Source organism: Oncorhynchus tshawytscha, unplaced genomic scaffold (genome assembly GCF_018296145.1).
Source record: "Oncorhynchus tshawytscha isolate Ot180627B unplaced genomic scaffold, Otsh_v2.0 Un_contig_3301_pilon_pilon, whole genome shotgun sequence".
NCBI classification, from domain to species: Eukaryota; Metazoa; Chordata; class Actinopteri; order Salmoniformes; family Salmonidae; genus Oncorhynchus; species Oncorhynchus tshawytscha.
The window spans coordinates 1-72,089 of record NW_024608671.1 but is presented as its reverse complement, the minus strand read 5'-3'; the positions used below and the strand labels follow the sequence as shown (position 1 = coordinate 72,089).

At 46.3% G+C, this 72,089-nt stretch overlaps 1 protein-coding gene across 1 annotated transcript; it reads right to left on the bottom strand.

Moving 5' to 3' along the window:
- Positions 1 to 51,197: 51,197 nt before the first annotated feature.
- Positions 51,198 to 70,867, bottom strand: LOC121843711 (serine/threonine-protein kinase B-raf-like; the record flags this gene model as incomplete). Its single annotated transcript, XM_042313491.1, is given in 10 exon segments — positions 51,198 to 51,940; positions 55,712 to 55,862; positions 57,477 to 57,611; positions 58,732 to 58,863; positions 60,324 to 60,442; positions 61,540 to 61,586; positions 63,462 to 63,638; positions 65,862 to 66,064; positions 67,279 to 67,415; positions 70,828 to 70,867. Coding segments are annotated over 10 exon segments (1,164 nt in total), but the record flags the coding sequence as incomplete, so codon positions are not given.
- Positions 70,868 to 72,089: the final 1,222 nt, after the last annotated feature.

The window sequence follows — 72,089 nt, the reverse complement described above, 5'->3', positions numbered from 1 at the left end:
ACTTCATAAAACTGTCTAGCCGTGTCGCTTCCTCAACAAAGAGACATGCCTCTTTTTAAAAGCAAGCCATTATGCCCTGAGCATTATGTAATAGTAACTAGGCAACTAAAGGAGAGGGCCCACTGGGCACAAACATCAGTTCAACGTTGAGATTTAATTTACATTTGGTTTAGTTGTCAACTAACAAGAATGCAAAGTGAAATTAACAACAACAACTAAATCACCATGTCATGTGATTTAGTTTAAACGTTGGGTGAAAAATACAATTCTTAAAGCGTTGAAGCATTTCAAAAAAATCCAAATAGTTTTCTATGTTGATTCAACATCATCACAATGAATTTTTTGTTGTGAAATTACATGGAAACAAAAGTTGATTCAAACAGTTTTTGTCTAGTAGGGGCTGTGCACCTTCTTGAGAGCATTCCTTGGGAGGGTGGGGTCTAGTTCATCTCTCTGGGAGGGTGGGGTCTAGTTCATCTCTCTCTGGGAGGGTGGGGTCTAGTTCATCTCTCTGGGAGGGTGGGGTCTAGTTCATCTCTCTCTGGGAGGGTGGGGTCTAGTTCATCTCTCTCTGGGAGGGTGGGGTCTAGTTCATCTCTCTCTGGGAGGGTGGGGTCTAGTTCATCTCTCTCTGGGAGGGTGGGGTCTAGTTCATCTCTCTGGGAGGGTGGGGTCTAGTTCATCTCTCTCTGGGAGGGTGGGGTCTAGTTCATCTCTCTGGGAGGGTGGGGTCTAGTTCATCTCTCTGGGAGGGTGGGGTCTAGTTCATCTCTCTGGGAGGGTGGGGTCTAGTTCATCTCTCTCTGGGAGGGTGGGGTCTAGTTCATCTCTCTGGGAGGGTGAGGGTCTAGTTCATCTCTCTGGGAGGGTGGGGTCTAGTTCATCTCTCTGGGAGGGTGGGGTCTAGTTCATCTCTCTGGGAGGGTGGGGTCTAGTTCATCTCTCTGGGAGGGTGAGGTCTAGTTCATCTCTCTGGGAGGGTGGGGTCTAGTTCATCTCTCTGGGAGGGTGGGGTCTAGTTCATCTCTCTGGGAGGGTGAGGTCTAGTTCATCTCTCTGGGAGGGTGGGTCTAGTTCATCTCTCTGGGAGGGTGGGGTCTAGTTCATCTCTCTCTGGGAGGGTGGGGTCTAGTTCATCTCCCTGGGAGGGTGAGGTCTAGTTCATCTCTCCCTGGGAGGGTGGGGTCTAGTTCATCTCTCTGGGAGGGTGGGGTCTAGTTCATCTCCCTGGGAGGGTGAGGTCTAGTTCATCTCTCTCTGGGAGGGTGAGGTCTAGTTCATCTCTCTGGGAGGGTGGGGTCTAGTTCATCTCTCTGGGAGGGTGGGGTCTAGTTCATCTCTCTCTGGGAGGGTGGGGTCTAGTTCATCTCTCTGGGAGGGTGGGGTCTAGTTCATCTCTCTGGGAGGGTGGGGTCTAGTTCATCTCTCTGGGAGGGTGAGGTCTAGTTCATCTCTCTGGGAGGGTGGGGTCTAGTTCATCTCTCTGGGAGGGTGGGGTCTAGTTCATCTCTCTGGGAGGGTGGGGTCTAGTTCATCTCTCTCTGGGAGGGTGGGGTCTAGTTCATCTCTCTGGGAGGGTGGGGTCTAGTTCATCTCTCTGGGAGGGTGGTGTCTAGTTCATCTCTCTCTGGGAGGGTGGGGTCTGTTCATCTCTCTGGGAGGGTGAGGGAGTTCATCTCTCTGGGAGGGTGGGGTCTAGTTCATCTCTGGGAGGGTGGGGTCTAGTTCATCTCTCTGGGAGGGTGGGGTCTGGTTCATCTCTCTGGGAGGGTGGGGTCTAGTTCATCTCTCTGGGAGGGTGGGGTCTAGTTCATCTCTCTGGGAGGGTGGGGTCTAGTTCATCTCCTGGGAGGGTGAGGTCTAGTTCATCTCTCTCTGGGAGGGTGAGGTCTAGTTCATCTCTCTGGGAGGGTGGGGTCTAGTTCATCTCTCTGGGAGGGTGGGGTCTAGTTCATCTCTCTCTGGGAGGGTGGGGTCTAGTTCATCTCTCTGGGAGGGTGGGGTCTAGTTCATCTCTGGGAGGGTGGGGTCTAGTTCATCTCTCTGGGAGGGTGAGGTCTGGTTCATCTCTCTGGGAGGGTGGGGTCTAGTTCTCTCTGGGAGGGTGGGGTCTAGTTCATCTCTCTGGGAGGGTGGGGTCTAGTTCATCTCTCTGGGAGGGTGGGGTCTAGTTCATCTCTCTGGGAGGGTGGGGTCTAGTTCATCTTTCTCTGGGAGGGTGGTGTCTAGTTCATCTCTCTCTGGGAGGGTGGGGTCTAGTTCATGTCCCTGGGAGGGTGAGGTCTAGTTCATCTCTCTGGGAGGGTGGGGTCTAGTTCATCTCTCTCTGGGAGGGTGAGGTCTAGTTCATCTCTCTGGGAGGGTGGGGTCTAGTTCATCTCTCTGGGAGGGTGGGGTCTAGTTCATCTCTCTGGGAGGGTGGGGTCTAGTTTATCTCTCTGGGAGGGTGGGGTCTAGTTCATCTCTCTGGGAGGGTGGGGTCTAGTTCATCTCTCTCTGGGAGGGTGAGGTCTAGTTCATGTCTCTGGGAGGGTGGAGGGAGGTCTGGTTCATCTCTCTCTGGGAGGGAGGTCTGGTGGAGGGTGGGGTCTGGTTCATCTCTCTGGGAGGGTGGGGTCTAGTTCATCTCTCTCTGGGAGGGTGGGGTCTGGTTCATCTCTCTCTGGGAGGGTGGGGTCTAGTTCATCTCTCTCTGGGAGGGTGGGGTCTAGTTCATCTCTCTGGGAGGGTGGGGTCTAGTTCATCTCTCTCTGGGAGGGTGGGGTCTAGTTCATCTCTCTGGGAGGGTGGGGTCTAGTTCATCTCTCTGGGAGGGTGGGGTCTAGTTCATCTCTCTCTGGGAGGGTGGGGTCTAGTTCATCTCTCTGGGAGGGTGGGGTCTAGTTCATCTCTCTGGGAGGGTGGGGTCTAGTTCATCTCTCTGGGAGGGTGGGGTCTAGTTCATCTCTCTCTGGGAGGGTGGGGTCTAGTTCATCTCTCTGGGAGGGTGGGGTCTAGTTCATCTCTCTCTGGGAGGGTGGGGTCTAGTTCATCTCTCTGGGAGGGTGGGGTCTAGTTCATCTCTCTGGGAGGGTGGGGTCTAGTTCATCTCTCTGGGAGGGTGGGGTCTAGTTCATCTCTCTGGGAGGGTGGGGTCTAGTTCATGTCCCTGGGAGGGTGAGGTCTGGTTCATCTCTCTGGGAGGGTGGGGTCTAGTTCATCTCTCTCTGGGAGGGTGGGGTCTAGTTCATCTCTCTCTGGGAGGGTGGGGTCTAGTTCATCTCTCTGGGAGGGTGGGGTCTGGTTCATCTCTCTGGGAGGGTGAGGGTCTAGTTCATGTCTCTGGGAGGGTGAAGGGAGGTCTGGTTCATGTCTCTGGGAGGGTGGAGGGAGGTCTGGTTCGTCTCGCTCTGGGAGGGAGGTCTGGTTCGTCTCTCTGGGAGGGTGGGGGGAGGTGCTGTCTCTCTCTGGGAGGGTGGGGTCTGGTTCATCTCTCTGGGAGGGTGGGGTCTGGTTCATCTCTCTGGGAGGGAGGGTGAGGTCTGGTTCATGTCTCTGGGAGGGTGGAAGGGAGGTCTGGTTCATATCTCTGGGAGGGTGGAGGGAGGTCTGGTTCATCTCTCTGGGAGGGTGGAGGGAGGTCTGGTTCATCTCTCTGGGAGGGTGGAGGGACGTCTGGTTCATGTCTCTGGGAGGGTGGAGGGAGGTCTGGTTCATGTCTCTGGGAGGGAGGAGGGAGGTCTGGTTCATCTCTGGGAGGGTGGAGGGAGGTCTGGTTCATGTCTCTGGGAGGGTGGAGGGAGGTCTGGTTCATGTCTCTGGGAGGGCGGAGCGAGGTCTGGTTGTTCTCTCTCTGGGAGGGTGGAGGGAGGTCTGGTTCATCTCTCTGGGAGGGTGGAGGGAGGTCTGGTTCATCGCTCTGGGAGGATGGAGGGAGGTCTGGTTCATGTCTCTGGGAGGGAGGAGGGAGGTCTGGTTCATCTCTGGGAGGGTGGAGGGAGGTCTGGTTCATGTCTCTGGGAGGGCGGAGCGAGGTCTGGTTCATGTCTCTGGGAGGGTGGAGGGAGGTCTGGTTCATGTCTCTGGGAGGGTGGAGGGAGATCTGGTTGTTCCACTCTCTGGGAGGGTGGAGGGAGGTCTGGTTCATCTCTCTGGGAGGGTGGAGGGAGGTCTGGTTCATCTCTCTGGGAGGATGGAGGGAGGTCTGGTTCATGTCTCTGGGAGGGAGGAGGGAGGTCTGGTTCATCTCTCTGGGAGGGTGGAGGGAGGTCTGGTTCATGTCTCTGGGAGGGCGGAGCGAGGTCTGGTTCATGTCTCTGGGAGGGTGGAGGGAGGTCTGGTTCATGTCTCTGGGAGGGCGGAGCGAGGTCTGGTTCATGTCTCTCTGGGAGGAGGGAGGTCTGGTCCATGTCTCTAGGGCGGAGCGAGGTCTGTTCATGTCTCTGGGAGGGTGGAAGGTCTGGTTGATCTCTCTCTGGGAGGATGGAGGGAGGTCTGGTTCATCTCTCTGGGAGGGTGGAGGGAGGTCTGGTTCATGTCTCTGGGAGGGCGGAGCGAGGTCTGGTTCATGTCTCTGGGAGGGTGGAGGGGGGTCAACTTTCCTGACAGTTCTTGACTACGGTGGCACCATTTACCAGATCTCAGCAGCCACTAATCTTAAATCTTTGGCTGCCGCCCGCCATTGTTTTTAACACAGGTCACAGTTTTAATACGCATCACTACATCCTGTATCTGGTCCTCATTAAAGTCTCGTAGATCACTTCCTACTCATCACTATATCCTGTATTTGGTCCTCATTAAAGTCCCGTAGATCACTTCCTACTCATCACTATATCCTGTATCTGGTCCTCATTAAAGTCTCGTAGATCACTTCCTACTCATCACTATATCCTGTATCTGGTCCTCATTAAAGTCCCGTAGATCACTTCCTACTCATCACTATATCCTGTATCTGGTCCTCATTAAAGTCCCGTAGATCACTTCCTACTCATCACTATATCCTGTATCTGGTCCTCATTAAAGTCCGTAGATCACTTCCTACTCATCACTATATCCTGTATCTGGTCCTCATTAAAGTCCCGTAGATCACTTCCTACTCATCACTATATCCTGTATCTGGTCCTCATTAAAGTCTCGTAGATCACTTCCTACTCATCACTATATCCTGTATCTGGTCCTCATTAAAGTCCCGTAGATCACTTCCTACTCATCACTATATCCTGTATCTGGTCCTCATTAAAGTCCCGTAGATCACTTCCTACTCATCACTATATCCTGTATCTGGTCCTCATTAAAGTCCCGTAGATCACTTCCTACTCATCACTATATCCTGTATCTGGTCCTCATTAAAGTCCGTAGATCACTTCCTACTCATCACTATATCCTGTATCTGGTCCTCATTAAAGTCCCGTAGATCACTTCCTACTCATCACTACATCCTGTATCTGGTCCTCATTAAAGTCCAGTAGATCACTTCCTACTCATCACTATATCCTGTATCTAAAGGTTGTCTGATCCTCATTAAAATCCCGTAGATCACTTCCTACTCATCACTACATCCTGTATCTGGTCCTCAATAAAGTCCCGTAGATCACTTCCTACTCATCACTACATCCTGTATCTGGTCCTCATTAAAGTCCCGTAGATCACTTCCTACTCATCACTATATCCTGTATCTGGTCCTCATTAAAGTCCCGTAGATCACTTCCTAGTCATCACTATGTCCTGTCTGGTCCTCATTAAAGTCCCGTAGATCACTTCCTACTCATCACTATATCCTGTATCTGGTCCTCATTAAAGTCCCGTAGATCACTTCCTACTCATCACTATATCCTGTATCTAAAGGTTGTCTGGTCCTCATTAAAGTCCCGTAGATCACTTCCTACTCATCACTATATCCTGTATCTAAAGGTTGTCTGGTCCTCATTAAAGTCCCGTAGATCACTTCCTACTCATCACTATATCCTGTATCTAAAGGTTGTCTGGTCCTCATTAAAGTCCCGTAGATCCCTTCCTACTCATCACTATATCCTGTATCTAAAGGTTGTCTGGTCCTCATTAAAGTCCCGTAGATCACTTCCTACTCATCACTATATCCTGTATCTGTCTGGTCCTCATTAAAGTCCCGTAGATCACTTCCTACTCATCACTATATCCTGTATCTGGTCCTCATTAAAGTCCCGTAGATCACTTCCTACTCATCACTATATCCTAAAAGTGTCTCTGGTCCTCATTAAAGTCCCGTAGATCACTTCCTACTCATCACTATATCCTGTATCTGGTCCCTCATTAAAGTCCCGTAGATCACTTCCTACTCATCACTACATCCTGTATCTGGTCCTCATTAAAGTCCCGTAGATCACTTCCTACTCATCACTATATCCTGTATCTGGTCCTCATTAAAGTCCCGTAGATCACTTCCTACTCATCACTATATCCTGTATCTAAAGGTTGTCTGATCCTCATTAAAGTCCCGTAGATCCCTTCCTACTCATCACTATATCCTGTATCTAAAGGTTGTCTGGTCCTCATTAAAGTCCTGTAGATCACTTCATTATTTCCTTTCTGTTTACAAAGCTCTACTATACAAGCTTCTGACTTACCTAACTTGTTAAAAGTATAAAAACATGAGATACCAAATACTTGTTATTGTGTCTTGTAGTTTTAGTCACGCCCTGATGTTTCACCTGTCTTCGTGATTGTCTCCACCCACCTCCAGGTTTCCTGTCCTGTTTCCCCCGTTAGTTCACAGTGTATTTATCCCTGTGTTTCCTGTTTCTCTGTGCCAGTGTATTTATCCCTGTGTTTCCTGTTTCTCTGTGCCAGTGTATTTATCCCTGTGTTTCCTGTCTCTCTGTGCCAGTTCGTCCTGTTTTCCCCGTTAGTTCACAGTGTATTTATCCCTGTGTTTCCTGTCTCTCTGTGCCAGTTCGTCCTGTTTTCCCCGTTAGTTCACAGTGTATTTATCCCTGTGTTTCCTGTCTCTCTGTGCCAGTTCGTCCTGTTTTCCCCGTTAGTTCACAGTGTATTTATCCCTGTGTTTCCTGTCTCTCTGTGCCAGTTCGTCCTGTTTTCCCCGTTAGTTCACAGTGTATTTATCCCTGTGTTTCCTGTCTCTCTGTGCCAGTTCGTCCTGTTTTCCCCGTTAGTTCACAGTGTATTTATCCCTGTGTTTCCTGTCTCTCTGTGCCAGTTCTTCTTTTCTTGCCAAGTCAACCTAGCTCCTATTTTTTCCCAGTCTCAGTTTTTTCCTAGCCCTCCTGGTTTTGACCCTTGCCTGTTGTGACGCCGAATCCGCCTGCCTGACCACTCTGCCTGTCCTGACCTCGAGCCTGCCTATCCCACTGGTACTGTTTGGACTCTGACCTGGTTGATGAACTCTCGCCTGTCCTGACCTCGAGCCTGCCTATCCCACTGGTACTGTTTGGACTCTGACCTGGTTGATGAACTCTCGCCTGTCCCCGACCTGCCTTTTGCCTACTCCCTTTCGGTATGATAAATATTGGAGCTCAACCATCTGCCTCCTGAGTTTGCATTTGGGTCTCGCCTTGTGCCCTTGTAGTTTCACCTTGTTGTTACATCCTCATGGCACCATTGGAAATGAGACTCTGGTCTCAACTGGTCTCCTCTAATTAAATCAGTTAATAAAAACAAGAGAGTTGAGAGAGACTCAGTTGTCACTTCTTTTTTTAAATCGAGTCGCTTTGTCCCGCAGAGGGCTGTCTGCGACACCCTCAGGTGTCAATCTAAAGAGAAGGACGAGAGAGAGGGAGAGCGTAGAACAATTAACTGACATATCAATCTGAAACTTATTTTAGAGAGACGCTTCTTCTCTCCTGGTGGTATAGTTGAGTGGAACACACTCACGAACCCGCGCCCCACCTCACCTCGTCTCACCTCACCTCGTCTCACCTCACCTCGTCTCACCTTGTCTCACCTCACCTCGTCTCACCTCGTCTCACCTCACCCAGTCTCACCTCGTCTCACCTCACCTCGTCTCACCTCGTCTCACCTCGTCTCACCTCGCCTCACCTCACCTCACCCAGCCTCACCTCGTCTCACCTCACCCAGCCTCACCTCGTCTCACCTCGCCTCAGCGCGTCTCACCTCAGCGCGTCTCACCTCATCTCGTCTCACCTCACCTCGTCTCGCCTCACCTCGTCTCACCTCACCTCGCCTCACCCAGCCTCACCTCGTCTCACCTCACCGAGCCTCACCTTGTCTCACCTCACCTCAGAGCGTCTCACCTCAGCGCGTCTCACCTCACCTCACCTCGTCTCACCTCACCTCACCTCACCTCGTCTCACCTCACCTCATCTCGCCTCACCTCACCTCGTCTCGTCTCACCTCACATTCCTTACCTAAGAGGAGAGGGATGACAGAAATGTAATTTCTCTCTCTCGTGTATCTCTGTGGAGAAACATATGAAGCTGTTGAGGTGTGACTGCAGGATGAAAGCATTAACTGGATTCACTCTGAGGATCCTTTCAGATAATGAACTCAAACAGACTCCCAGATGTTTTGCATGGAATAATCTGCAGTTATTTTGCCCCGCAGAACGTTGCATACGTGTAGTTCATTCTGATTAAAACACTCTGAGACATCTCTAGTAATGGGAAGAAAAAAAAAGTTTATACCCAAAACGCACTTCAGCCCAGTTTAAACACGAAAAGGAGAATCAGTTGAAGTATCCTGGGGTTAAGGAATGTTCTCTGGACATCTCTAGTAATCTCTAGTTCATGGCAAGTGGGAAACAGGGGGAGAAACTGTCACGTCAACTTCACGTCATGTCACCTTGGCGTAATATACCAGCCCCCTCTACTGGTCACATGTAGACATGACAACCAGTTCACAGGGTTCCCAGCTGAGGGTCTCCTAGTATTATAGTGGGCAGCTTTGTTTAGGGACTTTAACCACACGAAGACCATTACTTGTGAAACGACTGAGGAATGAGAATCGACAGCTGAATCCAGGAAGAATCATAAGTGCTTGTGTCAGTTTGGAAACAACACTGATTTACTGAGGACGTGAGGACTTCTAGGAATGTGACGTTGTACCAACCTGTCACTTAAGTTGTCAGTAGCTCCCCTGTGTTCCTATTCATCATTATAGCTACATCTGTTCTTCAGACATTAGGAGTCTGTGACAGTCAACTCCTTCTATCTCTCAACCAAACACACTGACAGGGAGAGGGGCCACTGTGGCAGTAAACACGTTCTCCCGTACCAGACACAGAGACTGGCCTGTCATACCAGACTCTGATACACAGAGACTGGCCTGTCATACCAGACTCTGATACACAGAGACTGGCCTGTCATACCAGACTCTGATACACAGAGACTGGCCTGTCATACCAGACTCGGATACACAGAGACTGGCCTGTCATACCAGACTCTGATACACAGAGACTGGCCTGTCATACCATACACAGAGACTGGCCTGTCATACCAGACACAGAGACTGGCCTGTCATACCATACACAGAGACTGGCCTGTCATCAGACACAGAGACTGGCCTGTCATACCAGACACAGAGACTGGCCTGTCATACCAGACACAGAGACTGGCCTGTCATACCAGACACAGAGACTGGCCTGTCATACCAGACAGAGACTGGCCTGTCATACCATACACAGAGACTGGCCTGTCATACCAGACACAGAGACTGGCCTGTCATACCAGACACAGAGACTGGCCTGTCATACCAGACACAGAGACTGGCCTGTCATACCAGACACAGAGACTGGCCTGTCATACCAGACACAGAGACTGGCCTGTCATACCAGACACAGAGACTGGCCTGTCATACCAGACACAGAGACTGGCCTGTCATACTGGCCTGTCAGACACAGAGACTGGCCTGTCATACCAGACTCTGATACACAGAGACTGGCCTGTCATACCAGACTCTGATACACAGAGACTGGCCTGTCATACCAGACACAGAGACTGGCCTGTCATACCAGACACAGAGACTGGCCTGTCATACCAGACACAGAGACTGGCCTGTCATTCCAGACCAGTCTGGCCATGCTGCTGTTCTGAACTGACCTGTTCTATTCTGACATGATGACTCTGTCTGTATGGTTCTGAACCCCACCTGACTGTTCTGTTGTTCTGCCTTATCTATCTGTATGGTTTTATGAACCCCCATCTCTGTTCTATTTTCCACTCTGTCTGTATGGTTCTGAACCTCCTCTGTTCTGTTCTCTATCTATATTTATGGTTCTGAACCCCCTGCATTGCTTGCTCTGTTCTGTTTCTGTCAGCACTTTGAGATATATGGTTCTGAACACCCTCTGTTCTGTTCTCTATCTATCTGTATGGTTCTGAACCCCCCCTCTGTTCTGTTCTCTGTCTGTATGGTTCTGAACACCCTCTGTTCTGTTCTCTATCTATCTGTATGGTTCTGAACCCCCTCTGTTCTGTTCTCTCTCTATCTGTATGGTTCTGAACCCCCTCTGTTCTGTTCTCTATCTATCTGTATGGTTCTGAACCCACTCTGTTCTGTTCTCTATCTATCTGTATGGTTCTGAACCCCCTCTGTTCTCTCTATCTATCTGTATGGTTCTGAACCCCCTCTGTTCTATTCTCTCTCTATCTGTATGGTTCTGAACCCCCTCTGTTCTATTTTCTCTCTGTCTGTATGGTTCTGAACCTCCTCTGTTCTGTTCTCTATCTATATGTATGGTTCTGAACCCCCTCTGTTCTGTTCTCTCTGTATGGTTCTGAACACCCTCTGTTCTGTTCTCTATCTATCTATATGGTTCTGAACCCCCTCTGTTCTGTTCTCTATCTATCTGTATGGTTCTGAACACCCTCTGTTCTGTTCTCTATCTATCTGTATGGTTCTGAACCCCCTGTTCTGTTATCTCTGTATGGTTCTGAACCCCCTCTGTTCTGTTCTCTATCTATCTGTATGGTTCTGAACCCCCTCTGTTCTGTTCTCTATCTATCTGTATGGTTCTGAACCCCCTCTGTTCTCTCTATCTATCTGTATGGTTCTGAACCCCTCTGTTCTATTCTCTCTCTATCTGTATGGTTCTGAACCCCCTCTGTTCTGTTCTCTATCTATCTGTATGGTTCTGAACCCCCTCTGTTCTCTTATCTATCTGTATGGTTCTGAACCCCCTCTGTTCTGTTCTCTATCTATCTGTATGGTTCTGAACCCCTCTGTTCTATTCTCTCTCTCTGTCTGTATGGTTCTGAACCTCCTCTGTTCTGTTCTCTCTCTATCTGTATGGTTCTGAACCCCCTCTGTTCTGTTCTCTATCTATCTGTATGGTTCTGAACCCCCTCTGTTCTATTTTCTCTCTGTCTGTATGGTTCTGAACCTTCTGTTCTCTATCTATCTGTATGGTTCTGAACCCCCTCTGTTCTGTTCTATCTATCTGTATGGTTCTGAACACCCTCTGTTCTGTTCTATCTATCTATCTGAACCCCCTCTGTTCTGGTTCTAACTGTATGGTTCCCCCTCTGTTCTATTTTCTCTCTGTCTGTATGGTTCTGAACCCCCTCTGTTCTGTTCTCTATCTATCTGTATGGTTCTGAACACCCTCTGTTCTGTTCTCTATCTATCTGTATGGTTCTGAACCCCCTCTGTTCTCTCTATCTATCTGTATGGTTCTGAACCCCCTCTGTTCTGTTCTCTATCTATCTGTATGGTTCTGAACCCCCTCTGTTCTATTCTCTCTATCTATCTGTATGGTTCTGAACCCCTCTGTTCTGTTCTCTATCTATCTGTATGGTTCTGAACCCCTGTTCTGTTATCTCTGTATGGTTCTGAACCCCCTCTGTTCTGTTCTCTATCTATCTGTATGGTTCTGAACCCCCTCTGTTCTATTCTCTATCTATCTGTATGGTTCTGAACCCCTCTGTTCTGTTCTCTATCTATCTGTATGGTTCTGAACCCCCTCTGTTCTCTCTATCTATCTGTATGGTTCTGAACCCCCTCTGTTCTGTTCTCTCTATCTATCTGTATGGTTCTGAACCCCCTCTGTTCTGTTCTCTATCTATCTGTATGGTTCTGAACCCCCTCTGTTCTCTCTCTCTATCTGTATGGTTCTGAACCCCCTCTGTTCTATTCTCTCTATCTATCTGTATGAGCGGTTATGTGAAGTAATTCATATCAGTCTCCCGGGTAACTGAGGGATTTAGGAAAGTTAAACAGATTGATTATGTGCATAATGTAATGTAACGTAGCATAGCGGATGAGGGTCCAGGGAGAGAGAGAGAGAAAGAGAGAGAGCGAGAGAGACAGACAGAGCGAGAGACAGAGAGACACAAAGCTGTGAACGATCTGAGAGACAAGGCAAGAAGGGCATTCTATGCCATCAAAAGGAACATAAATTTCAACATACCAATTAGGATTTGGCTAAAAATACTTGAATCAGTCACAGAGCCCATTGTCCTTTATGGTTGTGAGGTCTGGGGTCCGCTCACCAACCAAGACTTCATAAAATGGGACAAACACCAAATTGAGACTCTACACGCAGAATTCTGCAAAAATATCCTCCGTGTACAACGTAGAACACCAAATAATGCATGCAGAGCAGAATTAGGCCGATACCCACTAATTATCAAAATCCAGAAAAGAGCTGTTAAATTCTACAACCACCTAAAAAGGAAGCGATTCCCAAACCTTCCATAACAAAGCCATCACCTACAGAGAGATGAACCTGAAGAAGAGTCCCCTAAGCAAGCTGGTCCTGGGGCTCTGTTCACAAACACACCCTACAGAGCCCCAGGACAGCAGCACAATTTAGACCCAACCAAATCATGAGAAAACAAAAAGATAATTACTTGACACATTGGAAAGAATTAACAAAAAAACAGAGCAAACTAGAATGCTATTTGACCCTAAACAGAGAGTACACAGCGGCAGAATACCTGGCCACTGTGACTGACCCAAAATTAAAGAAAGCTTTGACTATGTACAGACTCAGTGAGCATAGCCTTGCTATTGAGAAAGGCCGCCGTAGGCAGACATGGCTCTCAAGAGAAGACAGGCTATGTGCTCACTGCCCACAAAATGAGGTGGAAACTGAGCTGCACTTCCTAACCTCCTGCCCAATGTAAGACCATATTAGAGAGACATATTTCCCTCAGATTACACAGATCCACAAAAAATTCGAAAACAAATCCAATTTTGAAAAACTCCCATATCTACTGGGTGAAATTCCAGTGTGCCATCACAGCAGCAAGATTTGTGACCTGTTGCCACGAGAAAAGGGCAACCAGTGAAGAACAAACACCATTGTAAATACAACCCATATTTATGCTTATTTATTTTATCTTGTGTCCTTTAACCATTTGTACATTGTTAAAACACTGTACATATATATGACATTTGTAATGTCTTTATTGTTTTGAAACTTCTGTATGTGTAATGTTTACTGTTCATTTTTATTGTTTATTTCACTTTATATATTCACTTTATATATTATCTACCTCACTTGCTTTGGCAATGTTAACACATGTTTCCCATGCCAATAAAGCCCTTGAATTGAATTGAATTGAGAGACAGAGAGAGAGACAGAGAGAGAGAAAGAGACAGAGACAGAGAGAGACAGACAGACTAAAGACACCCTGAGACTACTACTAATGGAACTAAAGACACCCTGAGACTACTACTAATGGAACTAAAGACACCCTGAGACTACTACTAATGGAACTAAAGACACCCTGAGACTACTACTAATGGAACTAAAGACACCCTGAGACTACTACTAATGGAACTAAAGACACCCTGAGACTACTACTAATGGAGACACCCTGAGACTACTACTAATGGAACTAAAGACACCCTGAGACTACTACTAATGGAACTAAAGACACCCTGAGACTACTACTAATGGAGACACCCTGAGACTACTACTAATGGAACTAAAGACACCCTGAGACTACTACTAATGGAGACACCCTGAGACTACCACTAATGGAACTAAAGACACCCTGAGACTACTACTAATGGAGACACCCTGAGACTACTACTAATGGAACTAAAGACATCCTGCGACCTCAACTAACGGGCTAAGGATTTGTCTGAAATGGCACCCTGTTCCCTATATAGTGCACTATGCAGCCTGGTCAAAAGTAGTGCACTATATAGTTGACAGGGTTCCTTTTGGGACACAGCAGTACTATTATACAAGGTGAAGGAGAGGATCAATACACTATGTGTAATTATGAACCCACTGTCATTAATAAGGCCACATTGTAAATCAACATCTCCTTCGCAGTGACATATACCCAAACCATAGATATCACGTAAAGTCTTATCAAGGTAGACACAAAAACTTTTTTTTGTTTGTTCATGTGTCGTTTCATCACTGTCTGAAAAGCTCCCTGCCTTAAAATATAGCTATTCATCGTGTGAGCCCTTAAAAATCAATCAAAGCTTAAATGAAGCGTGTTATAGAGCCCGCTCTGTAAATCAGAGGGATTAGAGTCTTTAGAGCAGTGTGTTATTGAGCCTGCTCTGTAAATCAGAGGGATTAGAGTCTTGAGAGCAGTGTGTTATTGAGCCTGCTCTGTAAATCAGAGGGATTAGAGTCTTGAGAGCAGTGTGTTATTGAGCCTGCTCTGTAAATCAGAGGGATTAGAGTCTTGAGAGCAGTGTGTTATAGAGCCCGCTCTGTAAATCAGAGAATGAGTCTTGAGAGCAAAGCGGGCTCAATGGCCCTTTTGCACAACGTAGCAACGCCCACTTCCGCTCAACTTCCTACCCGATACATAGCTTCCTGTCCCAATCACGTCCTGTCATCCTGATTGTAACTATACCAACCTTGAAGTCGCTCGTCTTATCATTTAACTCAGTATATTAATATAATCATATTTCTATAGTGTTTATCATTAACTCAGTATATTAATATAATCATATTTCTATAGTGTTTATCATTAACTCAGTATATTAATATAATCATATTTCTATAGTGTTTATCATTAACTCAGTATATTAATATAATCATATTTCTATGTATCGGGTAGGAAGTTAGGCAGAAGTGGGCGTTGCTACGTTGTGCAAAAGGGCCATTGAGCCCGCTTTGTAAATCAGAGGACAAGTGTCTTGAGAGCAGTGTGTTATTGAGCCCTCTGTCTCCTCTCTGTCTCCTCTCCTCTCTGTCTCCTCTCCTCTCTGCCTCCTCTCCTCTCTGTCTCCTCTCTGTCTCCTCTCCTCTCTGTCTCCTCTCCTCTCTGCCTCCTCTCCTCTCTGCCTCCTCTCCTCTCTGCCTCCTCTCCTCTGTCTCCTCTCTGTCTCCTCTCCTCTCTGCCTCCCTCTCCTCTCTGCCTCCTCTCCTCTCTGTCTCCTCTCCTCTCTGTCTCCTCTCCTCTCTGTCTCCTCTCCTCTCCGACTCCTCTCCTCTCTGTCTCCTCTCCTCTCTCTTGGCAGTGGCACCTAACTGATCCTGTCTAGAGTCCAACAGCACAAACCACTCCAGTGATTCAGCCTAGTGTTTGTAGGACAACACTTCCAGCTGCTCTCCAAGGCTCTTCTTTTCGCTGTGATTCTGATCCAAGTGTCAAGCCACAGAGAAAGAGACATTAAAGGGCCTGCAATCTCTCTCCGGATAGACAGTTTGCTGTTCTACAGAACCAAAGTGGTCATGTCCAGGCAGCTCCATCCACTGTCAGGCAGCTCCATCCACTGTCAGGCAGCTCCATCCACTGTCAACCAGCTCCATCCACAGTCAGACAGCTCCATCCACAGTCAGACAGCTCCATCCACCGTCAGGCAGCTCCATCCACCGTCAGACAGCTCCATCCACCGTCAGACAGCTCCATCCACCGTCAGGCAGCTCCATCCACAGTCAGACAGCTCCATCCACCGTCAGGCAGCTCCATCCACCGTCAGACAGCTCCATCCACTGTCAGACAGCTCCATCCACAGTCAGACAGCTCCATCCACAGTCAGACAGCTCCATCCACTGTCAGACAGCTCCATCCACAGTCAGGCAACTCCATCCACAGTCAGACAGCTCCATCCACTGTCAGACAGCTCCATCCACAGTCAGACAGCTCCATCCACAGTCAGACAGCTCCATCCACAGTCAGACAGCTCCATCCACTGTCAGACAGCTCCATCCACAGTCAGACAGCTCCATCCACTGTCAGACAGCTCCATCCACTGTCAGACAGCTCCATCCACAGTCAGACAGCTCCATCCACTGTCAGGCAGCTCCATCCACTGTCAGGCAGCTCCATCTACTGTCAGGCAGCTCCATCCACCGCCAGGCAGCTCCATCCACCGTCAGGCAGCTCCATCCACCGTCAGGCAGCTCCATCCACCGTCAGACAGCTCCATCCACAGTCAGACAGCTCCATCCACAGTCAGACAGCTCCATCCACTGTCAGACAGCTCCACCCACTGTCAGACAGCTCCATCCACAGTCAGACAGCTCCATCCACTGTCAGACAGCTCCATCCACAGTCAGACAGCTCCATCCACTGTCAGACAGCTCCAATCACTGTCAGGCAGCTCCATCCACCGTCAGACAGATTGAAATGGAGACATGGTCCTCTCCCTGCAGTCAGTGAGTCTAATCCCCATAGTTTGGTCATCACATCACCAGACGACGGCTTGTCTCTAACAGACTCCCTGACAGAACTGAGACGGACCTGATGTTTACTTTCTGTAGCGTATAGACACTGTTTCCTGAATAATAATGTCTCTGGATGAGACTGCTGATACTGAGTAACTGAGCTAGTTGACACATGAACAGTTTGGCTTGATACAATAGCGAGCTCTCTCAGAGTCTATCAGATAACTCTCTTTCCATCAGTAGTCAGAGTTTCTAAAGATAGTCTTCTAAATGTGTCTGTTTCTCCCCCCCCTCCTTCCTCCTCTCCTCTCCTCACCCATTCCTCTTCTATCTCCTTCCTCCTCTCCTCCCCCTCCTTCCTCCTCTCCTCACCCATTCCTCTTCTAGCTCCTTCCTCCTCTCCTCTCCCCCCCTCCTCCTCCTCTCCTCACCCATTCCTCTTCTAGCTCCTTCCTCCTCTCCTCTCCTCTCCCCTCCTTCCTCCTCTCCTCACCCATTCCTCTTCTAGCTCCTTCCTCCTCTCCTCTCCTCTCCTCTCCCCCCCTTCCTCCTCTCCTCACCCATTCCTCTTCTAGCTCCTTCCTCCTCTCCTCTCCTCTCCTCCCCTCCTTCCTCCTCTCCTCACCCATTCCTCTTCTAGCTCCTTCCTCCTCTCCTCTCCTCCCCCTCCTTCCTCCTCTCCTCACCCATTCCTCTTCTAGCTCCTTCCTCCTCTCCTCTCCTGCCTCTCCTCTTCTAGCTCCTTCCTCCTCTCCTCTCCTACCTCTACTCTTCTCCCTCTCCTCCCTCTCCTCTTCTAGCTCCTTCCTCACCCATTCCTCTTCTAGCTCCATCCTCCTCTCCTCTCCTGCCTCTCCTCTTCTCCCTCCGTTCTCCCTCTCCTCCCCCTCCTCCCGCCTCTGCCCCTCCTCCCCTCTCTCCTTCCCGCTCTCCTCTCCTGCCTCTCCTCTTCTCCCTCTCCTTCCCCTCCTCTTCTCCCTCCTTCCCCCTCTCCTCTCCTTCCCCCTTCTCTTCCCCCCCATCCAGTTTTCTGGTGCTGCTGATACAGATGAATGATTACACACTTACACTCGCACAAACGCACTCACTCACACATACCCACGCACACACACAATACACTATAGTTCTGACCTTCAGAATCAGTGAATACATTGCAGGTTAGTGTTTTTTGGTAATGAATATGGTTCTGGAGGCATTTCTGCAGAGTGGTCACTAGCTGGTTTTAACCATAACCTTATCCACACTGCTAACCCTAATGCCTAACCTTAACCACACTGCTAAACCTAATGCCTAACCTTAACCTTATCCACACTGCTAACCCTAACGCCTAACCCTAACCACACTGCTAACCCTAATGACTAACCTTATCCACACTGCTAACCCTAACCACACGGCTAACCCTAATACCTAACCTTAACCACACTGCTAACCCTAATGCCTAACCTTAACCTTATCCACACTGCTAACCCTAACCCTAACCACACTGCTAACCCTAACCCTAACCAGACTAACCCTAACCACACTGCTAACCCTAATACCTAACCTTAACCCTAACCACACTGCTAACCCTAATGCCTAACCTTAACCCTAACCACACTGCTAACACTAATGCCTAACCTTAACCCTAACCACACTGCTAACACTAATGCCTAACCTTAACCTTAAAACTTCTTAGGGCTGCAATCCCGTTAACGGGATCGATATGACAACAGCCAGTGAAAGTGCAGGGCGCCAAATTCAAAACAACAGAAATCTCATAATTAAAATTCCTCAAACATACATGTATCTTATACCGTTTTAAAGGTAATCTTGTTGTTAATCCCACCACAGTGTCCGATTTCAAATAGGCTTTACAGCGAAAGCACCACAAACGATTGTTAGGTCACCACCAAGCCAAAGAAAAACACAGCCATTTTTCCAGCTGAAGAGTAGAGTCACAAAAAGCACAAATAGAGATAAAAATGAATCACTAACCTTTTGATGATCTTCATCAGATGACACTCATAGGACTTCATTTTACACAATACATGTATGTTTTGTTTGATAAAGTTCATATTTATATAAAAAAAATCTTGAGTTTACATTGGCGCGTTACGTTCACTAGTTCCAAAAACATCCAGTGATTTTGCATAGCCACATCGATTCAACAGAAATACTCATCATAAATGTTGATGATAATACAAGTGTTACACATGGAACTACAGATATAACTCTCCTTAATGCAACCGCTGTTTAAAATTATCCGCCATGTTGGAGTCAACAGAAATCAGAAATAACATTATAAATATTCCCTTACCTTTGACGATCTTCATCAGAATGCACTCCCAGGAATCCTAGTTCCACAATAAATGTTTGATTTGTTCGATAATGTCCATTATTTATGTCCAAGCAGCTAGTTTTGTTAGGGCGTTTAGTACACAAATCCAAACGCTCGTGCAGGTCCAGCCGAACATCGGACGAAAAGTTCAAAAAGTTATATTACAGGTCGTAGAAACATTTCAAACTAAGTATAGAATCAATCTTTAGGATGTTTTTATCATACATTTTCAATAACGTTCCAACCGGAGAATTCCATTGTCTGTAGAAAAGCCATGGAACTCTGGGCACCTCTGGGCACCTTATTCATTCAAGCTACTCAATACTGCCCATGAGCCACACTGCTAACCCTAATGCCTAACCCTAACCACACTGCTAACCTAATGTTTCCTTATCCACACTGCGAACCCTAATGCCTAACCACACTGCTAACCCTAATACCTAACCTTAACCACACTGCTAACCCTAATGCCTAACCTTAACCACACTGCTAACCCTAATGCCTAACCTTAACCACACTGCTAATCCTAATGCCTAACCTTAACATCCACACTGCTAACCCTAATCCCTAACCTTAACCACACTGCTAACCCTAATGCCTAACCTTAACCACACTGCTAACCCTAATGCCTAACCTTAACCACACTGTTAATCCTAATGCCTAACCTTAACCTTATCCACACTGCTAACCCTAATGCCTAACCTTAACCTTATCCACACTGCGAACCCTAATGCCTAACCACACTGCTAACCCTAATGCCTAACCTTAACCACACTGCTAACCCTAATGCCTAACCTTAACCACACTGCTAACCCTAATGCCTAACCTTAACCATACTGCTATCCTACACTGCCTAACCTTAACCTTGCAACCCTAATGCCTGACCTTCCAACTGCTAACCCTAATGCAACCTTAACCACACTGCTAATTTCCTTAACCTTCCACACTGCTAACCCTAATGCCTAACCTTAACCACACTGCTTTGCCTAACCTTATCCACACTGCTAACCCTAATGCCTAACCTTAACCTTATCCACACTGCTAACCCTAATGCCTAACCTTAACCACACTGCTAACCCTAATGCCTAACCTTATCCACACTGCTAACCTAATACCCAACCTTAACCATAACCACACTGCTAACCCTAATGCCTAACCTTAACCACACTGCTAACCCTAATGCCTAACCTTAACCACACTGCTAACCCTAATGCCTAACCTTAACCACACTATATTAGCCAACACTGCTAACCCTAATGCCTAACCTTAACCACACTGCTAACCCTAATGCCTAACCTTAACCACACTGCTAACCCTAATGCCTAACCTTAACCACACTTATCCAACCTTACCACACTGCTAACCCTAATGCCTAACCTTAACCACACTGCTAACCCTAATGCCTAACCTTATCCACACTGCTAACCCTAATACCCAACCTTAACCATAACCACACTGCTAACCCTAATGCCTAACCTTAACCACACTGCTAACCCTAATGCCTAACCTTAACCACACTGCTAACCCTAATGCCTAACCTTAACCACACTGCTAACCCTAATGCCTAACCTTAACCACACTGCTAACCCTAATGCCTAACCTTAACCACACTGCTAACCCTAATGCCTAACCTTAACCACACTGCTAACCCTAATGCCTAACCTTAACCACACTGCTAACCCTAATGCCTAACCTTAACCACACTGCTAACCCTAATGCCTAACCTTAACCATACTGCTAACCCTAATGCCTAACCTTAACCATACTGCTAACCCTAATGCCTAACATTAACCACACTGCTAACCCTAATACCCAACCTTAACCACACTGCTAACCCTAATGCCTAACCTTAACCACACTGCTAACCCTAATGCCTAACCTTAACCACACTGCTAACCCTAATGCCTAACCTTAACCACACTGCTAACCCTAATACCCAACCTTAACCTTAACCACACTGCTAACCCTAATGCCTAACCTTATCCACACTGCTAACCCTAATGCCTAACCTTAACCTTAAATTAAGACCAAAAAGCTATTTTTTGTTTTTGTGAATTTTTCACAATAGAGGCCCATTTTGACTTTGCAAGCTGACCCATCTTAGCGGAAATCTCTCAGTTCTGCCTTCGGTACAAGACTCATCCCAAAAAAACATCCACCTCCGAATACATTACCAGTGGCGGGGGAACAACGATTAATCTCCTTACCCTTTAATGTCACCCTGTAGATAGGAGATACAACTCCAAATGAATCAGATCTGTCTTAGGAGAGTATTGAGCTCTGGGGGTAATTGAGTACCTTAGTTCCACACGCCCTTTTTTTACTCTAAGATGGTAGTTCCCCTGAAACGACATATCACACAGCTGGAGAAAACCCCCTATACACTATTATACTATACTATACATCCCAAGTCATTGAGCCAGGTGCTGTTAGTCTGCGAGGTGATCTATAGCATCAGTCGATATCATCGGTCTTCCACAGCACATTGATCTACAGCACGCTGCTCTCAGGTTCAACGCCCCCCCATTACAGACCAATACATCACATTGTTAGTGGGGGCGTCGGCATGGAGACAGAGGAGGAACCTGTGAGGGCGAACAGGCATCACACCGAGCCTCTGTAATTAAAATGGCGTTGGGTGAAATATGATGAGGGGTCCACCTATAAACTGTGAGAGGGTGTTGGGGGAATCCAGGTCCCAGGTCTCCATGTATCGACACTGGGGGTTCATAAATCTCACAGGACCCCCATACCTTCTCTATCATCTCATCCCTCGCTTTCTCTTTCATCCCACCTCTCTCTCGCTCTCTCTCTCTATCCTCCCACTTATTTCTCTTTCATCCCACCTCCCTCTCTCTCTGTCTCTCTCTCTCTCTCTCTCTCTCTGTCTCTCTATCACCTCTCTCTCTGCTGAAGTATGACCCACTTACAGCCCAGCTAATCTTCTTCCTATGTGTGTGAACTTGTGTGCAATTAAGTGTTAGGAAATAGTAGACACGCAGGCCTGCAAGGAGCAGACAGTTGTCTATCCCTGGATTACAAGAACTATTAAAGTGTCACCCAAGACTCGTGATGACAGAGGATCTTCTCCTTGTCCGTCCTAGTCTATGCTGCTGTCTGAGTGGGTGGGTGTCTGAGTGGGTGGGTGGGTGTCTGAGTGGGTGGGTGGGTGTCTGAGTGAGTGGGTGGGTGTCTGAGTGAGTGGGGGGGTGACTGTCTGAGTGGCTGCCTGAGTGGGTGGCTGTCTGAGTGGGTGGGTGGCTGTCTGAGTGGGTGTCTGAGTGGGTGGGTGTCTGAGTAAGTGGGTGTCTGAGTGGGTGTCTGAGTGGGTAGGTGTCTGAGTGGCTGTCTGAGTGGGTGTTTGAGTGGGTGGGTGTCTGAGTGGGTGTCTGATGTACTACTGGGGTAGTGATGATGGGAGCCTGATGGGAGCCTGATATAAACTTGGTAAAAACTGTGGGTGTCTGATGTACTACTGGGGTAGTGATGATCGGAGCCTGATGGGAGCCTGATATAAACTTGGTAAAAACTGTGGGTGTCTGATGTACTACTGGGGTAGTGATGATCGGAGCCTGATGGGAGCCTGATATAAACTTGGTAAAAACTGTGGGTGTCTGATGTACTACTGGGGTAGTGATGATGGGAGCCTGATGGGAGCCTGATATAAACTTGGTAAAAACTGTGGGTGTCTGATGTACTACTGGGGTAGTGATGATCGGAGCCTGATGGGAAACTTGGTAAAAACTTCAGGTCGTAGTGAAGTAAAGTTCAGCTGACATGTTGACTTTGTGACTTCATCTGATACTAATGAGCTTTTTCTCTCGTCATCTCTCCGTCAATCTCTTACTCTCTCCATCTATAAATATCTCTCCCCTTTCCTCTCTCTTCCTCTACCCGTCACTCTATCATTCCCTCTCCCTCTCTCTCTCTCCCCCCCAATTTCGATTTCTGTCTCTCCCTCTCTCATCCCCTATTCCGTACACGTAGCGCTCTCTTTGCTGGTACTGCCCTAGGCGTTGCCTCTCTTGAGTGATTAATTGTCTTTCAAGGCTGCTTCTGCTCTCTCTGCAGTCCTGTCCCAACTCACACCCTCCTCCTGCTGATTAATGTGAGAGGAGAACTTCCACTGAGACAGAAAGCAGTACAGTTTGAGAGGAGAACTTCCACTGAGACAGACAGCATTACAGTTTGAGAGAACTTCCACTGAGACAGACAGCATTACACAGTTTGAGAGGAGAACTTCCACTGAGACAGACAGCAGTACAGTTTGAGAGGAGAACTTCCACTGAGACAGACAACAGTACAGTTTGAGAGGAGAACTTCCACTGAGACAGACAGCATTACAGTTTGAGAGAACTTCTACTGAGACAGATAACAGTACAGTTTGAGAGGAGAACTTCCACTGAGACAGACAGCATTACAGTTTGAGAGGAGAACTTCCACAGAGACAGACTGCAGTACACAGTTTGAGAGGAGAACTTCCACTGGGACAGACAGCAGTACAGTTTGAGAGGAGAACTTCCACTGAGACAGACAGCACTACACAGTTTGAGAGGAGAACTTCCACTGGGACAGACAGCAGTACAGTTTGAGAGGAGAACTTCCACAGAGACAGACAACAGTACAGTTTGAGAGGAGAACTTCCACTGAGACAGACAGCAGTACAGTTTGAGAGGAGAACTTCCACTGGGACAGACAGCATTACACAGTTTGAGAGGAGAACTTCCACTGAGACAGACAGCAGTACACAGTTTGAGAGGAGAACTTCCACTGGGACAGACAGCAGTACACAGTTTGAGAGGAGAACTTCCACTGAGACAGACAGCATTACACAGTTTGAGAGGAGAACTTCCACTGGGACAGACAGCAGTACGCAGTTTGAGAGGAGAACTTCCACTGAGACAGACAGCAGTACAGTTTGAGAGGAGAACTTCCACTGGGACAGACAACAGTACAGTTGGAGAGGAGAACTTCCACTGGGACAGACAGCAGTACACAGTTTGAGAGGAGAACTTCCACTGGGACAGACAGCAGTACAGTTTGAGAGGAGAACTTCCACTGAGACAGACAGCACTACACAGTTTGAGAGGAGAACTTCCACTACAGTTTGAGACACTGACAGCAGTTTGAGAGGAGAACTTCCACACAGTTTGAGAGGAGAACTTCCACTGGGACAGACAACAGTACAGTTTGAGAGGAGAACTTCCACTGGGACAGACAACAGTACAGTTTGAGAGGAGAACTTCCACTGGGACAGACAGCAGTACAGTTTGAGAGGAGAACTTCCACTGGGACAAACAGCATTACACAGTTTGAGAGGAGAACTTCCACTGAGATAGACAGCATTACACAGTTTGAGAGGAGAACTTCTACTGGGACAGACAGCAGTACAGTTTGAGAGGAGAACTTCCACTGGGACAGACAGCATTACACAGTTTGAGAGGAGAACTTCCACTGAGATAGACAGCATTACACAGTTTGAGAGGAGAACTTCCACTGGGACAGACAGCAGTACAGTTTGAGAGGAGAACTTCCACTGGGACAGACAGCAGTACAGTTTGAGAGGAGAACTTCCACTGAGACAGACAGCACTACACAGTTTGAGAGGAGAACTTCCACTGAGACAGACAACATTACAGTTTGCAGAGTTACTGGAAGATAAACAGGACATAACATTCAACATTCCTTTTAGCCATTTTCAATTAAAATCTATTTTTGCACAGAAATTGTCTCATAACAACCCAATTAGGAGAGGAGCGGTATGGTACCAACAACAAGACACCAGAGAGACGCCTATAACCACGGAGGAACATGGAGACTCAGAATGCATCACAAATAGCCCTCTGTTTCCTTTATAAGGGCTCAGGGCCTATCGGGCTCTGGTCAACAGTAGTGGACTAAATAGATAATAAGTTGCCATTTGGGACCAACCTCAGAGATGCTAAATACAGAAATTCCCAATGCCGACTCCGACCTTGGATGTGTTCTTTGTCACACGTTGGAACACTTTGCTCATCAACCCACATCGTTAAAAAAAAATCACCATAAATTTATGTGATATGCCTGTTAGCAACATGCTAGTGTCTCAAGAGAGAGATAGTCTGTCCATTATTATAATGCTAACCGCGGCTAGCATTAGCAGCACGGGGGACTTTGAACTCAGAAAGTCAAAAACAATGTAATTATAATATGAAGGACTAGCTGGTAGGGCCTATACAGTAAATACAGTGAAATACCTGGGGATTTGACTACAGTCAAAAACAATGTAACTATAAGATGTCATGCTATGTTGTTGTCTTAGGTCTCTCTTTATGTAGTGTTGTCTCTCTTGTCATGCTATGTTGTTGTCTTAGGTCTCTCTTTATGTAGTGGTGTCTCTCTTGTCATGCTATGTTGTTGTCTTAGGTCTCTCTTTATGTAGTGTTGTCTCTCTTGTCATGATGTGTGTTTTGTCCGATATTTATATTTAAATGTACTTGTATTTTTAATCCCAGTCCCCGTCCCCTCAGGAGGCATTTTGCCTTCTGGTAGGCCGTCATTGTAAATAATAATTTGTTCTTAACTGACTTGCCTTGTTAAAATAAAGTTAAAATAAAAATAAAAAATGAATAAAAAAAGACTAGCTGGTAGCCTTATATATGGTGCAGTGATACACCTGGGGTTTTGATTAAAGTAAAAAAACAAAAACCCACGTGGTAACAGTATCCATATTAGGACAGCCTCGGTCAGACTTCCCTCAGTCTCAGATACCTGACAGAAACCACAGAAATATACACATTGACTTATTCACAGGCACAAGTTTAGGAAACCCTGCCGATAAGAGGACAGGCAGAGTGCCATTAGAGAGGCAGTCAGTCTTTCCACGCCGTGACTCTGTCCAATTATAAGTCGTGGTGTTGGAAAACAGGGAGGTTTTTTTTGTAATCACACGGTCCACCATAAACACTGGTCCTCGACCCCTTGTACACAAACACAGAGGTTCGCGTGAGAACGGATTCTCCTGTTAGTTCAAAGGGAACCACACAACATATATAGGGCACTACTTTAGACAAGGGCCCATAGGGAACAGGGAGCCATTTGGGCCTCACTTTGTGTCATCTCCCTGGCAAAGAAAGCCCCCCCTGTCTTACCTGAACACTAAACACTCCCTGTGTCATCTCCCTGGCAAAGAAAGCCCCCCTGTCTTACCTGAACACTAAAAACTCCCTGTGTCATCTCCCTGGCAAAGAAAGCCCCCCTGTCTTACCTGAACACTAAACACTCCCTGTGTCATCTCCCTGGCAAAGAAAGCCCCCCTGTCTTACCTGAACACTAAAAACTCCCTGTGTCATCTCCCTGGCAAAGAAAGCCCCCCTGTCTTACCTGAACACTAAACACTCCCTGTCTCAAGGCTCAGGAAAAGACCCAGATGAAGACAGTTTCAAAGTTTAAAAAAATACTTTCACTTTTACTTGAGACATTTTCTATAAAGGTATCTTTACTTTTACTCAAGTATAACAATTGATTACTTTTTCCACCACTGAAAACTGGGAAAACAGTAAATAGAGAAAGACAGGAGCATGGAAAAAACGCTGGTAGGCTTGACGAAACAAAACAAACTGGCAACAGACAAACAGAGAACACAGGTATAAATACACTGGGGATAATGGGGAAGATGGGCGACACCTGAAGGGGGATGGAGACAAGAACAAAGACAGACAAAACAGATCAGAGTGTGACACTGTTAACTGCCCTGGCTAGGGAAAACACTAATGGTAGCGTCTCGAATGGGACCCAATTCCCTATGTAGTGCACTACTATAGACCAGGGCCCTATTCCCTATATAGTCCACTACTTTAGACCAGAGCCCTATTCCCTATATAGTACACTACTATAGACCAGAGCCCTATTCCCTATATAGTGCACTACTTTAGACCTGAGCCCTATTCCCTATATAGTACACTACTTTAGACCAGAGCCCTATTCCATATATAGTACACTACTTTAGACCAGAGCCCTATTCCATATATAGTACACTACTTTAGACCAGAGCCCTATTCCTATAGTGCACTACTATAGACCAGGGCCCTATTCCCTATATAGTGCACTACATTAGACCAGAGCCCTATTCCCTATATAGTACACTACTTTAGACCAGAGCCCTATTCCCTATATAGTGCACTACTTTAGACCAGAGCCCTATTCCCTATATAGTGCCCTACTTTAGACCAGAGCCCTATTCCCTATATAGTCCACTACTTTAGACCAGAGCCCTATTCCCTATATAGTCCACTACTTTAGACCAGAGCCCTATTCCCTATATAGTACACTACTATAGACCAGAGCCCTATTCCCTATATAGTGCACTACTTTAGACCTGAGCCCTATTCCCTATATAGTCCACTACTTTAGACCAGAGCCCTATTCCCTATATAGTGCACTACTTTAGACCAGAGCCCTATTCCCTATATAGTGCACTACTTTAGACCAGAGCCCTATTCCCTATATAGTACACTACTATAGACCAGAGCCCTATTCCCTATATAGTGCACTACTTAGACCAGAGCCCTATTCCTATATAGTGCACTACTTTAGACCAGAGCCCTATTCCCTATATAGTGCACTACTTTAGACCAGAGCCCTATTCCATATATAGTGCACTACTTTAGACCAGAGCCCTATTCCTATATAGTGCACTACTTTAGACCAGAGCCCTATTCCCTATATAGTGCACTACTTTAGACCAGAGCCCTATTCCCTATATAGTGCACTACTTTAGACCAGAGCCCTATTCCCTATATAGTGCACTACTTTAGACCAGAGCCCTATTCCCTATATAGTGCACTACTTTAGACCACTTTATGCCATTTGGAAGATAAACGTTCTTTAATCTACCAACCGAGGGAAACGTTTGTGTCAGACAGAGAGGAGCTCCAATCCTCTCTCCTTAATTTCCTCATTAAAATAACAACGCAGGATATTGACAGTGTTGCGTTAACCGCCCTGCAGCGCAGTTTTCAATCCACACATTGATTACTTCATTTAATCTTTGGCTCCCGTGAATAGCTTTCCACTCCGGTTTAAGAGTCGCTTTAATTTGGTGTGTTTGTCTCTCTCTGTGTGTGTGTGTGTCTGTTTGTGTCTGTCTGCGTGTGTATGTGTGTCTATATTTGTGTGTGTATCTGTGTGTGTCTGCATGTGTGAGTGTGTGTGTGTGTGTCTGCGTGTGTGTCTGTTGTGATGACAACACTGCGCCTCAAAGCAAAACAACTTGATAAATCAATAGGTGGATGAAGACATTGTAACAACGTTGTTGTATGTCATCAATCAGACCAAGATGTTTGTGCCCCAACATCCACTATACAGCAGTATGTGGACACCCCTTCATCCACTATATATACAGCAGTATGAGGACACCCCTTCATCCACTATATATACAGCAGTATGTGGACACCCCTTCATCCACTATATATACAGCAGTATGTGGACACCCCTTCATCCACTATATATACAGCAGTATGTGGACACCCCTTCATCCACTATATATACAGGACACCCCTTCATCCACTATATATACAGCAGTATGAGGACACCCCTTCATCCACTATATATACAGCAGTATGAGGACACCCCTTCATCCACTATATATACAGGACACCCCTTCATCCACTATATATACAGGACACCCCTTCATCCACTATATATACAGCAGTATGGACACCCCTTCATCCACTATATATACAGCAGTATGTGGACACCCCTTCATCCACTATATATACAGGACACCCCTTCATCCACTATATATACAGGACACCCCTTCATCCACTATATATACAGGACACCCCTTCATCCACTATATATACAGCAGTATGAGGACACCCCTTCATCCACTATATATACAGCAGTATGTGGACACCTCTTCATCCACTATATATACAGGACACCCCTTCATCCACTATATATACAGCAGTATGTGGACACCACTTCATCCACTATATATACAGGACACCCCTTCATCCACTATATATACAGCAGTATGTGGACACCCCTTCATCCACACTATATATACAGCAGGACACCCCTTCATCCACTTTATATACAGGTATGAGGACACCCTTCATCCACTATATATACAGCAGTATGAGGACACCCCTTCATCCACTATATATACAGCAGTATGGACACCCCTTCATCCACTATATATACAGCAGTATGTGGACACCCCTTCATCCACTATATATACAGCAGTATGTGGACACCCCTTCATACACCATATATACAGCAGTATGAGGACACCCATTCATCCACTATATATACAGGACACCCCTTCATCCACTATATATACAGGACACCCCTTCATCCACTATATATACAGCAGTATGAGGACAACCCTTCATCCACTATATATACAGCAGTATGAGGACACCCCTTCATTCACTATATATACAGCAGAATGAGGACACCCCATCATTCACTATATATACAGCAGTATGAGGACACCCCTTCATCCACTATATATACAGGACACCCCTTCATCCACTATATATACAGGACACCCCTTCATCCACTATATATACAGCAGTATGGACACCCCTTCATCCACTATATATACAGGACACCCCTTCATCCACTATATATACAGGACACCTCTTCATCCACTATATATACAGCAGTATGTGGACACCCCTTCATCCACTATATATACAAGACACCCCTTCATCCACTATATATACAGCAGTATGAGGACGCCCCTTCATAAACTATATATACAGGACACCCCTTCATCCACTATATATACAGGACACCCCTTCATCCACTATATATACAGCAGTATGAGGACACCCCTTCATCCACTATATATACAGGACACCCCTTCATCCACTATATATACAGCAGTATGAGGACACCCCTTCATCCACTATATATACAGCAGTGTGGACACCCCTTCATCCACTATATATACAGGACACCCCTTCATCCACTATATATACAGGATACCCCTTCATCCACTATATATACAGCAGTATGAGGACACCCCTTCATCCACTATATATACAGCAGTATGTGGACACCCCTTCATCCACTATATATACAGCAGTATGAGGACACCCCTTCATCCACTATATATACAGGACACCCCTTCATCCACTATATATACAGCAGTATGAGGACACCCCTTCATCCACTATATATACAGCAGTATGAGGACACCCCTTCATCCACTATATATACAGGACACCCCTTCATCCACTATATATACAGGACACCCCTTCATCCACTATATATACAGGATCACACCCTTCATCCACTATATATACAGCAGTATGAGGACACCCCTTCATCCACTATATATACAGCAGTATGAGGACACCCCTTCATCCACTATATATACAGGACACCCCTTCATCCACTATATATACAGCAGTATGAGGACACCCCTTCATCCACTATATATATAAGGACACCCCTTCATCCACTATATATACAGCAGTATGAGGACACCCCTTCATCCACTATATATACAGCAGTATGAGGACACCCATCTTCATCCACTATATATACAGCAGTATGTGGACACCCCTTCATCCACTATATATACAGCAGTATGAGGACACCCCTTCATCCACTATATATACAGGACACCCCTTCATCCACTATATATACAGCAGTATGAGGACACCCCTTCATCCACTATATATACAGGTATGAGGACACCCTTCATCCACTATATATACAGCAGTATGTGGACACCCCTTCATCCACTATATATACAGGACACCCCTTCATACACTTTATATACAGGACACCCCTTCATCCACTATATATACAGCAGTATGAGGACACCCCTTCATCCACTATATATACAGCAGTATGAGGACACCCCTTCATCCACTATATATACAGCAGTATGAGGACACCCCTTCATCCACTATATATACAGCAGTATGTGGACACCCCTTCATCCACTATATATACAGCAGTATGAGGACACCCCTTCATTCATCCACTATATATACAGCAGTATGATATATACAGCAGTATGAGGACACCCCTTCATCCACTATATATACAGGACACCCCTTCATCCACTATATATACAGCAGTATGAGGACACCCTTCATCCACTATATATACAGCAGTATGAGGACACCCCTTCATCCACTATATATACAGCAGTATGAGGACACCCCATCCACTTCATCCACTATATATACAGCAGTATGAGGACACCCCTTCATCCACTATATATACAGGACACCACCTTCATCCACTATATATACAGGACACCCCTTCATCCACTATATATACAGCAGTATGGGACACCCCTTCATCCACTATATATACAGGACACCCCTTCATCCACTATATATACAGGACACCCCTTCATCCACTATATATACAGCAGTATGTGGACACCCTTCATCCACTATATATACAGCAGTATGTGGACACCCCTTCATCCACTATATATACAGGACACCCCTTCATCCACTATATATACAGCAGTATGAGGACACCCCTTCATCCACTATATATACAGGACACCCCTTCATCCACTATATATACAGGACACCCCTTCATCCACTATATATACAGCAGTATGAGGACACCCCTTCATCCACTATATATACAGGACACCCCTTCATCCACTATATATACAGCAGTATGAGGACACCCCTTCATCCACTATATATACAGCAGTGTGGACACCCCTTCATCCACTATATATACAGGACACCCCTTCATCCACTATATATACAGGATGAGGACACCCCTTCATCCACTATATATACAGCAGTATGAGGACACCCCTTCATCCACTATATATACAGCAGTATGTGGACACCCCTTCATCCACTATATATACAGCAGTATGAGGACACCCCTTCATCCACTATATATACAGGTATGAGGACACCCCTTCATCCACTATATATACAGCAGTATGAGGACACCCCTTCATCCACTATATATACAGCAGTATGAGGACACCCCTTCATCCACTATATATACAGCAGTATGAGGACACCCCTTCATCCACTATATATACAGGACACACCCTTCATCCACTATATATACAGCAGTATGAGGACACCCCTTCATCCACTATATATACAGCAGTATGAGGACACCCCTTCATCCACTATATATACAGCAGTATGAGGACACCCCTTCATCCACTATATATACAGCAGTATGAGGACACCCTTCATCCACTATATATACAGCAGTATGAGGACACCCCTTCATCCACTATATATACAGCAGTATGAGGACACCCCTTCATCCACTATATATACAGCAGTATGAGGACACCATCCACTTCATCCACTATATATACAGCAGTATGAGGACACCCCTTCATCCACTATATATACAGCAGTATGAGTGACACCCCTTCATCCACTATATATAGCAGGACACCCCTATCCACTATATATACAGGACACCCCTTCATCCACTATATATACAGCAGTATGGGACACCCCTTCATCCACTATATATACAGCAGTATGAGGACACCCCTTCATCCACTATATACTACGGACACCCCTTCATCCACTATATATACAGGACACCCCTTCATCCACTATATATACAGGAGTATGAGGACACCCCTTCATCCACTATATATACAGGACACCCCTTCATCCACTATATATACAGGACACCCCTTCATCCACTATATATACAGCAGTATGAGGACACCCTTTCAAATGAGTGGATTCGGCCTGGGCCATCTGTCTCCCTGATCTGCTTCAGAAAAAAGCAGAACCCATTTTAGGAGCAGGGATGCAGACTGGTGAGGGCCCAAAAAAGGAGACACCTAAAACATGCAAAAGAAATCCCTGTTAGGGGGGAAATGCAGGTTTTAACTAATTAAACAACGAAGAATATGATCTATATGATCAGTCTGTCTGTAAAACTAAAAAGTGGTTCATGTGAACCTAATTCCCAGCTAAAAAAATGTAAAGAAAGCAATCCAATGATATTTGTTGTCTAGACTTTACAGTAAATGACACTCAAGTCTTGAGACAAAACAATACACTAATATTACAGTTACCATGACAGCCTTTATAACAGAACGCTTGTTACCACGACAGCCTTTATAACATAACGCTTGTTACCACGACAGCCTTTATAATAGAATGCTTGTTACCACGACAGCCTTTATAATAGAACTCTTGTTACCATGACAGCCTTTACAATAGAACGCTTGTTACCACGACAGCCTTTAGAATAGAACGCTTGTTACCACGACAGCCTTTATAATAGAACGCTTGTGACCACACACCTAAATATTGCACTTGGGAGAAAAACATCTTAAAAGTAGAAATAGAATGAAACAAACAGGAATTCTATTTTTGCTCTATTATAGTAGCCACTATACCAAACATTATCAAGTCAAATAAAACCAAATCTAATTTGATTGGTCACATACACATGGTCAGCAGAGGTTAATGCGAGAGCAGTGAAATGCTTGTGCTTCTAGTTCCGACCGTGCAGTAATATCTAACAAGTTATCTAACAATTTCACAACAACTACCTTATACACACACAAGTGTAAAGGAATGAAGAATATGTACATAAAGATATATGAATGAGTGATGGTACAGAACGGCATAGGCAAGATGCAGTAGATGGTATAGAGTGCAGTATATACATATGAGATGAGTATGTAAACAAAGTGGCATAGTTAAAGTGGCTAGTGATACATGTATTACATAAAGATGCAGTAGATGGTATAGAGTGCAGTATAAACATATGAGATGAATAATGTAGGGTATGTAAACATTATAAAAAGTGGCATTGTTTAACATTACATTTTCAACATTCCATTTTTTAATTATTAAAATGGCTAGAGATTTGAGTCAGTATGTTGGCAGCAGCCAGTCAATGTTAGTGGTGGCTGTTTAACAGTCTGATGGCCTTGAGATAGAAGCTGTTTTTCAGTCTCTCGGTCCCAGCTTTGATGCACCTGTACTGACCTCGCCTTCTGGATGATAGCGGGGTGAACAGGCAGTGGCTCGGGTGGTTGTTGTCCTTGATGATCTTTTTGGCCTTCCTGTGACATCGGGTGGTGTAGGTGTCCTGGAGGGCAGGTAGTTTCCCCTGGTGATGCGTTGCACAAGGCTACATGTGTGCAAAAAAAAAAACGTTCACTGAGTAAACCATGTAATAATCCCCTCTCACTCACACGTGTGTTGCTGTCAAGTTCAACACAACAAAAGGCATTATCTTTGGGCTACACATTATCACATTGTACACTTTCTGCCTGTGGACGTCTGTTCTACAACGTGCCAGCAGAGCAGGATACCCTTTGTTGTCATAATTGATCTCATTCAGACAGAGAGTAACACCTGACATACCCCTTTTTATCCACTGTATTGAAGAAGTGAGAAAGAGGGAAAGTGTGTGTTGTTCCATTCACCTCTATAGTGGCATCCAGCTAAAGCCAGGCCCAGCTCCAGCTACACTTGATCCCAGAATCCACTTGTTTAACAAGCAACGCCTCATTTTCACCTAATTCTCTCATTCTGAAAATCAACCACATAGTTACTATAGAGGGAAAACATCCGTTCACAGACAGTAGTTAGCTAGTTAACTAGTTAACATTTCACACAGATAGTTAGTTAGCTATTTAACTAGTTAACACTTCACACAGATAGTTAGTTAGCTAGTTAACATTTCACACAAATAGTTAGTTAGCTAGTTAACTAGTTAACATTTCACAGATAGTTAGTTAGCTAGTTAACATTTCACACAGATAGTTAGCTAGTTAACATTTCACACAGATAGTTAGTTAGCTAGTTAACTAGTTAACATTTCACACATTTAGTTAGTTAGCTAGTTAACTAGTTAACATTTCACACAGATAGTTAGTTAGCTAGTTAACTAGTTAACATTTCACACAGATAGTAGTAAGCTAGTTAAAATTTCACACAGATAGTAGTAAGCTAGTTAACTAGTTAACATTTCACACAGATAGTTAGTTAGCTAGTTAACATTTCACACAGATAGTTAGTTAGCTAGCTAACTAGTTAACATTTCACACATGTAGTTAGTTAGCTAGTTAACTAGTTAACATTTCACACAGATAGTTAGTTAGCTAGTTAACTAGTTAACATTTCACACAGATAGTAGTACGCAAGTTAACATTTCACACAGATAGTAGTAAGCTAGTTAACTAGTTAACATTTCACACAGATAGTTAGTTAGCTAGTTAACATTTCACAGAGATAGTAGTAAGCTAGTTAACTAGTTAACATTTAACACATATAGTAGTAAGCTAGCTAACTTGTTAACATTTCACACAGATAGTAGTTAGCTAGTTAACATTTCACACAGATAGTTAGTTAGCTAGTTAACTAGTTAACATTTCACACAGATAGTTAGTTAGCTAGTTAACATTTCACACAGGTAGTTAGTTAGCTAACTAGTTAACATTTCACACAGATAAGTAGTTAGTAGTTAGCTAGTTAACATTTCACACAGATAGTAGTTAGCTAGTTAACATTTCACACAGATAGTTAGCTAGTTAACATTTCACACAGATAGTTAGTTAGCTAACTAGTTAACATTTCACACATGTAGTTAGTTAGCTAGTTAACTAGTTAACTAGTTAACATTTCACACAGATAGTTAGTTAGCTAGTTAACTAGTTAACATTTCACACAAATAGTAGTAAGCTAGTTAACTAGTTAACATTTCACACAGATAGTTAGTTAACTAGTTAACATTTCACAGAGATAGTTAGCTAGTTAACTAGTTAACATTTCACACAGATAGTAGTAACTAGTTAACTAGTTAACATTTCACAAGATAGTTAGTTACCTAGTTAATCTAGTTTCTTTGCACACCTTGATGTCCCATAATCAATACATTTCACACAATAGTAGCCTAGATATCGATCTAGTTAACTTGTGATAAATTTCAAAATAGTTAACGTTACGCATTTTTTAAAAGTTAACATTTCACAGATAGTAGTTAGCTAGTTAAATTAACATTTAATGCAACTTAGTAGTATAACTAACTTAATAACATTTCACACAGATAGTAGTTAGCTAGTTAACATTTAAAATTTCACACAAAGATAGTGCCTAGGCTTGGTGGTCTAGTTAATCTAGTTCCCTTTCGGATCTACAGAATCAAATAGAATCTGAGTTAACTTTCATCCTGTGTAGTTAGTTACTGCAAGCTAACCTCATTTAATATTCACCTTCACAATAAGTAGTTAGGATAGTTAGCTAGTTAACATTTCCTGAGATAAACAGTAGTTCTGTTATAGTCAAGCATTTAAACAGTTTTGGAAACGTCTGAGTGTTTTCTATCCACATACTAATCACATGCATATACTATATTCCTGGCCTGAGTAGCAGGACGTTAAAATGTTCATTTTTAACAGAAGTTCCGTTAAAGTAGGGGGAGGCTTAACAGGTTTTAACTAGTTAACATTTAACACATATAGTAGTAAGCTAGTTAACTTGTTAACATTTCACACAGATAGTAGTTAGCTAGTTAACATTTCACACAGATAGTAGTAGTTAGCTAGTTAACTAGTTAACATTTCACACAGATAGTTAGTAGTAGCTAGTTAACATTTCACACAGATAGTTAGCTAGTTAACATTTCACACAGATAGTAGTTAGCTAGTTAACATTTCACACAGATAGTAGTTAGCTAGTTAACATTTCACACAGATAGTTAGTTAGCTAGTTAACATTTCACACAGATAGTAGTTAGCTAGTTAACATTTCACACAGATAGTATTAGCTAGTTAACATTTCACACAGATAGTAGTTAACTAGTTAACATTTCACACAGATAGTAGTAAGCTAGTTAACTAGTTAACATTTCACACAGATAGTAGTTAGCTAGTTAACATTTCACAGATAGTTAGTTAGCTAGTTAACTAGTTAACATTTCACACAGATAGTAGTTAGCTAGTTAACATTTCACACAGATTGCCAGGCTCCAGTAAGCAACTAAGGCGTTATAACTTGAGGAACGTGAAGGAGTTGTATACCAGTTAATACTATAGCGAATTGGTTAGGTTACTAATGTTAGCTCACCTGATGTTGTAACGTTAGCGCATCTGACTTTATTAACCAGCTAATCTTCACATCATAAACTAAATAATTTGATCAGTTAAACTGGCTAATGTTGCTCAACATTTCACTGGCTAGCTAACGGTGAATTCGATCCAGCTAGCAAGATACATAACAATACTTTTCCCACCACACTTTCTCCCTCACCTCAAACTTTCGAAATGCCAGTAGTTTTTTGGTTATAGTTCACGTTTCATTACCTTCTCATCCCCGGTCTCTGTGGTCAGGTTTCTCACCTACCTCTCCGTTACCGTTCAGGGGACGTGCTGCTGTAAGTGAACTGGTAAACTGCCTTTCCATTCTCCCGCTCTTTCCAGAGCGCGCGCTGCTGCTGTAAGCGAACTGGTAAACTGCCTTTCCATTCTCCCGCTCTTTCCAGAGCGCGCGCTGCTGCTGTAAGTGAACTGGTAAACTGCCTTTCCATTCTCCCGCTCTTTGCAGAGCGCGCGCTGATGCTGTAACTAGAACGTTGGTTCTCTCTTCTGTCGCGTGCGGCGTTCTGTGGTTATGGGAACGATTGGCTGAGCCTTGGATACAGACGTTCTGTTGTTATGTGAACGATTGGCTGAGCCTTGGATACAGGCAGTATTGTGCTGCGTTCTGTTGTTATGGGAACGATTGGCTGAGCCTTGGATACAGATAGTATTGTGCTGCGTTCTGTTGTTATGGGAACGATTGGCTGAGCCTTGGATACAGACAGGATTGTGCTGCGTTCTGTTGTCATGGGAACGATTGGCTGAGCCTTGGATACAGATAGTATTGTGCTGCGTTCTGTTGTTATGGGAACGATTGGCTGAGCCTTGGATACAGACAGGATTGGTCCAAATGCGCATCACTCGTTCGTTTACAGCCAGTAGTGATCCAAAGCCCCCCCCCACCCACCCACCCCGTCCAAACTTTTCTCATAGGATCTACACAAATCACGTAGGTCACCTATTTTAGATTCAAAACAGGTGAATTTCGCAGAAAGCTGACTAGTTTGTATCCCTGAGATAGACAAGTCGGGCTCACTGGACAGACAGACAGACAGACAGGTCTACTGCTGCTAGACAGCTAATACTGCTGGACAGGCTCTACTCTCTGAGGGGGCACGTTCAGTTAACCCCTCTGTCTGTCTCTCAGTGACAGGGTCATGGCAGGTGGGTGCAGGGGGAGGAGGGAAGTTGGGAGACACAGCCTTTCTGCTGACAGGCTCCATAGCAAAGTCAGGCAAACTTAAATGTGTTTTATCTCATTTCTACCAGCATGTCACATGTGCAACCAGAGGGGGGACTCCAGATCGCTTTTACTCCACACACAGAGATGCATACAAAGCTCTCCCTCACCCTCCATTTGGCAAATCTGACCATAATTCTATCCTCCTGATTTATGCTTAAAAGCACAAATTAAAGCAGGAAGTACCAGTGAAAAAGTGGTCAGATGAAGCAGATGCTGAGCTACAGGGCTGTTTCGCAGACTGGAATATGTTCTGGGATTCTTCCGATGGCATTGAGGAATACACCACATCAGTCACTGGCTTCCTCAATAAGTGCATTGAGGACGTCGTCCCCACAGTGACTGTACGTACATACCCCAAGCAGAAGCCATGGATTACGGACAACATTCGCACAGAGCTAAAGGGTAGAGTTGCCGCTTTCAAGGTGCGGGACTCTAACCCGGAAGCCAATTTGCATGCCGCCCAAACAGATCCACAGACGATGCAATCTCTACTGCACTCCACACTGCCCTTTCCCACCTGGACAAAAGGAACACTTATGTGAGAATGCTATTCATTGACTACAGCTCAGCGTTCAACACCATAGTGCCCTCAATGCTCATCACTACGGTAAGGCCCATGGGACTAAACACCTCCCTCTGCAACTGGATCCTGGACTTCCTGACGGGCCGTCCCCAGGTGGTGAGGGTAGGTAGCAACACATCTGCCATGCTGATCCTCAATACAGGAGCCCCCCAGGGATGCGTGCTCAGTCCCCTCCTGTACTCCCTGTTCACCCACGGCTGCATGGCCAGGCACGACTCAAACACCATCATTAAGTTTGCAGACGGTACAACAGTGGTAGGCATGATCACCGACGACGACGAGACAGCATATAGGGAGGAGGTCAGAGACCTTGTGTGATCAAGACTAAGGAGATGATTGTGGACTACAGGAAAAGGAGGACCGAGCACGTCCCCCATTCTCATCGACGGGGCTGTAGTGGAGCAGGTTGAGAGTTTCAAGTTCCTTGACGTCCACATCACCAACATACTATAATGGTCCAAACACACCAAGACAGTCGTGAAGAGGGCACGACAAAGCCTATTCCACATCAGGAAACTAAAAAGATTTGGCATGGGTCCTGTGATCCTCAAAAGGTTCTACAGCTGCAACATCGAGAGCATCCTGGTTGCATCACTGCCTGGTACGTCAATTGCTCGGCCCCCGACAGCAAGGCACTACAGAGGGTAGTGCGTACGGCCCAGTACATCACTGGGGCTAAGCTTCCTGCCATCCAGGACCTCTACACCAGGCGGTGTCAGAGGAATGCCCTAAAAATTGTCAAAGACCCCAGCCACCCCAGTCATAGACTGTTCTCTCTACTACCGCATGGCAAGCGGTACCGGAGTGCCAAGTCTAGGACAAAAAGGCTTCTCAACAGTTTTTAACCCCAAGCCATGAGACTCCTGAACAGGTAATCAAATGGCTACCAGGACTATTTGCATTGTGTGCCACCCCCAACCCCTATTTTATGTTGTTTATCATAGACGCATAGTCACTTTAACTATACATTCATGTACATACTACCTCAATTGGGCCGACCAACCAGTGCTCCCGCACATTGGCTAACCGGGCTATCTGCATTGTGTCCCACCACCCGCCAACCCCTCCTTTACGCTACTGCTACTCTCTGTTCATCATATATGCATAGTCACTTTAACCATATCTACATGTACATACTACCTCAATCAGCCTGACTAACCGGTGTCTGTATGTAGCCTCTCTACTGTATAGAGCCTCTCTACTGTATATAACCTCTCTACTGTATAGAGCCTCTCTACTGTATAGAGCCTCTCTACTGTATATAACCTCTCTACTGTATAGAGCCTCTCTACTGTATATAACCTCTCTACTGTATATAACCTCTCTACTGTATATAGCCTCTCTACTGTATATAGCCTCTACTGTATAGAGCCTCTCTACTGTATATAGCCTCTATATAGCCTCTCTACTATATAGAGCCTCTCTACTGTATATAGCCTCTATATAGCCTCTCTACTGTATAGAGCCTCTCTACTGTATATAGCCTCTCTATAGCCTCTCTACTGTATATAACCTCTCTACTATATATAGCCTCTCTATAGCCTCTCTACTGTATATAGCCTCTATATAGACTCTCTACTGTATAGAGCCTCTCTACTGTATATAGCCTCTATATAGCCTCTCTACTGTATATAGCCTCTCTATAGCCTCTCTACTGTATATAGCCTCTCTATAGCCTCTCTACTGTATATAGCCTCTCTATAGCCTCTCTACTGTATATAGCCTCTCTATAGCCTCTCTACTGTATATAACCTCTCTACTGTATAGAGCCTCTCTACTGTATATAACCTCTCTACTGTATATAGCCTCTACTGTATATAGCCTCTCTACTGTATATAGCCTCTCTACTATATAGCCTCTCTACTGTATATAGCCTCTACTGTATATAGCCTCTCTATAGCCTCTCTACTGTATATAGCCTCTCTATAGCCTCTCTACTGTATATAGCCTCTCTATAGCCTCTCTACTGTATAGAGCCTCTCTACTGTATAGAGCCTCTCTACTGTATATAACCTCTCTACTGTATATAACCTCTCTACTGTATATAGCCTCTACTGTATATAGCCTCTCTACTGTATATAGCCTCTCCTGTATATAGCCTCTCTACTGTATATAGCCTCTCTACTGTATATAGCCTCTCTACTGTATATAGCCTCTCTACTGTATATAGCCTCTCTACTGTATATAGCCTCTACTGTATATAACCTCTCTAATGTATATAACCTCTCTACTGTATATAGCCTCTCTACTGTATATAGCCTCCCTACTGTATAGAGCCTCTCTACTGTATATAACCTCTCTATTGTATATAGCCTCTCCTGTATATAGCCTCTCTACTGTATATAGCCTCCCTACTGTATATAGCCTCTCTACTGTATATAGCCTCTACTGTATATAGCCTCTCTACTGTATAGAGCCTCTCTACTGTATATAACCTCTCTACTGTATATAACCTCTCTACTGTATATAGCCTCTCTACTGTATATAGCCTCTACTGTATATAGCCTCTCTACTGTATATAGCCTCTACTGTATATAGCCTCTCTACTGTATATAACCTCTACTGTATATAACCTCTCTACTGTATATAGCCTCTCTACTGTATATAGCCTCTCTACTGTATATAGCCTCTCTACTGTATATAGCCTCCACTGTATAGAGTCTCTCTACTGTATATAACCTCTCTACTGTATATAACCTCTCTACTGTATATAGCCTCTCTACTGTTACTTTTAATTTCTTTATTTCTATTGTCCACCTAATACCTTTTTTTGCACAGTTGGTTAGAGCCTGTAAGTAAGCATTTCACTGTGAGGTCTACTACACCTGTTGTATTCAGCATTTCACTGTAAGGTCTACTACACCTGTTGTATTCAGCATTTCACTGTAAGGTCTACTACACCTGTTGTATTCAGCATTTCACTGTGAGGTCTACTACACCTGTTGTATTCAGCATTTCACTGTGAGGTCTACTACACCTGTTGTATTCAGCATTTCACTGTGAGGTCTACTACACCTGTTGTATTCAGCATTTCACTGTGAGGTCTACTACACCTGTTGTATTCAGCATTTCACTGTGAGGTCTACTACACCTGTTGTATTCAGCATTTCACTGTAAGGTCTACTACACCTGTTGTATTCAGCATTTCACTGTGAGGTCTACTACACCTGTTGTATTCAGCATTTCACTGTAAGGTCTACTACACCTGTTGTATTCAGCATTTCACTGTAAGGTCTACTACACCTGTTGTATTCAGCATTTCACTGTAAGGTCTACTACACCTGTTGTATTCAGCATTTCACTGTAAGGTCTACTACACCTGTTGTATTCAGCATTTCACTGTAAGGTCTACTACACCTGTTGTATTCAGCATTTCACTGTGAGGTCTACTACACCTGTTGTATTCAGCATTTCACTGTAAGGTCTACTACACCTGTTGTATTCAGCATTTCACTGTAAGGTCTACTACACCTGTTGTATTCAGCATTTCACTGTAAGGTCTACTACACCTGTTGTATTCAGCATTTCACTGTAAGGTCTACTACACCTGTTGTATTCAGCATTTCACTGTAAGGTCTACTACACCTGTTGTATTCAGCATTTCACTGTAAGGTCTACTACACCTGTTGTATTCAGCATTTCACTGTGAGGTCTATTACACCTGTTGTATTCAACATTTCACTGTAAGGTCTACTACACCTGTTGTATTCAGCATTTCACTGTGAGGTCTACTACACCTGTTGTATTCAGCATTTCACTGTAAGGTCTACTACACCTGTTGTATTCAGCATTTCACTGTAAGGTCTACTACCCTGTTGTATTCAGCATTTCACTGTAAGGTCTACTACACCTGTTGTATTCAGCATTTCACTGTAAGGTCTACTACACCTGTTGTATTCAGCATTTCACTGTAAGGTCTACTACACCTGTTGTATTCAGCATTTCACTGTAAGGTCTACTACACCTGTTGTATTCAGCATTTCACTGTAAGGTCTACTACACCTGTTGTATTCAGCATTTCACTGTAAGGTCTACTACACCTGTTGTATTCAGCATTTCACTGTGAGGTCTACTACACCTGTTGTATTCAGCATTTCACTGTATACTACACCTGTTGTATTCAGCATTTCACTGTGAGGTCTACTACACCTGTTGTATTCAGCATTTCACTGTAAGGTCTACTACACCTGTTGTATTCAGCATTTCACTGTAAGGTCTACTACACCTGTTGTATTCAGCATTTCACTGTGAGGTCTACTACACCTGTTGTATTCAGCATTTCACTGTGAGGTCTACTACACCTGTTGTATTCAGCATTTCACTGTAAGGTCTACTACACCTGTTGTATTCAGCATTTCACTGTAAGGTCTACTACACCTGTTGTATTCAGCATTTCACTGTAAGGTCTACTACACCTGTTGTATTCAGCATTTCACTGTGAGGTCTACTACACCTGTTGTATTCAGCATTTCACTGTAAGGTCTACTACACCTGTTGTATTCAGCATTTCACTGTAAGGTCTACTACACCTGTTGTATTCAGCATTTCACTGTGAGGTCTACTACACCTGTTGTATTCAGCATTTCACTGTGAGGTCTACTACACCTGTTGTATTCAGCATTTCACTGTAAGGTCTACTACACCTGTTGTATTCAGCATTTCACTGTGAGGTCTACTACACCTGTTGTATTCAGCATTTCACTGTGAGGTCTACTACACCTGTTGTATTCAGCATTTCACTGTGAGGTCTACTACACCTGTTGTATTCAGCATTTCACTGTGAGGTCTACTACACCTGTTGTATTCAGCATTTCACTGTAAGGTCTACTACACCTGTTGTATTCAGCATTTCACTGTAAGGTCTACTACACCTGTTGTATTCAGCATTTCACTGTAAGGTCTACTACACCTGTTGTATTCAGCATTTCACTGTGAGGTCTACTACACCTGTTGTATTCAGCATTTCACTGTAAGGTCTACTACACCTGTTGTATTCAGCATTTCACTGTAAGGTCTACTACACCTGTTGTATTCAGCATTTCACTGTAAGGTCTACTACACCTGTTGTATTCAGCATTTCACTGTGAGGTCTACTACACCTGTTGTATTCAGCATTTCACTGTAAGGTCTACTACACCTGTTGTATTCAGCATTTCACTGTGAGGTCTACTACACCTGTTGTATTCAGCATTTCACTGTAAGGTCTACTACACCTGTTGTATTCAGCATTTCACTGTGAGGTCTACTACACCTGTTGTATTCAGTGCCCGTGACAAATAAACCTCGATTTGATCCTTGGTATGACACTCTTGAAACAATTCCACGTTAGCTTAGTAGAACACATGATACAATATGATGCTGAATAGCCATTATATTCACAATAAAAGACACATACAAACAGAACCGTTTTCATGCACTTCTTTAATAGATCTGTTTTTAAATATTCACAACAAATACATTAAGCTCTTTCATCTTCTTATATAATACAGTTCTTAAATTATTTATTTTATTTTTACACAACATTTTTTTTCTCAGAATGTCATTCTATCAAAACGTCTTTCTCAATCCTTGTATTTCTTCATTTTATATATATATTTATATATATATATGTATCTCATTCCATGTTGAGTGTCACCATGCCTCCTATTTCAAAAACGGCCAGTATCTCCTTTATACAGCTATATACAGATGACGACGATCATCTCCCAGGAGGATGAAGGTGTTGTTTGGGAGGTGGCTTGTGGAATACGTCGGCTTCAGGTGCAGGCAAGGACAGATACGGGGTTCGAAACGGCTTACAGTAAAGTAATACAAATAGAAGTAAACCATAACAGGCAACAACGCTTTGATGGAGAGGAGGACAACTCAACAGGTTGTCAGTAGAGTCTCATAGCTTTGATGGAGAGGAGGACAACTCAACAGGTTGTCAGTAGAGTCTCATAGCTTTGATGGAGAGGAGGACAACTCAACAGGTTGTCAGTAGAGTCTCATAGCTTTGATGGAGAGGAGGACAACTCAACAGGTTGTCAGTAGAGTCTCCTAGCTTTGATGGAGAGGAGGACAACTCAACAGGTTGTCAGTAGAGTCTCATAGCTTTGATGGAGAGGAGGACAACTCAACAGGTTGTCAGTAGAGTCTCATAGCTTTGATGGAGAGGAGGACAACTCAACAGGTTGTCAGTAGGGTCTCATAGCTTTGATGGAGAGGAGGACAACTCAACAGGTTGTCAGTAGAGTCTCATAGCTTTGATGGAGAGGAGGACAACTCAACAGGTTGTCAGTAGAGTCTCATAGCTTTGATGGAGAGGAGGACAACTCAACAGGTTGTCAGTAGAGTCTCATAGCTTTGATGGAGAGGAGGACAACTCAACAGGTTGTCAATAGAGTCTCATAGCTTTGATGGAGAGGAGGACAACTCAACAGGTTGTCAGTAGAGTCTCCTAGCTTTGATGGAGAGGAGGACAACTCAACAGGTTGTCAGTAGGGTCTCATAGCTTTGATGGAGAGGAGGACAACTCAACAGGTTGTCAGTAGAGTCTCATAGCTTTGATGGAGAGGAGGACAACTCAACAGGTTGTCAGTAGAGTCTCATAGCTTTGATGGAGAGGAGGACAACTCAACAGGTTGTCAGTAGAGTCTCATAGCTTTGATGGAGAGGAGGACAACTCAACAGGTTGTCAGTAGAGTCTCATAGCTTTGATGGAGAGGAGGACAACTCAACAGGTTGTCAGTAGGGTCTCATAGCTTTGATGGAGAGGAGGACAACTCAACAGGTTGTCAGTAGGGTCTCATAGCTTTGATGGAGAGGAGGACAACTCAACAGGTTGTCAGTAGAGTCTCCTAGCTTTGATGGAGAGGAGGACAACTCAACAGGTTGTCAGTAGAGTCTCATAGCTTTGATGGAGAGGAGGACAACTCAACAGGTTGTCAGTAGAGTCTCATAGCTTTGATGGAGAGGAGGACAACTCAACAGGTTGTCAGTAGAGTCTCATAGCTTTGATGGAGAGGAGGACAACTCAACAGGTTGTCAGTAGAGTCTCATAGCTTTGATGGAGAGGAGGACAACTCAACAGGTTGTCAGTAGAGTCTCATAGCTTTGATGGAGAGGAGGACAACTCAACAGGTTGTCAGTAGAGTCTCATAGCTTTGATGGAGAGGAGGACAACTCAACAGGTTGTCAGTAGGGTCTCATAGCTTTGATGGAGAGGAGGACAACTCAACAGGTTGTCAGTAGAGTCTCATAGCTTTGATGGAGAGGAGGACAACTCAACAGGTTGTCAGTAGAGTCTCATAGCTTTGATAGACCAATGCTTGTGAAGACATCCACAGTCTGCTGCAACAGCATATATATCATAACATAAAGAACATGGCTGTATGCATCCTAAATGGAACACTATCAAATGGAACCCTAGCAAATGGAACGCTATCAAATGGAACGCTATCAAATGGAACCCTAGCAAATGGAACGCTATCAAATGGAACGCTATCAAATGGAACCCTATCAAATGGAACCCTATCAAATGGAGCCCTATTCCTACATAGAGCCCTATTCCCTACATAGAGCCCTATTCCCTACATAGAGCCCTATTCCCTACATAGAGCCCTATTCCCTACATAGAGCCCTATTCCCTACATAGAGCCCTATTCCCTACATAGAGCCCTATTCCCTACATAGAGCCCTATTCCCTACATAGAGCCCTATGGGCCCTGGTCAAAAGGGGGCACTATAAAGGGAATAAGGTGCCATTTGGGATGCCTGTCGATCTGTAAAATAATAAGAGCACTCGTAACAACTCCTTCCTGCCGTTAGCTCCTCCCCCCGGGGTCATATTTATCTGATCCTTTATTTAACTAGGCAAGTCGGTTAAGGACAAATTCATATTTACAATGATGCCCTAGCACCGGGCCAAACCCGGACGACGCTGGGCCAATTGTGCGCCGCCCCTATGGGACTCCCAATCACGGCCGGGTTGTGATACAGCCCGGAATCGAACCAGGGTCTGTAGTGATGCCTCTAGCCTTGGACTGCTGCGCCACTCGGAAAACCCCTATATTTTACAGATTCCTGCTTTTAGTCCCTCGGGGGTCATATCACAGTGAACTGAAGACCCAGTGTAATGGAAACGATGTCCTTCAGAAAAATCCATAACATTATGCATCTCATGGCAGAAGTCCACATCTCTATTCTGGTTAAACCTCCAGTATTAGGATTTGCTCCTCCTGGGCCTAATCTATGGGCCAGTTTCCCTAGACACAGTTTAAGCATAGTCCTAAACTGATTCATGTCAAATGGTAGATTCTCCATTGACTGTTCTTCTACAGCGGAGAAACCAGCCATATCCGTCCGTTCATAGGAGGTCCTCGTCACGTGACGACCGGTGTCGTCGTCCCAAATGGAACCCCTCTTCCTTCTCCGGGGAACACTACCTGAGCCAACCGAGTGCAGGGTGAAGGGAATGGGGAACCGCTTGGGGACGTAGCCGATGCCCCATCTTACACAGCTTTTTGGCTTCCCCAACAGAACATCAACTGTGTTCCCTTTACAGACGGAACATGATGCGTTTGGAAATTGAGTTTAGGGGTGTTAGTCAACAACTTAAAAATTCATGTTGTGACGGGATTTATTTGTTAATATAAAATAAAAATAAATAAAAAAGGGAAGTTGCTGTTTGTGCTTCTTCGATACATCCCTCCCTCACAAAGACACAGAAGCTGTTAAAACAACACTAGATGGCTCTCCTGGTCTCAATAACCACAATTCAGAAAATGTCATTAACAAATGACTCAATAGTTTTACAGGCCTGCCTGTCTACAAAATAAAAAAAAAAGGCAAAACGACATCGACAAAAGATAAGTAAAAAAACAGCTCCTTCAACACCCTGGAATGACCGCTGCTTGACTATAGAAAGGACTGATGGATAGGGCAGAAAGGACAGATGGGCAGAAAGGACAGATGGGCAGAAAGGATAGATGGGCAGAAAGGACAGATGGGACAGATGGACAGATGGATAGGGCAGAAAGGACAGATGGGCAGAAAGGACAGATGGGACAGATGGATAGGGCAGAAAGGACAGATGGGATAGGGCAGATGGACAGATGGATGGCAGAAAGGACAGATGGGCAGAAAGGACAGATGGGCAGAAAGGACAGAAAGGACAGATAGGACAGATGGGCAGAAAGGACAGATGGGACAGATGGATAGATGGGCAGAAAGGACATGGATAGGACAGAAAGGACAGATAGGGCAGAAAGGACAGATGGGATAGGACAGATGGGCAGAAAGGACAGATGGCAGAAAGGACAGATGGGACAGATGGATAGGGCAGAAAGGACAGATAGGACAGATGGATAGGGGCAGAAAGGACAGATGGGCAGATAGGGCGAAAGGACAGATGGATAGGGCAGAAAGGACAGATGGGCAGAAAGGACAGATGGACAGATGGGCAGAAAGGACAGATGGATAGGGACAGAAAGGACAGATGGGCAGAAAGGACAGATGGGACAGATGGAGAGGACAGATGGGCAGGACAGATGGGACATTAGGACAGATGGGCAGAAAGGACAGATGGATAGGGCAGAAAGGACAGATAGGACAGATGGATAGGGATGGATAGGACAGAAAGGACAGATGGATAGGGAAAGGACAGATGGGCAGGACAGATGGATAGGGCAGATAGGACAGATGGATAGGGCAGAAAGGACAGATGGGCAGAAAGGACAGATGGATAGGACAGATGGGCAGAAAGGACAGATGGGCAGAAAGGACAGATGGGACAGATGGGCAGAAAGGACAGATGGATAGGGCAGAAAGGACAGATGGATAGGGCAGAAAGGACAGATGGATAGGGCAGAAAGGACAGATGGATAGGGCAGAAAGGACAGATGGATAGGGCAGAAAGGACAGATGGATAGGGCAGAAAGGACAGATGGATAGGGCAGAAAGGACAGATGGATAGGGCAGAAAGGACAGATAATAGGGCAGAAAGGACAGATGGATAGGGCAGAAAGGACAGATGGATAGGGCAGATGGATAGGGCAGAAAGGACAGATGGATAGGGCAGAAAGGACAGATGGATGGGGCAGAAAGGACAGATGGATAAGGCAGAAAGGACAGATGGGGCAGAAAGGACAGATGGGGCAGAAAGGACAGATGGGGCAGAAAGGACAGATAAGCCAGATAGGCAGATAGGGGCATAAAATCAGACACAGGTTCCACTTCAATCCCCACTCAAAAACACAGCTTAGGGAATAAGTTTCCCCCTTGGTACAGGTCTAGGACCAGCTCCCCCCCCAATCAGAACCTTAACCAATGGGGAGGGAAATTCAAAAGTGACCCAAAACCACCAACTCCCCCACCCCCCCCAATCAGAACCTTAACCAATGGGGAGGGAAATTCAAGTGACCCAAGACCACCGACTCCCCCACCCCCACCCCCAATCAGAACCTTAACCAATGGGGAGGGAAATTCAAGTGACCCAAGACCACCGACTCCCCCACCCCCACCCCCAAACAGAACCTTAACCAATGGGGAGGGAAATTCAAAAGTGACCCAAGACCACCAACTCCCCCCTCCCCCATTAAAATCACACTAGTCTTTCAGCAGCCAGGTAGGTGATAGCAGCCATCATGTTCACAGGTGCAACAGGTGAATTGAGCTTCTGCTTCCTCTGTCTGTGATAAAAGCAATATTGAAGTCCACGACAAGAAGAGGAAGTCTCATTGGTAGGTTATCACATGCACTGCCCAGATAGCTATTCACCAACAGAATCAGAGATATTGGGTGGGTGGGGGGGTTTGATTGGATGGAGGGGGTTGATTGGATAGTGTTCTGGGAATGTAACCAAGCTGAGAGGAGGAGCCGTGTCTCGTTGAAGGAGAGCAGTCAAACTTGTAACAGCACAACGCAAATGTAAAGCCTTGGAGGACAGCAGCTGCTATCCAACATATAGACTAGAGCAGAACCCCTATTCAATCAATCCCTTCTGACGGGAATATCAGGACGCAGCCCTGGTTCTTCCTTCCTTTAGACTTCACTCTGACCTTCAGCTAGAGGGAGTACCATTGGACAGCGTTCTTGTAAGGTTCCATTCTTCCTCGTACAAACTCACTAAAAAAAGTCAGTCCCCCTCCTCCTCCAAAATAAAACGGTCAAAGAGACTCTCCGTCCTCCACACCCCTGTAAACTCGGTCCTAGAGGATTGTGATCGGGCTCCCCCCCCACCCCCTCAAAACACCAAGTCAAAACACCAAGTCTGAAGAGGCACTGGCAGCCATCTTAGATTCACACAGTTTCTTTTTCTAACAGACCTGTTGTTGTCCCTTCCAAAACAACGGTCCTCGGCTGATTTCAAAAAGGCTCTTTGTGACGCTAACGTAGCGGAGTTCCCCACTTCTGGTTTTCAGGGAAAGGGAAGTTAGGTTGAACACACTGTGTGTCCCTGAAAAAAAGTTGATGATGCGTTTTCCGGTCGACTCCACATAAACTAATCAAAATGATCCAAACAAGGGGTTAACATGGAGTTCTGCTGTGAGCGAAATGACAAAAGGCAAGATCCCAGAGGTAGGGCAGATAGACGTAAAATCAGACACAGGATCCCGGAGTCTGGAAAAAAATGTGGAAAAGCATCCTTCATTGGAAAATGGATCTGTGAGAGAGAGCGCTGAGGGGACAGTCTCAGAGTCGCTGTCCTTTCAGTGAGGCTTGAGTCGAGACAGATCTGTGAGAGAGAGCGCTGAGGGGGACAGTCTCAGAGTCGCTGTCCTTTCAGTGAGGCTTGAGTCGAGACAGATCTGTGAGAGAGAGCGCTGAGGGGACAGTCTCAGAGTCGCTGTCCTTTCAGTGAGGCTTGAGTCGAGACAGATCTGTGAGAGAGAGCGCTGAGGGGGACAGTCTCAGAGTCGCTGTCCTCTTGAGTCGAGCGTATTCGTGTCGATCACCGGGTAGGTATGCTTTGTGCAGTGACAGTAAAAACATCAACAATCTCGTCAACAAAAACAAAAAGAACAAAAAGCTCAAGACAGCATCCCCCCCACCCACATATCCTTAAAATCCCCCCACCCACATATCCTTAAAATCCCCCCCCCACCCACATATCCTTAAAACCCCCCACCCACATATAAAATCCCCCCCACCCACATATCCTTAAAATCCCCCCCCACCCACATATCCTTAAAATCCCCCCCACCCACATATCCCCCCCCCCCACCCACATATCCTTAAAATCCCCCCCCCACCCACATATCCTTAAAATCTCCCCCCCCCACATATCCTTAAAATCACCCACATATCCTTAAAATCCCCCCCACCCACATATCCTTAAAATCTCCCCCCACCCACATATCCTTAAAACCCCCCCCCACCCACATAAAATCCCCCCACATATCCTAAAATCTCCCCCCCACCCACATATCCTTAAAATCCCCCCCCCATATCCTTAAAATCTCCCCCATATCCTTAAACCCCCCACCCACATATCCTTAAAATCCCAAAACAAACGAGAACTGGGGATTTTTTTTCTTCAAATAAATTAATTATTTCAAGTCCTCTTCCCACAGGGTCGACTCCACCCCCCTGGGAAATCCAGCCCATCAGCAATTGGCTCAGACCTGGCCCCTTCATCTCGGGTAACCAATGAGCAGCCAGGAAAGAAGTGTGGTTTCCTGTGCCTGTAGCTCCGCCCTCTTCGTCATGGAGGGGAGTGAGAAGGCGTGTGCTGCCCAAACCCATTGACCTCTAACCTCTCTTGACCCCTAACCCCAATCCTGTCCTTGTGCTCTCAACAGTTATATTCCTCCTTCATCAGTCCTACAATCAAGAAGTGCTGTTCTCTCCTTTTACAGTTCTCTCTTCTTCCTCTGGTTTGGTTTCTTCAGTGCGTCTTCAATTTGTGTATCTGGTTGTGTGTCATTCAACTTTTCTTTTCCTTGTTTCTAAAATCAGATGTTGTAGTTTTTCCCCGATGTGGTGATTCCCCAGATCTCATCTGTAGAGCTCCTGAGATGTGGCGCGGAGAGAGGAAGAGGCCGTCTGTCTGTCTCTCCAGGTGTGGAAAGTAGAAAACAGCACGTTCCTTTGAGACTAGGATGTTGGTTTTTGGTTAAATGGATGAAGAAACCCACCGCAGGAACACAAGACTTGTTGAAGAGGGACGAGGGATGGACTGGCTGAACTGGTGGAATCTGGATCAGCATCTTATTTAAATGCTGAAAACTCCCCTGGAATGAAGAGAAGAGAGAGAAGATCAGGTTGGAAGAGAGGAGAGAGGAGACAGCAGTACAGAGTGGAAGAGAGAGAGGAGAGAGAGAGACAGCAGTACAGAGTGGAAGAGAGAGAGGAGAGAGAGAGCAGTACAGAGTGGAAGAGAGAGAGAGAGAGAGAGAGCAGCAGACAGAGTGGAAGAGAGAGAGGAGAGAGAGAGACAGGACAGAGTGGAAGAGAGAGAGGAGAGAGAGAGACAGCAGTACAGAGTGGAAGAGAGAGAGGAGAGAGAGAGGACAGGACAGAGAGTGGAAGAGAGAGAGAGAGAGAGAGAGCAGGACAGAGTGGAAGAGAGAGAGGAGAGAGAGACAGCAGGACAGAGTGGAAGAGAGAGATGAGAGAGAGAGAGAGCAGTACAGAGTGGAAGAGAGAGAGAGAGAGAGAGAGCAGGACAGAGTGGAAGAGAGAGAGAGAGAGAGAGAGACAGAGTGGAAGAGAGAGAGGAGAGAGAGAGAGAGGACAGAGTGGAAGAGAGAGAGGAGAGAGGAGACAGCAGTACAGAGTGGAAGAGAGAGAGGAGAGAGAGAGACAGCAGTACAGAGTGGAAGAGAGAGAGAGGAGAGAGATTTGAGCAGCAAGATTTGTGACCTGTTGCCACGAGAAAAGGGCAACCAGTGAAGAACAAACACCATTGTAAATACAACCCATATTTATGCTTATTTATTTTATCTTGTGTCCTTTAGCCATTTGTACATTGTTAGAACACTGTATATATATATATATATATATATAATATGACATTTGTAATGTCTTTACTGTTTTGAAACTTCTGTATGTGTAATGTTTACTGTTAATTTTTGTTGTTTTTCACTTTATATATTCACTTTGTATGTTGTCTACCTCACTTGCTTTGGCAATGTTAACACATGTTTCCCATGTCAATAAAGCCCTTGAATTGAATTGAATTGAGAGAGAGAGAGAGAGGAGAGAGACAGCAGGACAGAGTGGAAGAGGGAGAGAGACAGCAGTACAGAGTGGAAGAGAGAGAGGAGAGAGGAGAGAGACAGCAGTACAGAGTGGAAGAGAGAGAGGAGAGAGAGAGACATCAGTACAGAGTGGAAGAGGGAGAGGAGAGAGGAGAGAGACAGCAGTACAGAGTGGAAGAGGGAGAGGAGAGAGAGAGAGAGACAGCAGGACAGAGTGGAAGAGAGAGAGGAAGAGAGAGAGAGAGAGACAGCAGGACAGAGTGGAAGAGGGAGAGGAGAGAGGAGAGAGACAGCAGGACAGAGTGGAAGAGGAGAGAGGAGAGAGACAGCAGGACAGTGGAAGAGAGTGGAAGAGACAGAAGAGAGAGAGAGAGAGACAGCAGTACAGAGTGGAAGAGAGAGAGGAGAGAGAGAGAGACAGAGGACAGAGTGGAAGAGAGAGAGGAGAGAGAGGAGAGAGAGAGACAGCAGTACAGAGTGGAAGAGAGGAGAGGAGAGAGAGAGAGAGAGAGACAGCAGGACAGAGTGGAAGAGGGAGAGGAGAGAGGAGAGAGACAGCAGTACAGAGTGGAAGAGAGAGAGGAGAGAGACAGCAGTACAGAGTGGAAGAGAGAGAGGAGAGAGAGAGAGAGACAGCAGGACAGAGTGGAAGAGGGAGAGGAGAGAGAGAGAGAGACAGCAGGACAGAGTGGAAGAGGGAGAGGAGAGAGGAGAGAGACAGCAGTACAGAGTGGAAGAGGGAGAGCAGAGAGAAGAGAGAGAGACAGCAGGACAGAGTGGAAGAGAGAGAGGAGAGAGAGACAGCAGGACAGAGTGGAAGAGGGAGAGGAGAGAGGAGAGAGACAGCAGTACAGAGTGGAAGAGAGAGGAGAGAGAGGAGAGAGACAGCAGGACAGAGTGGAAGAGAGAGAGAGAGAGAGACAGCAGTACAGAGTGGAAGAGAGAGAGGAGAGAGACAGCAGTACAGAGTGGAAGAGAGAGAGGAGAGAGACAGCAGTACAGAGTGGAAGAGAGAGAGAGAGAGAGAGACAGCAGTACAGAGTGGAAGAGAGAGAGAGAGAGAGACATCAGTACAGAGTGGAAGAGAGAGAGAGAGAGAGAGACATCAGTACAGAGTGGAAGAGAGAGAGTACAGAGTGGAAGAGAGAGAGAGAGACAGCAGTACAGAGTGGAAGAGAGAGAGGAGAGAGACAGCAGGACAGAGTGGAAGAGGGAGAGGAGAGAGAGAGAGAGACAGAGTACAGAGTGGAAGAGAGAGAGAGAGAGAGAGAGAAGAGAGAGAGAGAGAGAGACATCAGTACAGAGTGGAAGAGAGAGAGAGAGGAGAGAGAGACAGCAGTACAGAGTGGAAGAGAGAGAGAGAGAGACATCAGTACAGAGGAAGAGAGAGAGAGAGAGAGAGAGAGAGACATCAGTACAGAGTGGAAGAGAGAGAGAGAGAGAGAAGAGAGAGAGAGAGAGACAGCAGTACAGAGTGGAAGAGAGAGAGAGAGAGAGACATCAGTACAGAGTGGAAGAGAGAGAGAGAGAGAGAGAGAGAGACATCAGTACAGAGTGGAAGAGAGAGAGAGAGAGAGAGAGAGAGACATCAGTACAGAGTGGAAGAGAGAGAGGAGAGAGGAGAGACAGCAGGACAGAGTGGAAGAGGGAGAGGAGAGAGGAGAGAGACAGCAGGACAGAGTGGAAGAGAGAGAGAGAGAGAGAGAGAGAGACAGCAGGACAGAGTGGAAGAGAGAGAGAGAGAGAGAGAGAGAGACATCAGTACAGAGTGGAAGAGAGAGAGGAGAGAGAGAGACAGCAGGACAGAGTGGAAGAGGGAGAGAGAGAGAGGAGAGAGACAGCAGGACAGAGTGGAAGAGAGAGAGGAGAGAGGAGAGACAGCAGGACAGAGAGTGGAAGAGGGAGAGGAGAGAGAGAGAGAGAGCAGGACAGAGTGGAAGAGAGGAGAGAGAGAGAGACAGCAGGACCGAGTGGAAGAGGGAGAGGAGAGAGGAGAGAGACAGCAGGACAGAGTGGAAGAGGACAGAGAAGAGAGAGAGAGAGAGAGAGACATCAGTACAGAGTGGAAGAGGGAGAGAGAGACATCAGTACAGAGTGGAAGAGAGGAGAGAGAGAGACATCAGTACAGAGTGGAAGAGAGGAGAGGAGAGAGACATCAGTACAGAGTGGAAGAGAGAGAGAGAGAGAGAGAGAGAGCAGGACAGAGTGGAAGAGAGAGAGGAGAGAGACAGCAGTACAGAGTGGAAGAGAGAGAGAGAGAGAGAGACAGCAGGACAGAGTGGAAGAGAGAGAGAGGAGAGAGAGAGACAGCAGAGTACAGAGTGGAAGAGAGAGAGAGACAGAGGAGAGAGAGAGAGAGAGAGAGACAGCAGGACAGAGTGGAAGAGAGAGAGAGGAGAGAGAGAGACAGGACAGAGTGGAAGAGAGAGAGAGAGAGGAGAGAGACAGCAGGACAGAGTGGAAGAGAGAGAGAGAGAGAGAGAGAGACAGCAGGACAGAGTAGAAGAGAGAGACCGCAGGACAGAGTGGAAGAGAGAGAGAGAGAGAGAGAGACAGCAGGACAGAGTGGAAGAGAGAGAGGAGAGAGAGACAGCAGGACAGAGTGGAAGAGAGAGAGGAGAGAGACAGCAGTTCTGTTCTGATGTGCTAAATGAGTCTTATTGTGTCTGTTACAATCCTATCTATTATTTCAACAGGCCAAATCATTGATCACAGAATGGTTACGTGAGCACATTTAAAATGGCAGTAACACTCTGTACATGGAGAAACTACAGGACCCCCAGCGCGTGTGTGGCCCCTCACCGTATCCCCCCTGTATCGGGGTTTTGGGGGAGGAGCAGGCGTACAGGCTGAAGTCCTCCGTCTGGAACCCGGCTCGGTTCAGTGAGGGTTCCGATGCGGAGCGGTGGATCTTGGGTAAAGAACGCGCCAGCAGCTCAATGGACGCCAGGATCTGACAGAGGAGAAAACACAGGAGGTTATTAGGTCATCCCTAGCCAATCACCTCTCTCGAATCACTCGTCTCAAATAGGGACAAAGCTGACAGCCAAGTCAGAGAATTTTAGATTGAGGCTGTCAGCAGAACCTCACCTGGGCTTTTCCAGCAGCTTTTAAAAACACAGTGAGACGTTAGTGTGAATGTATTTCTAGCACTCTGAGGCCACCTGGTGGTGGAAATAACACATTCTCCTTCATACATACAAGTTAAACAACGCCAAGGAGGGCTGGCTCGGTCCCCACACAGGTTACTGGCCTTAACCTCATGAGCAGGAAGAGGTTTCTGGTGAGGTGAATATCTTGGTGGGGTGGATAGTCTTGGTCATTTTAAAACATTCAGCTCAACCCCTGGCATGTAGAGTGAAGTGTTCTCCATCGTTACCCGAGGGAATAGGGGTCCCGTCCTCCCATCGTTACCCGAGGGAATAGGGGTCCCGTCCTCCCATCGTTACCCGAGGGAATAGGGGTCCCGTCCTCCCATCGTTACCCGAGGGAATAGGGGTCCCGTCCTCCCTCGTTACCCGAGGGAATAGGGGTCCCGTCCTCCATCGTTACCCGAGGGAATAGGGGTCCCGTCCTCCATCGTTACCCGAGGGAATAGGGGTCCCGTCCTCCATCGTTACCCGAGGGAATAGGGGTCCCGTCCTCCATCGTTACCCGAGGGAATAGGGGTCCCGTCCTCCATCGTTACCCGAGGGAATAGGGGTCCCGTCCTCCATCGTTACCCGAGGGAATAGGGGTCCCGTCCTCCATCGTTACCCGAGGGAATAGGGGTCCCGTCCTCCATCGTTACCCGAGGGAATAGGGGTCCGTCCTCCGTCGTTACCCGAGGGAATAGGGGTCCCGTCCTCCATCGTTACCCGAGGGAATAGGGGTCCCGTCCTCCATCGTTACCCGAGGGAATAGGGGTCCCGTCCTCCATCGTTACCCGAGGGAATAGGGGTCCCGTCCTCCATCGTTACCCGAGGGAATAGGGGTCCCGTCCTCCATCGTTACCCGAGGGAATAGGGGTCCCGTCCTCCATCGTTACCCGAGGGAATAGGGGTCCCGTCCTCCATCGTTACCCGAGGGAATAGGGGTCCCGTCCTCCATCGTTACCCGAGGGAATAGGGGTCCGGTCCTCCGTCGTTACCCGAGGGAATAGGGGTCCCGTCCTCCATCGTTACCCGAGGGAATAGGGGTCCCGTCCTCCATCGTTACCCGAGGGAATAGGGGTCCCGTCCTCCGTCGTTACCCGAGGGAATAGGGGTCCCGTCCTCCATCGTTACCCGAGGGAATAGGGGTCCCGTCCTCCATCGTTACCTGAGGGAATAGGGGTCCCGTCCTCCGTCGTTACCCGAGGGAATAGGGGTCCCGTCCTCCGTCGTTACCCGAGGGAATAGGGGTCCCGTCCTCCATAGTTACCTGAGGGAATAGGGGTCCCGTCCTCCATAGTTACCTGAGGGAATAGGGGTCCCGTCTCCATAGTTACCTGAGGGAATAGGGGTCCCGTCTCCATAGTTACCTGAGGGAATAGGGGTCCCGTCTCCATAGTTACCTGAGGGAATAGGGGTCCCGTCTCCATAGTTACCTGAGGGAATAGGGGTCGTTCCTCTCTCTTCTTCTTCATACAGTCAGCCATCAGCCTCCTCATGGCTTTAGGACAGTTGGAGCGCACCTTACTGAGGTCAGGAGACAGGTATCCCCGACCCACCATGAAGATTATCTAGAGGGGAGAGGTGGAGGGTCAGAGGTCAGGAGACTGGTATCCCCGACCCACCATGAAGATTATCTAGAGGGGAGAGGTAGAGGGTCAGAGGTCAGGAGACAGGTATCCCCGACCCACCATGAAGATTATCTAGAGGGGAGAGGTGGAGGGTCAGAGGTCAGGAGACTGGTATCCCCGACCCACCATGAAGATTATCTAGAGGGGAGAGGTAGAGGGTCAGAGGTCAGGAGACAGGTATCCCCGACCCACCATGAAGATTATCTATAGGGGAGAGGTGGAGGGTTAGAGGTCAGGAGACAGGTATCCCCGACCCACCATGAAGATTATCTAGAGGGGAGAGGTGGAGGGTCAGAGGTCAGGAGACAGGTATCCCCGACCCACCATGAAGATTATCTAGAGGGGAGAGGTGGAGGGTTAGAGGTCAGGAGACAGGTATCCCCGACCCACCATGAAGATTATCTAGAGGAGAGAGGTAGAGGGTCAGAGGTCAGGAGACAGGTATCCCCGACCCACCATGAAGATTATCTAGAGGAGAGAGGTAGAGGGTCAGAGGTCAGGAGACAGGCATCCCCGACCCACCATGAAGATTATCTAGAGGAGAGAGGTAGAGGGTCAGAGGTCAGGAGACAGGCATCCCCGACCCACCATGAAGATTATCTATAGGGGAGAGGTGGAGGGTTAGAGGTCAGAGGTCAGGAGACAGGTATCCCCGAACCACCATGAAGATTATCTAGAGGAGAGAGGTGGAGGGTTAGGGGTCAGGAGACAGGTATTCCCGACCCACCATGAAGATTATCTAGAGGAGAGAGGTAGAGGGTCAGAGGTCAGGAGACAGGTATCCCCGACCCACCATGAAGATTATCTAGAGGAGAGAGGTGGAGGGTCAGAGGTCAGGAGACAGGTATCCCCGACCCACCATGAAGATTATCTAGAGGAGAGAGGTGGAGGGTTAGAGTTCAGGAGACAGGTATCCCCGACCCACCATGAAGATGATCTAGAGGAGAGAGGTACAGGGTCAGAGGTCAGGGGTAGGAGACCTTGCTCAGGTTGGACAGGATCCCAGACATCAACTCATAAAGAACATTATAAATGTATATTAAACAGGAGAGATATCTACCTGGTCTCTGTTATTGATGTTGGAGTAGGGCAAGGCCCCAGACATCAACTCGTAGAGAACTATCCCGAAGGCGTAGACGTCAGACTGGAAGCTGTAAGGGTTCTTATCCTGCAGACGGATGACCTCTGGGGCCTACAGGCAGACGGGGGGGACAGCAGAGTCACACAGTTTACCAAGATATACAGCCTTCATTGGGCAGGGTCGGGCTCAATTACAGTCAAGTCAAGAAGTACACTGGCAATTACAATTCTCTTCAAATGGAGGAACATTTGGAATTATAATTTTGGGGTTTACTTCCTGAATTGATTGGAATTGACCTTTCACCCTGTACACTGGGTCTCAAAAGTATCGTCCTTGCGCCTTCCGTCCTCGCCTCCTCCTCAAACCGCACTGGAGGAGAAGATTTGAGGTCCCGCCCCCCCTAGACCCTCTCTTCCAATGAGTTTTGAGATAGAGGCCAGAAGAGAGGAGGGTAAGGAATTGAGGAAAGACTAATTGCGTCCCGAGCTCACGTCACATTTAGACTGATGCGTTTATTGACTGTTTCCTAAAAACCAACAGATATCTGATCCTTTCAGAGCAGCTCTGACAACGTAGATTACATTCTGATCATGTAGATTACATTCTGACAGACAACGTAGATTACATTCTGATCATGTAGATTACATTCTGACAGACAACGTAGATTACATTCTGATCATAGATTACATTCCGACAGACAACGTAGATTACATTCCGACCACGTAGATTACATTCCGACCACAGATTAGATTACATTCCATTCCGACAACGTAGATTACATTCCGACCACGTAGATTACATTCTGACAGACAACGTAGACCACGTAGATTACATTCTGTCTGACCACGTAGATTACATTCCGACTACGTAGATTACATTCCGACTACGTAGATTACATTCTGTCTGACTACGTAGATTACATTCTGACTGACTACGTAGATTACATTCTGACTGACTACGTAGATTACATTCTGACTGACTACGTAGATTACATTCTGACTGACTACGTAGATTACATTCTGACAACGTAGATTACATTCTGACAACGTAGATTAATGTGGTTAGAGGGTTGGGACAGTAACCGGAAGGTTGCTGGATCGAATCCCCGAGCTGACAAGGTAAAGAAATCTGACGTTCTGCCCCTGAGCAAGGCAGTTAACCCACTGTTCCCCGGGCCCTGAGCAAGGCAGTTAACCCACTGTTCCCCAGGCCCTGAGCAAGGCAGTTAACCCACTGTTCCCCAGGCCCTGAGCAAGGCAGTTAACCCACTGTTCCCCAGGCCCTGAGCAAGGCAGTTAACCCACTGTTCCCCAGGCCCTGAGCAAGGCAGTTAACCCACTGTTCCCCAGGCGCTGAAGACGTGGATGTTGACTAAGGCATCCCCCCCACCTCTCTGATTCAGAGGGTTAAATGCGGAAGACACATTTCAATTGGACAACTGACTAGGTATCCCCCTTTGCCTAGATTGAATTCTAATAATGTAGTTTGAATTCTAATAATGTAGATTGAATTCTCCTGCTGGTTGTTTAGTCTATTCAGGTTCTCCTCTTAATCGCTGCAGTATCACTCACCATCCACAGGATGGAGCCAGAGAGCTGTTCAAACTGGTGGGAGCCGCTCCAACGGGACTTCACTGTGGCCAGGCCGAAATCTCCTATCTTCACGGTCAGGTCCTCGTGTAGGAAGATGTCTGGGAGGGGAGGGGTTAAGGAACAGAAAGCTAAGGGACCGCTGTCTGGGAGGGGAGGGGTTAAGGAACAGAAAGCTAAGGGACTGCTGTCTGGGGAGAGGGGGAGCTCAGTCTGGGAGGAGAGGGGTTAAGGAACAGAAAGCTAAGGGACCGCTGTCTGGGGAGAGGGGAGCTCAGTCTGGGAGGGGAGGGGTTAAGGAACAGAAAGATAAGGGACCGCTGTCTGGGAGGGGTTAAGGAACAGAAAGCTAAGGGACTGCTGTCTGGGGAGAGGGGAGCTCAGTCTGGGAGGAGAGGGGTTAAGGAACAGAAAGCTAAGGGACCGCTGTCTGGGGAGGAGAAGGGGAGCTCAGTCTGGGGGGGGGGAGAAGGGGAGCTCAGTCTGGGGGAGAAGGGGAGCTCAGTCTGGGGGAGAAGGGGAGCTCAGTCTGGGGGGAGAGCTCAGTCTGGGGGGAGAAGGGGAGCTCAGTCTGGGGGGAGAAGGGGAGCTCAGTCTGGGGGGAGAAGGGGAGCTCAGTCTGGGGAGGAGAAGGGGAGCTCCGTCTGGGGAGGAGAAGGGAGCTCCGTCTGGGGAGGAGAAGGGGAGCTCAGTCTGGGGAGAGGGGTTAAGGAACAGAAAGCTAAGGGACTGCTGGGAGAGCTCCGTCTGGGGAGGAGAAGGGGAGCTCCGTCTGGGGAGGAGAAGGGGAGCTCCGTCTGGGGAGGAGAGGGGAGCTCCGTCTGGGGAGGGGGGGAGCTCCGTCTGGGGAGGGGGGGAGCTCCGCTCCGTCTGGGGAGAGGGGGCTCCGTCTGGGGAGGAGAAGGGGAGCTCCGTCTGGGGAGGAGAAGGGGAGCTCCGTCTGGGGAGGAGAGGGGAGCTCCGTCTGGGGAGGAGAGGGGGAGCTCCGTCTGGGGAGGAGAAGGGAGCTCCGTCTGGGGAGGAGAAGGGGAGCTCCGTCTGGGGAGGAGAAGGGATGGAGGCGCTAACTGTAGCTCCGTCTGGGGAGGAGAAGGAGCTCCGTCTGGGGAGGAGAGAGGGAGCTCCGTCCTGGGGTCAAAGGTCAGGCAGACTGTGAAAGGTGCTTGTTGGAAAAAAGGTGAAAGGTCAGAGAGGATACTGTTGCTCTTCAGGTCTCTGTGGATGATGGATTTGGCGTGCAGGTAACTAGGGAGGAAAACCACAACAATCCCATGTTAGTTAGTAAACAATAAACACTGGTACACTAGACATATTTACAGTCCCAGGTTAGTTAGTAAACAATAAACACTGGTACACTAGACATATTTACAGTCCCAGGTTAGTTAGTAAACAATAAACACTGGTACACTAGACATATTTACAGTCCCAGGTTAGTTAGTAAACAATAAACACTGGTACACTAGGGGTAAAGGGTACACTAGAGCTCCGTCTGTACCAGGAGAGGGGGAGCTCTGTACCAGTCTGGGGTTAAGAGGGGGAGCTCTGTCTGCACCAACACTTGTCTCTGTCTCACCTAGTTCACCCGAAGATGGAGGCGCTAACTGTAGGTCCCTCTGAATAACAGCGTCCTGCTAAATGACTACCATGTAAAAACAGATCTGAACACAAAGACTATGTCCTATCGAAGACATGTTGATTAGGTGACACAGCGGAGAGGGTTGATTATGACTGCCTTAAGACTCTCCTTATAGAATGGGTCAAACCTCCACTGTACCAGACTGTGAAAGGTGCTTGTCTGGAAAAAAGGTGAACCAGGTCAGAGAGGATACTGTTGCTCTTCACTGTACCAGTCTGTGGATGATGGATTTCCACTGTACAGGTAACTAGTGAGGTTAACCTCTCCTAACCTCCACTGTACCAGTCTGTAGTGTTAAACAATCTCCTACCTCCACTGTACATGTTAGTTAGTAAACAATAAACACTGGTACACTAGACATATTTACAGTCCCAGGTTCCCCTCCAGTACCAGTTGTAAACAATAAACACTGGTACACTAGACATAAACTCTCCTAACCTTGTACAGTCCCAGGTAAACCAGTTAGTAAGACTCAACCTCCACTGTACCAGTCATAGTGTTAAGTCTCCTAACCTCCACTGTACCAGTCTGTGAGTGTTAAGACTCTCCTAACCTCCACTGTACCAGTCTGTGAGTGTTAAGACTCTCCTAACCTCCACTGTACCAGTCTGTCCACGTTAAGACTCTCCTAACCTCCACTGTACCAGTCTGTGAGTGTTAAGACTCTCCTAACCTCCACTGTACCAGTCTGTGAGTGTTAAGACTCTCCTAACCTCCACCGTAGCAGAGTTGTGAGTTCTGCAGGTACCTACAGTAGTTCAGAGGCTGACTCATTTAAATGCAGCTCTATCTGCTGTGTTGTGTTGGCCACAGACTAAGCACATTAATGCCTTATGAGACAGAAAATGGAGAGTAGGAGAGTCAGCGTCAGCGTAGGGGACGAGGGAGTCAACCAGGAGAGTCAGCGTAGGGGACGAGGGCGTCAACCAGGAGAGTCAGCGTAGGGGACGAGGGGACGTCAACCAGGAGAGTCAGCGTAGGGGACGAGGGAGTCAACCAGGAGAGTCAGCGTAGGGGACGAGGGCGTCAACCAGGAGAGTCAGCGTAGGGGACGAGGGCGTCAACCAGGAGAGTCAGCGTAGGGGACGAGGGAGTCAACCAGGAGAGTCAGCGTAGGGGACGAGGGAGTCAACCAGGAGTCAGTCAGCGTCAGGGGAGTCGCGTAGGGGACGTCAACCAGGAGAGTCAGCGTAGGGGACGAGGGCGTCAACCAGGAGAGTCAGCGTAGGGGACGAGGGAGTCAACCAGGAGAGTCAGCGTAGGGGACGAGGGAGTCAACCAGGAGAGTCAGCGTAGGGGACGAGGGTGTCAACCAGGAGAGTCAGCGTAGGGGACGAGGGCGTGAACCAGGAGAGTCCGCGTAGGGGACGAGGGCGTGAACCAGGGGATGCATCCCAAATAGCAGCCTATTCCCTATGTCTGGGACTAGTTCTAGGAACAGGGTGCTAGTCGGGGTACATCCCGTGTGTTGTGGACTAACTCACTCCATGCCCTGTGCGGTCTGCCGAGCGATGTCTATGAGCTTGATCATCTCAAACTTGGTCTCTATGATGTGTAGATGGTGGTAGAGGGAGGAGCCCTCACACCACTGGGTCACGATGGCCAGCTGAGGCTTGGTGGTGTAACCCATGAACAGCAGGATGTTGACGTGACGCGTCTTCCTGTTAGGAAGCAGGGAGAGGATATCAAAACCACTGAGAAGGAGCTTTTACTTATCCATCCAGCATGCTGTTTCATGACAAAACAGAGAAGCCCTGCTATTTCATGACAAAACACAGAAGCCCTGCTATTTCATGACAAAACAGAGAAGCCCCGCTATTTCATGACAAAACAGAGAAGCCCCGCTATTTCATGACAAAACAGAGAAGCCCCGCTATTTCATGACAAAACAGAGAAGCCCCGCTGTTTCATGACAAAACAGAGAAGCCCCGCTGTTTCATGACAAAAACAGAGAAGCCCTGCTGTTTCATGACAAAACAGAGAGCCCCGCTGTTTCATGACAAAAACAGAGAAGCCCCGCTGTTTCATGACAAAAACAGAGAAGCCCTGCTGTTTCATGACAAAACAGAGAAGCCCCGCTGTTTCAGACAAAACAGAAAGCCCCGCTGTTTCATGACAAAACAGAGAAGCCCCGCTGTTTCATGACAAAACAGAGAAGCCCCGCTGTTTCATGACAAAACAGAGAAGCCCCGCTGTTTCATGACAAAACAGAGAAGCCCCGGTTTCATGACAAAACAGAGAAGCCCCGCTGTTTCATGACAAAACAGACAAAACAGAAGCCCCGCTGTTTCATGACAAAACAGAGAAGCCCTGCTGTTTCATGACAAAACAGAGAAGCCCTGCTATTTCATGACAAAACAGAGAAGCCCTGCTATTTCATGACAAAACAGAGAAGCCCTGCTATTTCATGACAAAACAGAGAAGCCCTGCTATTTCATGACAAAACAGAGAAGCCCCGCTATTTCATGACAAAACAGAGAAGCCCCGCTATTTCATGACAAAACAGAGAAGCCCCGCTATTTCATGACAAAACAGAGAAGCCCCCCGCTATTTCATGACAAAACAGAGAAGCCCTGCTATTTCATGACAAAACAGAGAAGCCCCGCTATTTCATGACAAAACAGAGAAGCCCCGCTATTTCATGACAAAACAGAGAAGCCCCGCTATTTCATGACAAAACAGAGAAGCCCCGCTATTTCATGACAAAACAGAGAAGCCCCGCTATTTCTGACAAAACAGAGAAGCCCCGTTATTTCATGACAAAACAGAAGCCCCGTTATTTCATGACAAAACAGAAGCCCCGCTAACAGCCCCCGTTATTTCATGACAAAACAGAAGCCCCGTTATTTCATGACAAAACAGAAGCCCCGTTATTTCATGACAAAACAGAAGCCCCGTTATTTCATGACAAAACAGAGAAGCCCTGCTATTTCATGACAAAACAGAGAAGCCCTGCTATTTCATGACAAAACAGAGAAGCCCTGCTATTTCATGACAAAACAGAGAAGCCCTGCTATTTCATGACAAAACAGAGAAGCCCTGCTATTTCATGACAAAACAGAGAAGCCCTGCTATTTCATGACAAAACAGAGAAGCCCTGCTATTTCATGACAAAACAGAGAAGCCCTGCTATTTCATGACAAAACAGAAAAGCCCTGCTATTTCATGACAAAACAGAGAAGCCCTGCTATTTCATGACAAAACAGAGAAGCCCTGCTATTTCATGACAAAACAGAAAGCCCTGCTATTTCATGACAAAACAGAGAAGCCCTGCTATTTCATGACAAAACAGAGAAGCCCTGCTATTTCATGACAAAACAGAGAAGCCCTGCTATTTCATGACAAAACAGAGAAGCCCTGCTATTTCATGACAAAACAGAGAAGCCCTGCTATTTCATGACAAAACAGAGAAGCCCTGCTATTTCATGACAAAACAGAGAAGCCCTGTTTACACTATACTTCATGCAGTATATCAACAACAAGACCTTCCCTAAAACTAGTTAACAAAACTAGTTAATTACCTCAGTAAAACTAGTTAATTACCTCAACGCAGTAAAACTAGTTAATTACCTCAAAGACCTCAACGTCTGCAGTAAAACTAGTTAATTACCTCAACGTCTGCAGTAAAACTAGTTAATTACCTCAACGTCTGCAGTAAAACTAGTTAATTACCTCAACGTCTGCAGTAAAACTAGTTAATTACCTCAACGTCTGCAGTAAAACTAGTTAATTACCTCAACGTCTGCAGTAAAACTAGTTAATTACCTCAACGTCTGCAGTAAAACTAGTTAATTACCTCAACGTCTGCAGTAAAACTAGTATTCCCCCACTGCGTACATGGTGAGCTTTTCACTACATGACTTCACCGTTAAAACGTGTCTTACCGGAGGACTCCCACTTCGTTCTTAAAGGCCTGTAGCTGCTGTGGGGTGGGAGCTGTCACGTTCAACATCTTCACCGCCACGTCTCCGTGCCACTTGCCCTTAAAGACGGTCCCAAAGGATCCAGAGCCTATCCTCTGACCCAGGGTGATCTGACCTTCTGGGATCTCCCAGTCGTCACTAGAGTCCCGTCTGCCCAGGGTTTTCTACATTGGGGGGGGGCACACAGATGGTTTTACTTCCTGCTTTACAACAGAGCCGGTCTTAAAGTGGCAGCGCACGGTGACAGGCTCTGTGCGTGTCACCACACTGTGTGTGTTTTTACTAGGTCTTTCTCCAACGGAATACCTGGTCATGTTCTAGCCATCTTGACAACTCCTATAGTCATTGTTTGGCATCTCAGTCATATTCTAAACTTAATGATCCTGCTTTGTGATACACCAATCAGCTCTAAGGTCTGTGTTCCTTATACACCAATCAGCTCTAAGGTCTGTGTTCCTTATACACCAATCAGCTCTAAGGTCTGTGTTCCTTATACACCAATCAGCTCTAAGAAGGTCTGTGTTCCTTATACACCAATCAGCTCTAAGGTCTGTGTTCCTTATACACCAATCAGCTCTAAGGTCTGTGTTCCTTATACACCAATCAGCTTTAAGGTCTGTGTTCCTTATACACCAATCAGCTCTAAGGTCTGTGTTCCTTATACACCAATCAGCTCTAAGGTCTGTGTTCCTTATACACCAATCAGCTTTAAGGTCTGTGTTCCTTATACACCAATCAGCTCTAAGAAGGTCTGTGTTCCTTATACACCAATCAGCTCTAAGAAGGTCTGTGTTCCTTATACACCAATCAGCTCTAAGAAGGTCTGTGTTCCTTATACACCAATCAGCTCTAAGAAGGTCTGTGTTCCTTATACACCAATCAGCTCTAAGAAGGTCTGTGTTCCTTATACACCAATCAGCTCTAAGAAGGTCTGTGTTCCTTATACACCAATCAGCTCTAAGAAGGTCTGTGTTCCTTATACACCAATCAGCTCTAAGAAGGTCTGTGTTCCTTATACACCAATCAGCTCTAAGGTCTGTGTTCCTTATACACCAATCAGCTCTAAGAAGGACTGTGTTCCTTATACACCAATCAGCTCTAAGAAGGTCTGTGTTCCTTATACACCAATCAGCTCTAAGAAGGTCTGTGTTCCTTATACACCAATCAGCTCTAAGAAGGTCTGTGTTCCTTATACACCAATCAGCTCTAAGGTCTGTGTTCCTTATACACCAATCAGCTCTAAGGTCTGTGTTCCTTATACACCAATCAGCTCTAAGAAGGTCTGTGTTCCTTATACACCAATCAGCTTTAAGGTCTGTGTTCCTTATACACCAATCAGCTCTAAGAAGGTCTGTGTTTTGTAGCGGTTGTGTCTCACCATCTTATTGCGGTCGTCAGACGAGGACGATGACTTCCTCTCTCTCTGTGGACACGGAGACTTCTGAGGAGCCTTCACATTGGTCAATGAGCCAGGCAGCGAGGCTGGGGGCGTGGCCGACAGCCCTGCAGTCGACCCTAATTGGAAGTAGGAGAGGGAGGGAGAGGGAGGGAGGGGGGGTAGGGTGGAGGAGGAAAACAAAAGAAAAGGAAAGATGAGGATGAGAAGAAACAGAGGGCAAACAGAAGGCGGTAGGAGGAGGAAGAGGAGGAAGACAGGGCTTGAATGATAGAGAGAAGGGATATGTCCAGTCCCAAACTGACCCCTAGACCCTATGCCCTGGGATCGACCCCTAGACCCTATGCCCTGGGATCGACCCCTAGACCCTATGCCCTGGGATCGACCCCGACCCTATGCCCTAGGATCGACCCCTAGACCCTATGCCCTAGGATCGACCCCTATGCCCTAGGATCGACCCCTATGCCCTAGGATCGACCCCTATGCCCTAGGATCGACCCCTAGACCCTATGAAATGATTTGACGGGTATAAAACGAAACAGTGAAACTTCCACCTAGTTGGAACAATTACCCTATTGCTTACACCTGTCAAAAAACATCTCTAGGGTCCAGGGGTTCGATCATAGGGTCCAGGGGTCCGATCATAGGGTCCAGGGGCACGATCATAGGGTCCAGGGGCACGATCATAGGGTCCAATCACAGGGTCCAGGGGCACGATCATAGGGTCCAGGGGCACGATCATAGGGGGCACGATCCAGGGGCACGATCATAGGGGTCCAGGGGCACGATCATAGGGCACGATCATAGGGTCTAGGGGTCCGATCATAGGGTCTAGGGGTCCGATCATAGGGTCGATCATAGGGCAGGGTTCCCTAACGGGCGATTTTATTTGGCTCCCAAAATGTTCAGATCAAAAATATTTTGTATATATTTTATTAATAATAATTTTTCATTAATGAAACAAAAAGACTGTAAAATCAGAAAATGAGCTCTGTGATTTTAAATTTAGGAAATCTGTCCAACTATTCCAACGCATAAATAGAGACTGACATGTAATCAAGGTTTGAAATGATTTTTCCTCTAATATAATATATCTATATCTATATATCTATCTATCTATTTGGGATACTTGCGGTCAATTTGCAGCGATACAAATGATTAATAACTATGCTCCAGCAACCCCTTACCATCCGCTCAAGGATGAAGAAAACTATTTGACCCACGGCTGAATGTAATTAGGGATCCTTGGCGTAGGGTCTAGGGGTCTATTTGGGATTGGGCCATAGAGTGGGTTTCAGAGAACAGGAGGGTTGAGGGGAGTCGGAGTGTTGTGTCCTGGTGGTGTTGGAGGTGAGGGGTGATGTCACAATGGGAGGTGAGGGGTGATGTCACAATGGGAGGTGATGTCACAGTGGGAGGTGAGGGGTGATGTCACAGTGGGAGGTGGTACTGATGGTTTAACAGAACTGATGGCTTCTACACTTGTGGCTAGAGCACAGCACTGTTCTCCCTAACCTGAACCTGATTCCCCTAACCCGTCAACTTCTCCCTAACCCGTCAACTTCTCCATCTAGCCACAACCGTAGAAGCCGTCAGTTCAGAGGAAACCATCAGTGCCAGTGTGTGAAGGAGAGGGTCTTGCTGAGATGGGGGGGAGGTGCCTGGTGCAGTAGGGAACTCTGGGTAATGTAGTACTTTAACGACATCCTCTACTTTATAACCAATACATCTCAATGTGGCTTCCAACATTAAAAAGACAACAACCTACTCACACTGGAAGGTAGTGAAAATATTACACTGTCAACTACAGTCAGTCAACTACAGTACACTGTCAACTACAGTACACTGTCAACTACAGTCAACACTGTCAACTACAGTCAGTCAACACATTACTGTCAACTACAGTCAGTCAACACATTACTGTCAACTACAGTCAGTCAACACTGTCACCTACAGTCAGTCAACACTGTCAACTACAGTCAGTCAACTACAGTACACTGTCAACTACAGTCAGTCAACACTGTCAACTACAGTCAGTCAACACATTACTGTCAACTACAGTCAGTCAACACTGTCAACTACAGTCAGTCAACACATTACTGTCAACTACAGTCAGTCAACACTGTCAACTACAGTCAGTCAACACATTACTGTCAACTACAGTCAGTCAACACATTACACTGTCAACTACAGTCAGTCAACACAGTGAACTAGTCAGTCAACACATTACACAATCAACACAGGACACTGTCAACTACAGTCAGTCAACACAGTACACTGTCAACTACAGTCAACTACAGTCAGTCAACACAGTACACTGTCAACTACAGTCAGTCAACACAGTACACAGTTACATGGTATGTCAGTTCTGAGGACATTTATATAATGTTCTGTACATCTATAGTGTATTTTCCTATTCTCTGATCAGAGCCTGGATCCAAAGGATCGGTAGGATCGGTTTTCCCTTCTAGATCATAATGAATATACGGGCAGATCCTAGAGCCGCAGCCCTACTCAGAGATGCTTTGTGGACACAGGCCCTGAAACACAAAAACCCTCCCATATGAGAGTTTTGGAAGCAGAGGGACGGGGGGACGGGTGTCGGTAGTGACAGTGTGAGGGATTATGGTAGTGAGAGAAAACATAAGGAAAGAGAGTGAAGAGCGAAACAGACAGACAGTGGAGGGCCAAAACACAGGTGGGAGGTGAGGACACACACACACACACACATCACCACAATACACACACACACACCACAATACCACACACAGAGGCACGCCACAGAGGCCTAGCTACCTCGGAACACAGGCTCGGACTCAAAATCAAAGACTATGTCATTGGGGTAGGAGTATAGGAGGGGGCTTGAGATCCGTGTTCGGTGCTTCCTCAAGCAGCGGGCGGGTGGGTGGGTCTGCAAGGGGGGGGCTGCAGGAGGGGGGGAAAGAGAGACAGACACAGCAGGATCACTGGCCCTGAAGACCAGCTACTGGGCCCACTTCTCTATGGTACCTACTGTAGGCCCGATCCAAAATGGACGCCTAGTCACTGTACTGTGCTCTACTTCTGGCCAGAGCCCAATGAGTGCCAATGAGGAGAATGCATGAATCTGTCTCCGTGGACCAGTAGAAAGTTAGGGAGTTTTTCCACACATTATCACTGGCAAAAAGTAGTGCACTAGATAGGGAATAGGGTACCATTTGAGACTGGCCCTATAGTAAGTAGTCTACACTCTTTCAGAGGGAGCATGGATGGGCAGTAGAAATCAGAGAATGTTAGGGGAATAAAAAGGGTAGATGGCTCTCTTAAAGGGGAAGTCTCCTTAAAAAGGGACAAGAGTTTTACAGTCTAAGGACAAATATTCTAAATATGCATCAACAAGACTAGTAGAATTAGAATTCTGACTGGACAAAATGAGTTTCAAGGACCTTGTAAAACAAGAGAGAAAGAGAACACAGATGCAGGATATGGGGGTGGTGGTGGTGGTAGGGGGGGACTTGTTGATTGAATTAGTGATGATGATAGCTTCCTTACCTCCTTCTGATCTCTGTAAACCTTGATCTCGAATCAAGTCCTGAAAGAAAGAGAGAGAGAGAGAGACAGAGAGAGCGAGAGAGGAAATAACAGAGAATCACAATACTGTGAAGACTGCTAGTCATCTCAGATTCCAGACAAACGCTACAGATTGGAGTATATCTTGGTAGCTTGTATAACACTTAGTGGAACTGACTACTTTTGCAGATATGAAAACAGTCAACACTGTTTTCATAAAATTATATATTAGTCAAAAAATATCAAATTCCCAGTTTATGTATACAAAACCAACTTTATTAAAAGAGGTTTTAAAAATAGGTAATAATAATAATAATAATATTTGACTCTAAATGTTATGACGTTCACTAAAAAGGCATTGATGGCAGAACAGATGGATGTAGTTCAATGTATGATTAATATAATAAACAAATACATTTCTTGGTAGTCCCAAAACATATTGCTATCGGGTTGTAAATCACAACGGGCCTGATACCATAAGGAATGCACTGTCTCAGTTTCAATGGCTCAATATTTTGGAAAAAAAACTAAAACAGACGTATGTAACTAAGGTTGAGAATGACAATATAATCAAACTAGCAAGGCCAAATGATCACAAGTCAGCAATAACATGGCTGATGGGCTAGCGTATCTAGTTATGTAGCGAGCTAAAAACACAGAGCCTAACGTTAGCTAGCGAGCTAAAAACACGGAGCCTAACGTTAGCTAGCGAGCTACCTGCTAGGACGATACCATGTCATTGGAAGAGTGGGTGAGTGACTGACTCTTCCGTCATCTTGTTTTTCGGTGGCTATACACGGCTAGAGATGCAGGTGTCATTGGGTAAAGCTAGCAAGAACTAGAACGGCTTATCCAGTTAGCATATCTCTCGCATTCGTAAATTCAGAGAGCAGAATAACTGATGAATTTACCAACGTGAAACACCTGCTGAGTTTAACCCGGGGTCAGTAAACTTAGGAAAAGAAAGTAATAGTTAGTCAAGAACACTCTCGGTAACATGTAAACAGCTGTGTCTGGAAGTAGCTAGCTAGCTAGCCATGTTTAGCCAGTTGGCTTGTGTGCTTGGTTGGGGACCAAGCCTTGCATTGTTGGCAGGCAAACTGCAGAAAGACGAGGAGGCTACAATTCCCCATCGTTTATCAGTGCAATTTTGACGGCCAAATTAGGTGAAAAGGTTTTAAGAGGGTTTATTTAATGTTACTTCGTTAGATGTTAGCTCATCTTTCTCTGGCTAGCATTAGCTG